General features: G+C 36.5%; 1 protein-coding gene across 1 annotated transcript; it reads right to left on the bottom strand.

The window, feature by feature from the left end:
• Positions 1 to 1,541: 1,541 nt before the first annotated feature.
• Positions 1,542 to 32,780, bottom strand: LOC132552566 (NLR family CARD domain-containing protein 4-like). Its single transcript, XM_060216746.1, has 6 exons — positions 32,674 to 32,780; positions 6,327 to 6,760; positions 5,604 to 5,864; positions 4,943 to 5,254; positions 4,428 to 4,569; positions 1,542 to 3,738 (listed from the first exon to the last, which is right to left on the bottom strand). Exons 1-6 carry the CDS (start codon positions 32,778 to 32,780, stop codon positions 1,542 to 1,544), a joined length of 3,453 nt encoding a protein of 1,150 aa, XP_060072729.1.
• Positions 32,781 to 60,948: the final 28,168 nt, after the last annotated feature.

Here is a 60,948-nt window from a genome sequence, read left to right as displayed (position 1 = left end):
GGAAAGTGTCTCTCTAGCCAGGAAACAATGAAGATATATAATCTAGAAACAATGTTTTTTGTAATATCTGCTTAATCGTTAATTTCCGTGGGTTTTTTCCCCGTTAATTTCGAGGGCACTCTTAATCCACAAATTTGTATGTTTAAGAACTGTTAAATAAGTATGAAAATTTTCAGAACTACATGCATGTTCATCGACGAAATCAGTTGTCCAGAAAATAGTTTCTTTTTGAAATACCACGAAAATTGAGTTCAACAAAAATATATGATTTTGCGATATACGTGTTACACGTATTACTGTTGTCCTAGCCATTTTTAAAAATCTAACAACACATTTGTTCCATTTGTCGAATCGACTACCAGCTGATTCCTTATTGGAACATGCTAACATGGGTTCAAGTTTCTGTTGAACTGCAGTGAGAATTTCAGTTAGGATAGAAACAATGGCAACTACTGATATGCCCACTTAAAATTTATCAAATAATTGTGTTTAATTCGAAGAATAATAGTTTTTCTGAACAACTGCCAACCCCCCACCCCCAGCCCCCTACCTCCAGCCCCCCTACCCCGCCGCCAAATATAAATGATACTAAATCAATAAATATCAGTAGATACACATATTACATATTGAGATAACATCTTTATATATTCACATCCTCAAAGTGATGTTGAATTATACATATATATCTTAATACAGCAATAAGATAGTGCTCGTCGGACTAGGATACCTCGCTAATCCGGAGTTATCCGATTTGTTATCTTGTTCTTTGTTCTTTACCAGAATTATAACAAATACTTTTCTATAACTAAATTGTGACGTCATCATTCAGTTAATCAAGAATATGCCACAAAGAAAAAAATCAGAATTTTTGAAATTTAAGAAAAAAAACCCCAGAATTTTCACGAATTTCGAGGTGTACAAGCAGAAAAAAATACAAAGTATATATATATAGAGTCAATCTTAATTATCACAGATTTATTTTATCACAGCATTTCGGGTTTTGCGTAACATTTTTCTTAACAGAACAATTATGAACACCCTATTGGCATATAAACGGAAGTGTAAATTTCAACAGAAATATTTACATCAAATGTTTGTAAGTCATGGATTGAAAATTAAAAAAAAAATTAATTTACACTAATTAAGGAGTAAAATAAATAAATATTGATAAAATTCATAAATACTATGTAACATTTAATTTCAAATCTTAGTACAACATATAACATGAACGCAGACAAAAATCTGCCTGATTTGATATCTGAATAATCATATTTAACGAACCCTTTTCTGCGGAACTTTTTAATCTGATCGAAGGGAAGTAACTCTGCAAGCCAGGACTATCAAGTACCTGAAGGTTCTAGAATTTTTCTTACTGAGGCATTTTTATTTCATTCATTATTTTTTCTAAAGTCACAAAGAGTAAGAGTTGTTTAATACTAACAGTCAAACATATTCTGCACATGTTCAAAAGTGTCCTTTCGGAAAAGTTTAAGAAGTTACATACTCATTGTTTAAAGCTCACGTGCTAGATCCAATTTGAACTAGATTGCTTGCACCACGTGCAAATTATCATCAAGTCCAACGACTTTGATCTGGTCAAATTTAGAATGCGAGATAGCATCTCGACCCTCTGACGTCACTTTGGTCTTCTTCAGCACAAGCCTCTTTAGTGTGCGGTTCTGTACGATGGCTCCGGCCAGTTTCTGACACATGTCTGTGGTAAGTTGACATTCACTGAGATCCAGTATCTGTAGTGACCTGGTCAGTTTGAGACACTCGGAGAGTGCATCTACAGCCGGTCGGTCCAGTTTAGCTCCACATAATTTAAGATGTTTGATAGAACTGCACAGTTTTAGACCTTGCAGTATGGGAACGAACTCAGACCCAGTCAAGTGAGCGCCTGTTAGATCAAGTCTCTCTAAAACTGAAGTCTTTTCAAGTTTTGCGCTGATTTCGCCGGCACACATCATGTTCATCGCGCAGCCGCGGAAATCAAGCTCCTTGACCGAGTGCGGAAGATGTTGTAGGAAGAAATAGGTCACTGCTGCCACCTTTGAGTGGATAAACGAGACACGTGTTGCTTTTGACATGTTTTCACATGCTGTTTGTAGTGCAGCCCACGTAGAAGCGGGAACGCTCGTTAAAGATTTCTTGCATACATCTTCCAAAGTGACGTGCTCGATGCGTTCAGTTTCCGTCATGAAACTACACATGAACTTTGACATGAGGTCAAGCGATGACCACTGAACTTTAAGACTGCTAAGATTAGTGTTCCTGGCTGCTGCGATGGCTAGGTCCTTGAATTGACTTTGTTGATAAGTATACATTGGTTGTAGATGGAATTCCAAATGCGTCAAACGATTATCCTCGAACCGAAGGACGTTCTGTAGAGCGTATAGACATTTAGAGGGTATAAGTCCCTCCCTCCGAACCAAGATCTTTGGCGGCAGTGATTGCGCAACGATTTTGCACACGTCTTCACGTGACTGACATTCAATAAGAGATTGAAGACTCGTATTAAAATCCATTATTTGTCCGCTAGGTGGCCTCAGTTTTCTGTCAGTCGATGATGTATTCGTGTCCTGTCCGGTTGGCACGCGCGTTTGCCGGATATTACGTATGGACAGTTCTGTAAAAATGGCACGAAGAACAGATGTGTCATAGTCAAATCTGTACAGGCCTGATAGGAGGCTCACTACTTGTGTAAACTTTGGCTTCTTGGTCATTTCATAGTCTTTCATAGTTTTGACAATGTCGTCCATAACGAAATCCGCAAGGTGTTTTGCCGCAAGGAAGTCTTGCATGAGTCCACACAGAAATTTAACTTTAGATCCAAGCATAAATTTTGAAAAAGCACAAAGTTTCAACGCAATTGGGTTATCCATTTCAAGTGCAAGTTCGTCCTCTCCAAAAGCCTTTCGGTTGTTTAGCAGTGTGTTGTAAGCGAAACTTCCCAACCGTTCCACACCGGAAATGACGTCATCGGGAAACTCGTACCCGATGACATCAATCTTTTGCTTTTTGCAAAGGTGCATTGCCATCGAGATGCCGTAGGACTCAAAGAGAGCAGTCACTGTTTCGATTTCAAGGAGTTTTGCATTTTTCGTTGTCTGGTAGTATCCAAAGACGAGCAACACAACAACCGGGAGATTGAGATAAGGTCTCAGTGACCATGATTCATTCTCTAATATATCTAAGAAGTGTTGATGGTGTTCGATATTGACATGAAATCGCTCGAGGAAATTTGTGACGCACTTGATGACGTTGGTTTGACTGAAACCCATACAGAACATTTTGCTGTCAGGTGTAAAATGACTTGAGGAAATGAGTTCAGGGTTAGCGGCAACTACAACCGTTGCGAGTCGAAGACTTTCACCTGACAATATGGATTGCAGTTCTGGTATGTCACTTCCGTCGTCATATCCATCCACAAGCAACATTATGTCGTACGAATGCTCCTCGAGCATTCTCTGGAATCCTGGCAAATCGAGGCTGAATCCCGACGGAAAGAACTTTTCGTACAAACTTTCGTAGAAGCCACCGTCCATTGTCTGCAGGTCCACGTGAAGAAATATTGGATAACGGTGCCGGAAGAAAGACTTTTGTGAACCCCAGAGATAAGACACCATCTGACATAGAACGGACTTGCCACTTCCACTAGCGCCTTCCAGCATAACTCTAGAGCCACGCCCGTTGGTAGTCGGCGGAGGACAGAAATCATGAAGATGTAATCTTTTTCTACAAATATAAATATCAAAAGTTGAAATTATCTAGATGGACGTTTAGTATATACGTATGTTTAATGGAAGATTGGAATTATCAACCGAAGACAATAAAACGATTATGGAATATATCAACCTTCACTTGAATTGGGTTTCAGAGAAATCGTTCAATATGCTTTCTGGCTGCATAATCAGTAGGTTTGCGGCAAATGTGCGATACTTTTCGCTTCAGAAGTATATACAGCAAACAAGCGAACAGGACACTTTATAGATAATGAAAAGAGTGAGTGAGATAGCGCTGCCCATGGGGTAATATTGCAAGCGCACCTGCTCATTTGCATTTTGTCTTTTCTTTTATTAATTTTGGTTTCCCTCAGTCGCCCCCTTCATTTAAGAATATAGACTCTAGAGTCCTAGAAGGACGAAACAATAAGTTCTACTGAAAGCTTTTATTCACTTTTGTGTCTTTTGTACAATCCTTAAAAACATGATAAGATATGGAAGTAACTTTGAGAAATGCCATTTTGGTCAAAGTTCAACTGCTCAGCTAATCAAAAGATATTAACCCAACCCGTCAACATATTGCAAAATGGTCCTAGAATTGAATATCACAATGTATGGTGGTAAAAATACAAGGATATGGTAGATGGTTGCATTTAGTCATATCTTAAACACTTTGCCTGATGTGAACTTTGTAGAACCTACCCGTCTGAGTTGAGGATATCCAAGGGTGTGTAGATGTCTCGGATGTTGACGGTAATTGATTCGTTCCAAGCAAAAGGCTGACACCTGTTGTAGTTATGCTTGTAGTGAGTACACATAACTTCACTGACCACACCCACCACATCTGTAAGCCAATGAATATCATTTTTGTAAATATATATACAGACGTCGAGAATTCAGAAAGAATACTTATATAAATCTGTTTTCTCCAGCAATATATTTGCACACAAAACAGCTTTCTTGGTGAGCCGCAGACAAACCTTACATTGTATGCAAACGGCCCACCGCAATAACCGTTCTGTAGGCAATATGTCTGCAATAATTTGTATCATTATAAAATATGATGATATTGATATGTTGTTAATGCGAGACTTAACGTTATTTTTTTAAAAAACGAATCGTAGAAATCTCAGTCCCATGAAGCGCTCTTGACATGTCCATTTCGGAAAAAAAATATACAGAATTCAATGATATGCTGCGTCAATCTTTCGACTTACCAACATTGTCTCGCACGCCATTTTTGTGAGTTTCTTTCCTAATTTGTACAACTTGATCGTATATTTTCTTGTATTTGAACTTCATGGCCTCAATCAGAAATTTCAGAGCGGTCGAATTTTTAGAGTTCAATATCTTATCCAGAAGGTTGGCCATTCGTTCGGAATTTTTGGAGATGAGAAGAATTTCCTGACGGTCACTAAATTTGATGACCTGGTTCTGTTGAAGTCTGTCCAGAAGATCATCCGCGAGAACGTTGTCCACAAGCATTTTGTGAACTTTTCTCCAAACGGCTTTGTCTTCTGGAGATAAGCCTGTAGGACGAATGGACAGACATGTTGTTATTACAAGAGTATAGTGTTGTTTCAACCAATAAAAGTGTTCTTCCGTACGAACATTGTGAGCAGACAGACATAGCAGGCGTTACCTATAGTATGGACGAACGGACAGAGGTTGTGGTGACATGTACAATGTACATATATAATCAGGAGCTAGATGGACAAAGCAGCTAAATAAGATAATTACTGGCAAAAATGAACTTTTGAAGAAATTGTACAATGATCGGGCAGATTTTTCAACTATTCAGATTTTGGGAACGGTTACTATCATTTAAAGTCTAGCATATTCAAATGTGAAAATACGTTAAAATTTCAGCATTTTTACCGTTTTGCTCGTTGCTATTTTTCGTCTGACGATTCCTCCGCGCCTTCCGGAGTGAGTCTGCTGACTTTGGTGTAGAAATAAGCTTCCGCCCGTCTCCCCATCCCGCCATGAACGTATTAATGTAGTGCGTCTGCATTTCCGGTGTCATGACCTCGTGTTCTATTCTGTGCAGTTTAACCCGAATGGGAGGACCGCCCAACCGGAACAACACTTCTCGCGCTTGCCGCCAAATTCTTGTATACTCGTCTATCGCCATGGCTTCTGCAAAATTTGAGAGAAAAAAATAAAAAACAATAAAAGTTTTCGATATGTCACGCCATGAGTTTGGGGCTTTGCTGTACCTGTGACCAGAACTCGGCATGTGAAGAAGGAAGATGTTACACAATTAAAGGGGCACATATCTACGCTATGAATGTGGATGGCGCACATGTGTTTTTGGTGTTTAAAGTTCAAATGAAACAATGTCCCTAACAGTTAACTCCCAAGTTGCTACGCCATCACTTTCTGATCGGTACAAATTAAAAAGAGTAACACAAAAGTTTTAGACTTCACCGGCTAACTTCGGTTGTTTGGTTAGAAACATGTTCGAACACAAACTTTGAAAATATGGTCTAGATATACAAAAATGCTTACAGAGATGATTTCTATTATAGATTGAACGTGAAAACTGTCGACTATAAATCAATGTTATCCTTTTTTTTCAAAGGTTGGCCTTTGACATACCTGTAGATGCCACCTGTTGGTGAAGAAGTTGCATGCGGACAATATCCGCTGCGAGGCTGCTGTCGGTCGGCATGGGTTGGGCGTGCCAGCCATTAGGGTAGGGTGGGCACAAATGACACACTGACTGCAGCAAGGTAAGGAGCAAGTGGCTGTCATATTTCTGTGATAGCACGTGCTTTTTCTTCAGTGGGTACAGTAGTTTCCATTGATTTTCTGTCAATATGTTTTGTTCCTCGTGCAGACGGCATAGAACCGCTCGCACGTGCGCCTGCGCGAGATGGTCACGTAGGTTGAGTGGGGGATGCACACTGTCAAACACGGTGCGGAGAGCGGAAGTGCCGGCATCCAGGAGCATCCAGGCTGTTCGGGCTAAATACTCCCGCTCCTTGCTGGCGTTGTTGAATTTGTTGGCCCATGCCGGATCCATACTGGCCCTGAAATTATAAAACATGATGGTCATAGAATAATCATTCATTTACAAAATTACATCAGAACATTTTCATTCCAGGTTACTTTATTCTGATCTTAGCTACCATGTTGTACTTCCGGTTTATGCCCGATGTCCTCTCGGAATTTGTGAAGTAATTATAAAGCCATAAGATACATAATCCAGCCAAAACATTCAGATCTCTTCAAACTATCCGCCCAAGGAAATCAGATAAAACTATCCGGTCTAAAGAAACTTACTCAAACTGTACGGTCTAAAGAACCTTACTCAAACTGTACGGTCTAAAGAAACTTACTCAAACTGTACGGTCTAAAGAAACTTACTCAAACTGTACCGTCTAAAGAAACTTACTCAAACTGTACCGTCTAAAGAAACTTACTCAAACTGTACGGTCTAAAGAAACTTACTCAAACTGTACGGTCTAAAGAAACTTACTCAAACTGTACGGTCTAAAGAAACTTACTCAAACTGTACGGTCTAAAGAAACTTACTCAAACTGTACGGTCTAAAGAAACTTACTCAAACTGTACGGTCTAAAGAAACTTACTCAAACTGTACGGTCTAAAGAACCTTACTCAAACTATCCGGTCTAAAGAACCTTACTCAAACTGTACGGTCTAAAGAAACTTACTCAAACTGTACGGTCTAAAGAACCTTACTCAAACTGTACGGTCTAAAGAAACTTACTCAAACTGTACGGTCTAAAGAACCTTACTCAAACTGTACGGTCTAAAGAAACTTACTCAAACTGTACCGGTCTAAAGAACCTTACTCAAACTGTACGGTCTAAAGAACCTTACTCAAACTGTACGGTCTAAAGAACCTTACTCAAACTATCCGGTCTAAAGAACCTTACTCAAACTGTACGGTCTAAAGAACCTTACTCAAACTGTACGGTCTAAAGAACCTTACTCAAACTGTACGGTCTAAAGAACCTTACTCAAACTGTACGGTCTAAAGAAACTTACTCAAACTGTACGGTCTAAAGAAACTTACTCAAACTGTACGGTCTAAAGAAACTTACTCAAACTGTACGGTCTAAAGAACCTTACTCAAACTGTACGGTCTAAAGAACCTTACTCAAACTGTACGGTCTAAAGAAACTTACTCAAACTGTACGGTCTAAAGAACCTTACTCAAACTATCCGGTCTAAAGAAACTTACTCAAACTGTACGGTCTAAAGAACCTTACTCAAACTATCCGGTCTAAAGAAACTTACTCAAACTGTACGGTCTAAAGAAACTTACTCAAACTGTACGGTCTAAAGAAACTTACTCAAACTGTACGGTCTAAAGATCACTAATCAAACTGTACGGTCTAAAGAAACTTACTCAAACTGTACGGTCTAAAGATCACTAATCAAACTGTACGGTCTAAAGAACCTTACTCAAACTGTACGGTCTAAAGAAACTTACTCAAACTGTACGGTCTAAAGAAACTTACTCAAACTGTACGGTCTAAAGAAACTTACTCAAACTGTACGGTCTAAAGATCACTAATCAAACTGTACGGTGTAAAGAAACTTACTCAAACTGTACGGTCTAAAGAAACTTACTCAAACTGTACCGTCTAAAGAAACTTACTCAAACTGTACGGTCTAAAGAAACTTACTCAAACTGTACGGTCTAAAGAAACTTACTCAAACTGTACGGTCTAAAGAAACTTACTCAAAGCGTACGGTCTAAAGATCACTAATCAAACTGTACGGTGTAAAGAAACTTACTCAAACTGTACGGTGTAAAGAAACTTACTCAAACTGTACGGTCTAAAGAAACTTACTCAAACTGTACGGTCTAAAGAACCTTACTCAAACTGTACGGTCTAAAGAAACTTACTCAAACTGTACGGTCTAAAGAAACTTACTCAAACTGTACGGTCTAAAGAAACTTACTCAAACTGGCTGGTCTAAAGAAACCTAATAAAAAATATTCCGGAATAACGATACGTCGATTTATGTACAAACTAATATTTCCCGTCGAACTTGGCGACAATGCAAATACAGTGTATATTTTTCTGGTCAAGCGAAGTCAAACAAACGTCTGCTGACAAAATTGTTAAACTATACTTTGGAAATGGGCGTACAATGTAGCTTGTAATAAGTTTTTTTTTCTCTAAAGTTTGCCAAGCGGAAGCGGGATATCTCAGGAACAAAGCCATATTTGCTTTTCTTGTTTTCACAAAAGAATATCTGGGTGAAGTTGATTTTCCAAACAATGTATAAGGAACTTGCTATTATTTCACACACTAAATTATCCCGCATATTATCAGGAGAGGCGTGTCTCGATTTGTCACGGCGTCTAATTACCTTGCTGAAAGAGTCAAGCACCAAAATATATTCCAAAGGGCTATTTGTTTTGTCTACATGAGCATGTATACATAATTGAGTCACTAAAAAGGTTTTAAATGCACATGTATTAAATTATCGTATTTCTTGATAGAATATCGAAACCCCTTGGTTCATCCTTAATCAACTTTTAAAGCTCCATGAAGTTTTCTTAACTTGGAACGGTTACATGAAGTGGACTTAAGTCCCTGGCAAATTAAATTCAGAATAAAAATATTAGTATTTCAAAGAAACAAAACATTGCTGTTCCTGTAGAAATCTATAAATAAATATTTAAAATATAAAGTTAGATTCTAGCGAAATGTTCTTTTTGAAGTCATAAAAGCCTTTTCAAGCTAAAGTATCGTCAATAAAAACTGATATTGAAACTTGTATCTTGTAATTAGCATGTCGTGTATGTTTCTCCTGGCAGTAGAAGCTTTTCCTGAAATGTACATCACGAATATGATATCGACATCTTGAAATTAGCCTTTTTTGTGACGTCATTGAGAAGGGAAGAGGACATTAGTGAAATCAACCTATTTAGAACATTTTACGATGATGACATACAAATCTGTTCTTTGACGCCCTATTTCACTAAGATAACACACGACCATATCAGAGCGATGTCACCATGTAAACTCTCTACATATTGATATATTGGAAAGGACAGTTCGTGGTTGATATGCACATTTTGATAAGCAACACAACCTGCTATGTCAGAAAAATGATCACTTGTGTTACTTGAAAGCTTATGGAGCACTATTGATCATAGCGAATGTAAAAATGGCTATTAGCACATACATACAGTGTCCTCCTATTGTAAGATTTAATTAAAAGACGATGTTGTCGGAATTATTACAAAGCCGAAAACGGGAGTTTCTACGAATCGATGACGTTGCCACTTTCACTTGTCATGTGAGAAACGTTGCACTCAACACCCTACATAAGCCTTTCCACTAGGCCCTAACTGACAATATCAGCGTCCGGATTTATCAGTTATATATTTTAATCATTAATATTATGTCATTTCAGTTTTCTTTGTAATATTCATTAAGTCTGTATCAGAAGGATTGACCATATATCACGTGAGACGGCGGACTTAACCGTATATTGAAACCTAGATTTCTATTTTATTTTATTTTGAAAATGGTTGAATATCGACACAGCGTGACCATGGTCGGGCAGATCGAATATGGGAAGAGTGAAACGGTTAAAATGATGAGAGGAGTGGTAAGGGTGGGAAATTGGGTGGGGGTGGGGGGGATGAGGATGTCTGATTTTAATATCATTCGAAAATTATGCTTGTTATCGACAGAGTGATGCACACCTGCCAAGTAGATATAGGAACAGACAGACAGACGAACAGACTGACAGCCTGACATACATGTAGTACAAATGAGGATAATTATGTATCGCTATGTACCATCAAGTACTGGGTAGGGCGACTGTTTTCCGCAAATAGTTTTTTGTTTGTTTTGAGAAGAAAAGTGAGAAAACGTCTAATTACGAGAACTTTTCTAGGACAATGATACATTTACATCTTTATTTTATAATTAGTATTTGTATACACCTCAGACAATACCAAGCATTCTCTGTCTTCTACTGAAAGGAATATTTTACGATCATTTGCTGCAGTTTCAAACACTATAATATTTTGCGGCTGGTTGAAATATACTTTTCATTATCTAGACAACTTTGAAATACCCGATTTGATCGATTTGAACGAACTCTGAAAACGATGAATCGATTCGATCCTGTAAGCTGTTCTAGATAAATCAATGAACAGGTTCGATAATGTGGTTAATACATTAACGATGAACACAATGTAAAAGTGATGCACTATACAACGGGTGGATTAACATTAGGTACATGTCCGAGCGATCCAGATTATTCGAAGTTTTGATAAAATGAAACTTTAACTGATCCTGTGATAGGACGAGTCAATCCAAGATTTAATTAATTGTTCAAGTTATTTTACCAATAAGCAATAACACACACACACACATATATATTACAGTTTAACGTCAAAAGACGATACATTATTCAGCGAAATAATTACATGAATTTTACTCGACAGATCAATTCATAAAAGATTTATAAGAAAAGTTTTCATTTCAGACTTGGTAAGAGATGCAACTATTTAACAAATTATGAAAAAATTAATCTTAGTACGGATATCTTAACTCATCTTTTAGAATCAATGGTTATTTACTGACACACGTAAAAACAACAGAGAGGAATCTTATATAAGGTACATGTACTATGCTATTTGACAATGATCACAGACCAAGAGATTTTCTGATCAAGATCTGTGATTGCATGTGTTTAAATATTCAATGTAGGGTAATACTAATAGGAAGAATAGTTAGATCCATATTAAGCTCACACAATCCTAATAAAGGTCACTTATAATCGCTCGACCTATGTTGACATGTTGTGAGTATGGCTGTAATCCTCTTAGTAGGTACATTTGTATTGAATCTGTCAGTGTCAACCGCCTCTTACGATTAAAGTAATTAGGTCAAATTTTTATCCTAATCCAGTCTAGATTTTAAAATTGTACCAGTGTTTTCTCACCAGTTTCATGTGATAATATCTTACCTATCCCTTCCCTCACAAACTATATACAAGCCCTTTTCTAAAACTCCTCCCTTCTAGCCCTAGTGTAGCCTACCTTCTCGCACTACCACTACACCCCCAACATCCCACATCCGTACCTCTACCCCCTAGCCCTACCTATATACCCCCTACCTCTTAGCCCTAGCCCCTAACACTATCCCTGCCAAGTCCAATCTCCACGATATTTGTTATTCTAAAGGTATGTTCTTTTCTCTCTTGTCAACTGTCTAGAGACCATAACACGTTCTGGACTCTCATTTCCTCATCTTCTCTATACGCTTATCATAGAATCCTTCCTCCAGCCCCTCACTTAGCCGTCCTTCCAACCTGCCTTCTCCTATCCCTCCACAACTCCCATCCAACGTACATCCAAGTCTCACTAGCTCTCTCCTTCTACCCCTTCCCAACTCCCATCCTCGCTCTCCTTCGTTCCTCGAACTCCCACGCATCCTCTCTTACACCTCCCCAACTCCCATCCTCCCTCTCCTTCCTTCCCCGAACTCCTACTCATCCTTATTACAGCTCCCCAACTGCCATCCTCCCTCTCCTTCGTTCCCCGAACTCCCACACATCCTCTCTTACACCTCCCCAACTCCCATCCTCCCTCTCCTTCCTTCCCTGCCCCAGCTCCCCCTCCCCTACCAACCCTCTGTCCCTGGCCCTTTACCCACCATTTTCCTTCCCCTGCCCCCTCCACTTTGGAACAAACCACTTTTCTACTGGTATCCAAGGCTACCTATGCAGGACACGTATGTAATATTAATACTTACACATATAGCCGACACATACATAATAGATGCACGTGTCATAAGTAAAATATGTTTCTACTCTCACCTGCACACGTATTAATACATCATTTTAAAATGACATACAGGTGTCTTAGACAAAATTAATCTTATTTGTAAACACCTCTATACAATTTACAACAGATAAAAGTTGATTTCACTTACCTTATCTATGTTTACAGGTAAAAACACTCCATTTTACTCCCACATAAATACAGTTGGTATATGTTTACATCGCTTGTACACATAGATACCGTTATCAAGCTGGGGTAGATCAACCCAGTGTTGTACCACAACTAAACCGTATAGGGCTTGTCAGTGAGAAAACCCACCCGGTACACACCTAAATAGCGTACCGCTCCAGTAATTTTCAAAAGCTACACTGCAAACAGAGTCTATATACCTACACTCTCGCTATACAATATCCGTCTCCTGTCTGCTTATCACGAGTTACAACATACAAATGTATACATATGTACACGACACACACAATACATCTTTTGTTTAATATGTTATTGTCTTAAATCGATAAACAAAATATTACGGCGTACCTTTTTTTCAATATTTTTGTCTAACATAGAAACAGATCGATCACTTAATTAGTGTATAAACATGTGGTGTATATTTCACTACTTAATCACATCAATTAGTTATAATACATCCATGCTAATAGGCTATTGTGTTCATAGGACCTAGCTAAATTAGCTTATTTGTGAGCTTAACGCATGCCAACAAAAAACAGAAAATATCTCATTCTTCAAATCCTTTGTACAAAATGTTTCTCTAATTCTTTTTAAATTTACCAAAGATTTATTTTAATTCAACTTAAACTGAAATAAAAGTTTGCGATATACTATTTGACATTTAATATTTTTTATGTCAATTGTCTTGTAAGCTAACCAGGCTTTGAAACGCGAATTTCGTGTTCTCGTATCTTCAACCCCGATAAGCTAAGTAGAAAGATGAGTGAATTTTTAAGATAGCTAATTTCTATTTTTTGAAATCTGTCAAGGTTTCACTTCAGTGGCATTTGTTAATTAACCTAGATATTAAAAGGCAATATCTCTGTCTCTAATTAACCTGTATGTAGAAAGCCTGAAATGACACTTAGATTTTTAAACTAGATGTTCAAACATTGTTAATGATCTGTGGTGTGAAATCTGGAGAAAACTGACTTTTATCTTTGAAAAATCAGTCAAGGTAACACTTTTGTTTTCAAATAATAATATTTAAAGAGAGGTTAAGATAAAAGAATGTTGTATGACTCTGATAAACGACCCTGTGTCAGTCTTAAAATGCCCTTTGTCACCGGAAGCAATTATCATTCTTATCTTCAAAAAAACAAACTTATTAACATATTTGTTAATGGTGTGCTTTTTAAAGGTACACATGTGCAGATTTGTATAACAATATCAAACTCGGGTACAATCACGTCAGATATTTCAAATCTGGTGACTTCAGATCAACAGCATTACTGTATAGGATACAAGGTTTATTTTGGACACTGTAACACCATTGTAGAAGGAACACATATTTTTACTCATTCCCTTTTCGGATTTCGAATCACTCACATATACATATCGTTATTGTACTTCATTTTCAAAAAGTAACACAGCGTCAGTTCAATTTGAATATGTGTCTATAAATACATTTTGAGATAGAATACTAGTATAAGTCCGCTACTTAACCCCTCGCCATTGCATTCGACATGGCGGAAGGTGAAATAAGGGCATTTTCCGGTGTTTGAAGCCACAAAAGACTTTTAAACAGTATTGTCCATCGCTTAATGCAAGAGAGTTTCAAGTGCAATTTATATAAAAAGAATTCGATGTTGATGAAATTTGTGAAAATCAAATACGGCGTATTAAAAAGCAGGAGACCCACGGGCCTTAACGGTCATCTGACTACAAAAACTTGTTTCTACTTTGAATGAAATCTTACTAACAAGCTGTTTTTCATGATAAAGATGTTTATTTTGGTGAAAAGTAGGTGATTATAACAAATGTTACCTATTTTTCTGTCAGTAAATTTTCCACACAGCATTCAACTCTAAATATGAGTCAGTTTCCTCTCTGAAAGCAGAGTCCCTGTGTCAAAAGGGGTTATTTCGGCCTCATAGATATATATGAAATGTGTCCTGCCCAATGATATTTCAGGAGGAGTAACATTTGGAGCCCGCTCTTGTTCACCTCAATTAATTCAGAGATAATTGTGTTCTCCCACACAAGTCTGTGGCATGAACCTTTCTCAATTTATTATCTGTTTGATTTTTCCTTTCACGTGTGCTCATGTCACAAAATGGCCTCCCTGGCTGCCATGTTGAAGTTTTGCCAAGGTCGAAAAATAACAACACTTTGTTGGCTACCTTTCCTTAACATTCCCACCATTTTTAGCTCAATGACACCAGTGGAACTGGAAAAGAAGCTTAAAATTTGTTTATTAAGATGGCGGCCATCTTGGATTTCAGACTAGCACGAAAAATAGAAATTTTAGAAGAAAGGAGTTTGAAATGTCATAAGGTTACGCACAACGCACGGCGGACGAGACGGTTGAAGCACAATGACAATAAGCAAATAAATTCAATGACTGTTAAACATATATATCATATAAATAAAAATAATTATGTTTACCAAGAATGAACGGAAACGACAGATGTACCCACGGACGTTTTATGTCCCTGACATACCTGACCGACTGGCAAACAGATTTGCGAACATCCAGGTGTGCATAGGAGCTTTAAATAAGTTACAACACGATTTTTTAAAAACATATCGACTGTACGGCTGGAAGTATAATATGTATTTTTAATTGCAAGTCTTTTCAAATGTGGAAGCTAGTCACGAAACCCAAGCGGCGGAACGAAGGAATCAATTAAATCAATAAGTAGCTGATTGATATTTGGTGATCGATACCTTTTATGTACAAGGTAAGCAAGCATCACAACCGATTGCAAGTGTACTCGTTAGACCTGTCACAGTATGGTATACTATACTTATGAAATTTAGTTAAAAGAGCTTCTTAATTCACGCTATTAAAGGTTACATATGCACACTGCAGAATCCCCCCCCCCACACACACACCTCCAATCCTAACTTAAATTTTTCTTTTAACTGCATTGTACACATTTAACATTGAGAACTTTATATTTTCTCTCTGTTTTCCCTAAATGTTTTTCTTCTTCCTAATGTCGACATTGACACTTTTGGATTTTGGTTGCTCTTTCAGCCCTGTGAGGACGTCTCTGTGTACTGTCCCCTGATGGAGACACACCAGTGTCTATAAAAATGGTAGTCACTACCTCCTGCTTAAGATCCAGAAATGTGGTAATGTACAATGTGGCCGGATGGGGTGTTCTGCTTTGGGTCTTCAATTGTATAATTCAGTGTGATAGCACTATAAAGTTGGCTTCAGTTTCGCACGATCACAAAGAGTCTCATACGAATATATCGCAGCCTCTCACTTCACACGCACGCAACGCCAACACTCATCTCACATACACCGGAAAGCCTGGCTGTTGAAAGGATGTTAAACACCTGTCTGACCACTTGGGTTTTCCTCGGATACTCCGGTTTCCTCCCACAATTAGACCCATCACCCGCTTACATCCGGAATAACAAGAACCATTAGTATAAGTAGAATTAATTTGTTTCACAATTGTTGTAAGATAAACAAAGACGACATCTTCATATGACCCTGGCTATCGCGGGGACGAAAAACCCCGAGAAACCCTTAACAACCAAACAAACAATTTTAGAGTGAGTATCCCCAACATTGATTGCTATTGATTAGTAGGTAATACCAGTTATGTCCGTACCGAATATGTCACCTTCCAGCCACCATTCAGCAGGACTGCGATACCATCTGTACTGGCCCAGTTTACATGTATTGAGATTCAAAGACAACACGATGCCATTTAAATACTAAGGTGCAAAACACTAGGAAAAATCAACCCTTTTACGTTTATGTCCCACGCTTTATGTGATGAGACCACGTGACCATGATAAACACGTGATAATGAAGTCATAATGAGACATGTGACAATGATTTTTGTTTATTTAGGGATTTTGTGTCCTCGCTAAAGATAAGAACATTTAGGGTGCCCGCATTTTGTGGTGATATCGACCCATAGCCGAAGGGGTATAGAAAGCCGTTATAGACAATAACGTAGACACGTGACTTAATGATGTACATACGGATGTAGGTATGTAAGAAAGGTAGTTAAAGAGACAAAGTGGTTAGATTTCGTCATTTGCCCCCATGCATGTGATTTCTGGAAAATAATATAATACTTAGAATTAAACTTTTCACAAAATTATCGCACTTTTTGAGAAAATATTGATAAAGATAATCGGCTTCAAACTAACTGGTCGACACTCGTTGTTGCTTCTACCGCCATTCGCTGTTTTGATCGGAGATAGCCGAGTTCATCACGTGACATTTGTAATGATTTCTATTTTTTCTGGCGTCGCGCAAGCGCAAACACATTGTTTACACTCTCCGAACCAAAATGATAGGAATTAATGTTGGGTCACTCCTACTTTATTTACTTTTGACGTGTTTACTAAAATGGTTTTGCAAACCTTTAGATACTATAATGTTATTATAATTAATGATATAGTGTTTTTTATCAGTTATAAAATGAAAATACTTTAGTCCCAATAAAGCGGTGTCGTTAAGGGTTTATTAAATGCATTAAAACGACACTGTAAAGATACATATACTTCATTACTTTGGCGATAAGGTCAAGACATGTGAAATGATGATTAAGACAAATGATAATGCCGATTGATATACACGACATCGACGACATAGACACGTGACATTGACGATGCAGACACGCGACATTGAAGGTACAGGCACGTGACACTAGCGATATAGACACATGAAACCGACGACAGACAGGTTTCTGCTCTTTTGAACACCAGTGTTGATTTAGACGGAGAAACACTAGCGGGAGAGACATTTTCCTGTGCAGATTTTTTACTACCTGACGCTTTTCTCAGAAATTCCAAACGAAATCCCTTGTTTGTACTTTTGTACTTCAATAATGCAGTTACTTGTGGCAGATCTATACATACATAATACATGGTATTATGAAATAAGAAACAAATCTATTGTTTACTTGGCCTTAAATCATACACGCTATGTGGGTGTCCCGTTTCCTGACATGGCACCAATTAATGTTAAACATGTTAAACTGATTATTTCATTCACTGACGTCACAGCTGGCTGTATATGTAGCAGATCTACACGGATAACACAATGGTTAGGTTATTATACACTGACACACAGACAAACTATGACAGGACATAACACATTGTCTTGGCAAGGCTAACGATACATGTTGTATTCTGGTATAACAGTTCTCTTCACAAAGACCAGATAGTTATTAACTATTGATAAATGAGTTGGCATATACCACACACACACACACACACACACACACACACACACACACACACACACACACACACACACACACACACACACATATATATATATATGTATATATGTATGTATGTGTGTGTGGTGTGTGTGTGTGTGTGTGGTGGGTGTGTGTGTGTGTGTGTGTGTGTGTGTGTGTGTGTGTGTGTGTGTGTGTGTGTGTGAATGTATGTGAGGTGTGTGTGTGTGTGTGTGTGATGGTGGTGGTGGTGGTGTGTGTGTGTGTGTGTGGTGTGTGTGTGTGTGATGGTGGTGGTGGTGGTGGTGGTGTGTGTGTGTGTGTGTGTGTGTGTGTGTGTGTGTGTGTGTGTGTGTGTGTGATGGTGTGTGTGTGTGTGTGTGTGTGTGTGTGTGTGTGTGTGTGTGTGTGTGTGTGTGTGTGTGTGTGTGTGTGTGTGTGTGTGTGTGTGTGTGTGTGTGTGTGTGTGTGTGTGTGTGTGTGTGTGTGTGTGTTAGTGTGTGTGTGTGGTTTTTTTTTGTGTGTAGATGTCCATCTACCGTCCTCAATACCAAACGATAACACATCACTCACGGCGTTCGTTATATTTGTAAAGATTTTCACTTGAGATCAATCGAAAAAGTAAGGAAACCGGGTCGATGTGTCTCGTGATATTAACACGCGATAAACAGAACACAATACAAAAAATCTTCTTATTTTAGAATCTTTGTGGCTTTTTGTTGTCAACTTTGAGAAGGTTAATCAAAGTCAACCTAAATGCTGATATATGTCTACTTTCGTTGATTTTAATTACCGAGGTTGAAGGTACCTATACGAAATATTGAGACAACTATAAACATCGTTACCAAAAATCATGACTTTCTTCCCTTTTTGACTTTCTGATGCCTAGTCAATTTTTATTTTCCATCTTTTCGCAAAAAAGTTAAGCGTAATGGTGTAATAAGGACTGTGATAAACCAATTGCAATTTCTTTTATTTTCGGCTTTGATAGATCTTCGAAATCCAGTGAATTTCCTTCAGACTTAACACTACAGATTTAATGTACCTCTTGTACAGGAGTCTAAGGACGCAATCACGGACACTTAACCCTTATGGTTCTGGGTGGCATGAGGCGAGCATTCTGCATGTTGTTCATTGAGGTAACCACCAGATACAATGCACTACAAAAGACTCGCCTAAAATGACAGCGGGTGTTGACAGGGCGTAAACGAAGCAAAACACGCGCGAAACTAAAAATAAAATTGCTCCATGGTTACCAACACTAATATTTCTCAAAAAGATAGAGGGGTTTTTTACCCAATATATTTAATATGTTTTTAGATACGATATATACATTATACATGACCGTAAGAGACAATACATAAAATATTGATATAGCCTTTTTGTCTAGCCACCTTGCTCTTGATACGACAAGCCAAATATTCAGTGTTTTTTTGGCTTCTTACCCAACTTCTGCAGACAGACATGCTAACTTGGACCTAAAGAAAATTTCTTATTGAACGATGACGTCATATAAAACAACTGCTTGACACAAGTATTATTTATCGATGCTTGCTGTTGTTGTTTTGAAAGATCTATAATCATGGATGTTTGTTTGTTTGTTTGAAGAGACTTGTATAACAGTTTACGGTATATTTATGTAATACATACAGGTACATATCACACATTCCATGTTTATACAATGAATCATCTGTTAAGAAATAATCTTGAATCAACTTCAGGTGGGGTTGGAAATTTTTGACCTTTTGACCTCATGTAAAGGAAAACTAATGTTTCAGATGAAACTGATTGGTGTACCGAAGAGCGGGAAAAAAGTATACACGTCTCTGTTAAGGCGACACAATCAAGAATCTAGAGAGATTTTAAAGAAACGTGTCCTGCACATATATTACAAACTGTTGTTTCAACGGGAGAATGACATTGACTTCAATAATAAAATATTCCTGTTTATTAAACATGTATATAAAGTATATATACACTGATATTGATATAAATACACAATTTTATGTGTCCGGACTAACAAGTTATTCATAATTTTATGTGTCCGGACTAACAAGTTATTCATAATTTTATGTGTCCGGACTAACAAGTTATTCATAATTTTATGTGTCCGGACTAACAAGTTATTCATAATTTTATGTGTCCGGACTAACAAGTTATTCATTATTTTATGCGTCCGGACTAACAAGGTTTAAACAATTAATTTTTTCCGGGCTTAAAAGGTATACAACATTATATGTGCCCGGACCAGCAAGGTTTAAACAATCCATTTTGTTCGGACTAACAAGTTATTCACACTTCAATATGTCCGAACTAACAAGTTGTTCACAATTCAATGTGTCCGGAGTAGCAAGGTTTATACAATTATATACACGACGCAGTATATGTCTACCCGACTGTGAGAGTATACTTATGTCTAATTAAGTCATTGTTAAACTTCTAGCTGTAATTGAATTAATTGTGGGAATGTCGATTCTGCAGCTGCCAAAACTACAGTGTACAAAAATTTACAAGCACGATAATATCTCAAGTCATTAACTTAATTACTAAAGCAAATTATCTCAAATTTTTATTTAAGTTAAGTTTTAATTTAAGTGAACAAAAAAGGTGATCGGTCTTTTCTTGTCAGATAATTTTACGATTAACTAGAATCGACTTTTATTTACGTTGATAAGTACTAACTTTCAACAATTTCACCGAATAAGAAATGCCAATGAAATAAAAGTAATTACTGATTTGGATATTGTCGTTATATTCAAAGTTAACCTATACAGATTTGAAAAAAAGTATACATTCAGTTGGCACAAGCAATGAATTTACCGATCGTTTGGCTTAAGAATTACATCATAACTTTTAATAATTGTTTAAACAAAGTTTTGGATTTGAAAAGGACACCACCACATACCATAATTACTATCTTAAGTTTAACAGTCATGATACAGTTCGCCAAGAAACTAAAATGAAGTTTTGATGGAAAGTATGAATATAACAAGTGTTGGTTTTGTTATTTTAAGGCCAAAAATCAGCTACGCCACCATATTAAATATGTCTACATATTCTTCATCTATTCTCCTCTCGTCTTCTCACCCCTTCATCCCATCACATTTTTCTGTTCTCCGCTCTTACAAGGTTACAATCAGTATTTCTGATATACATGTATACAATACCTTCATTCGTCATTGTTATCACGTAATATATTTGTTTTCTTGTTTATTTTCACTATAGAGATGACTAAATGAGCAATGTTTATGATCAACAGCAATAAGATATCTTCAGACCAATTTAAGTTATGAAAATGACATCACTTGCTCCAGCAGCAAACGCTTCGACGGAAAACGACGAAGTCCACACGTATCAAACGATGATCTACTTATGTTTGAGTGTGTACAAATAAAACAGGTTTATGCATTAATTGATATAAACTTCGCGAGTCTGAATTAAAATATTTGATTCATCGACGTCATCAAGCGGAAGTGACGTCAAAACATTTTTTTGTACTTTGATCTACTTATACTGAAGTCGTTCAACGTATATGGAAAATAGACAATAAATAAAAGATAAAATTCGACAAATGGTAGGGTGATTTTTTTCTTAAAGAACTACTCGATGTGGATGGTAAGCCGATAACCGGAAATGGTATACTTACGTTGATAGTTTGGCCATTCGTAACTTTCCAGAACGTCTTCCTTCATTAGGTACTCGGTTATGTCGAGGTGGTTTTTTCTCTCTGGCTTCGAGAAACAACGAAGGTATACTTGGTACCACATTGTTAACAGAGAATGTCGACTTTTTCGACCTCATCGTCACAGCTTGAGTGACAGTAACTGATGACGACATCAGTTCGTGTGTAGTTGAGAACACACTTTATGTTAATGTTCAACTCTGGGGATACAGTTATTTACATATTGAGGTGACATCACTTACTGTGCACATTGTTTGTGTATATCCGGTTTACTTAATGCTGAATCCTAGATGTTCTTTATATGTATCCATAAAGCCTATTTCCACGTCGTCATACTAAACACATTTTGGTCCAGGTCGTTCTCAAGTCAACAAATGTTAGATTCAAAATCTAGCAAAATTATTTCCCAGGCTATCAAAATTGGCATCCAACCATGACACAGTCTCATATATTAGTATAATAGAGACGATTTCAACTTTGTTAGATAATATCCTTTTAAAATCCTGACATGAATGCCATTGGAATATAAAGTAATTTCATACACAAAAAATAAGTAATTTTCCTTATTTGAAATAATTAAACCTTTAAGCGGCTAATAATTCATCATCGGTAACAATGAGAAGTAATTACAGAAATACAGGTTTTTCAACACGTGGTGTTTAAATCCATGCTTTGTTACTGAATATCTTTGTTGTCGTGTCACGAAGCAGATTATCAGCTAATTAATAATACTTCACACAGAAATATCTGACGAAGTTTTAACGATAAATCCGTAAATTAAGGAATATGTATGGATTGTCCGTATCGGGTGAGTGTGGCGACACGATATAAGTACATTGTATATATAGTATGCTAGTGTTAATGAATGGATTTATAGACACGGTATCGTTATTGCTAACGGTATCCACAGTACAATATGTGGTACACAGCGGTATTGGATATCAATATCACCCGTCCTAACAGATCTCCCTGACGTACTCTGGACTCCCCCAACAATACGTTTCCTCCCGACCGTGACACTCACGAGGGACAACGCGGGTAAAGAATATGTAACCATTTAAATCGTTGTGGCACATATTTGTGTAAAGTACACCGGAGATTATAGTACATACGCCAGTTATGAGGATGTACCGCACTTTTACCGAAGCATCGATTCATTTCTTATGTAGCTTTAAGATATTATCAATAAATGATAATTTTTTATAGAAAAAAAAAGATCAATAGACAGATAAATAAATAAATAAATCTGGAAAAATTACAATACCATTGGGTAACGAAAATTATACAGCAAATATCCCAAAAAACAATGTTGAAATCTGGATCAGATTGTTTTAGAATGAAAATTCGTTCTTGTATTTAAAACAAAGATGTACCCCTGTTGATACCCCTTGATGTGTGCCAAATATACCTACATTGTACCCTCCTATTTAAAAGAATTTCCACAAACGATAATAGTACACATACTTCTCAATGACAGCTGATACGAAATGAAGATATGCGCTTTAAACAGATTTATGCTAATTGATTTGTCTATGTTGTCTGTTTAATCAAGACTTAAAATGACACAGGTAATTTACACCGCCCGAACGATGGGGCATAAAATCTTCCTGTGTCAAGTACAGTGAGCCTCGTCATCGCACGATCAGATTAACACCGGATATCGCTACGAAACATTACTACTGCTGACTGACACTAGATGGTGCTTTTTCAGATATAAAATGGTTTCATAATATAAGGCTCGATTTATGTTTCAGCTGCTAATCTGTGGACATCATGATTAGAGTATAAATGATAACAAATTGATAGTAATTTATTTAAACTACATCGTGGGATAGTCTTTGATCTAGATAAATGTAATGTTTAATTTTGTATTTCAATTGAAATCATTTTGCGTGTGTTTCTGTAACAGACAATAAGTTGTTCAAACAGAATTTACCATCGTAGGTTTTTAGTTAGCTCAATTCAATATAATCAACTACAAGGTATGTATATATATATAGATCAATGTGTGATTGTCATTTCAATATATGCCAACATTTAAATATATATATATATATATAAACCTTCCCTTTGTACACTTGAGCAAGACTGTAACTGTAATGCAGAATCGGAGTCATTGCATGTAATCCATTTTCGATACTCTATCGGTTACGCCCACTCTCGCTCACTGCGGCGACCCTGTGACCCCTGGAGTATCGAGAACATTACTTATGAAGGAAAACGAGTGTACCACAGTAAATAAATATCAATACAACTGGTAAACAAATAAATAGCGATTTCTGTGTTGGATTGTGCAAGTCTTCTAGTTAAACAATAAACTTGTGTTATGATCCTCTCTCTCTATCGATCGGATCTGATTCGTAGTAAGGATAAACTTTTGTCATTCATATTTTAGCTGCAAATAACTCACATACATACAATATACCAAAAATCGATTCTTCGTAAACATTTTTGTCATGGGCGTTGTAAAACTTGTATTTCCGATGGCTTGAATTAGCCACTTCACAAGCGTGGATTACCGAGAATGTGTTGAGATTGGACACACTCGCAAGCAAACAATTAATCTTAAAACTGTCCGTCTTTTACATAAAAATTTTATTTTATTAAAATGTATTTCTTTTGTTTACCCTATCAGTAGATAATAAGCTTGAAACTGCGTGCGTGCTGAATAAACTAAGGGGACGTAAATTGGATTACGTTGTAGGATAAGTTAAAGACATAAGAAACTTCTCATACGAACATTACGGTAAAACAAACAAGTGGTGGTATGAAATACGACAAAACCCTGTCAAGTGATGACTACAAGGCACAATTTACCATACCAGTACAACCTACAAAGCTTAAAAACTGGCTGCTTTTAATTCGTCGATTCATTGTGTGTGGATAAAATTCGCGCAACAGATAAGGTTCACAGATGATGGCCAATGTAAAGTACATTTATAGCGTTATCACGCCGAAATACCATTCCTGGCCTTGAATTACGTTCAATAAATTTGTGAAAAATAAAACATACATAATTGACGCCACAAGATGGCGTACTTGTACATGTTAAGATATAAATATTAATCAAATGTACACGAACAATCTAAAACTACAAATGTTACCACCAGGTGGCGCATAGATGCAATTGTATATAATATATTTGTTGCAATCAGATGGCGCACGTGAACCTGTCAATACGAAAAATGAAAATGTTGATAGAGATTGAGTCGCCATATTGTGTCGTATTGTCATGTTGTAAACATATAATACGGACGGTCCCCACCAGATGGCATATGAGAACAGAAAATACACCAGTGATATATAGTATGTTAAGTATCCTCTTGGAACTCCTCTAATCAGATAAGGTAAACACAATGACATTTGATGAGCATTCGAGTGTTCTCTAGTGTTTACTTACGAGTAGAATAACAATAAAAATAACTTTCCCCGTGTAAGGTAAATAGACATTAAATGATAGTAAATATTGTACTTCAAGCATTAATATTAAACTTTACTGAATTAAACAAATATCATTCAGAAAATTTTGAATATGGCAACAAACTTTGAAAACGTTTCATTCCTCGCATATATGATAAATATTTATATTTTTTTCTCACCAATCGACGGGCTCATTTTGGCTTTGTCGAGTGTGTCGCTTGGCTTTCCTCATTTTCCTGTGCCTGCTAACACCAAATGGTCAAGACAGTAGCCATTTTGTTTCTTGGCAGTATTCGATATACCTCGGGTAAATAGCTATATAATAATGGGACACAAAATTACGACATACATGTAACTGAAGAATTCTTTCCGTAACAATAGTCTTTATATATTTTTTATCGTTATTTTACGTTAAAACAGTTGCGCAAGGTTCTTCTGAAGCCCGAGTACATTGTGCCAAGTATCGTTAGCCGTGACAGTTTCTTGATATAAAGGAATCAAAACAATGGTTACACTCATGACATTGCAAAATATACATTTTAACTGAGTATTACGTTCGAATAAGGTCTTGCAATGTTTTAAAAGTCTTAGATACATATTCACTTTTAAAATCAACATAACAAATTTTATTTATTTTCCGTCAAGCTGTTGTTGAGGTCATTTTTTAGCACTGCAATGGTTGTATATGTGAATAAAAGAATTCATTCATATTTTGTTGCGCTCGACAAGGAAAAAAAAAGATAATTCTGTATCTCCAATCACAGAAGAGTTCCATAAATTTACGTCAGGTGTAATGGAGACTTTTGTTTCCTGTGTTATCATCAATCTTCTTTAAACTAGCGCGCGACATATCGCACGGTCAATGAACAGATCAATAGAGTTATCGATAATTGAGTATCGATCTGTTTGAATACACACCTGTCAAGCACGTGGAGACAAATATAAAAGACTTTAAGATACCCGCCGTTCTTTACAACAAAAACGTTACAAAGTTATACGGGAATGTATCTTGAAAATATTTACTTTTAATTCAAAATATTGACTTAGAGATAACGAAAAGTTTTCCACTAATCTCACTTTTTGAAATGCACGAAAACAACCTCCTCGATTCGTACAGGGGCATTTCATATCGAAAACCGCCAGTAAATGTTATCTATTTTGCGGTCTCCTTGGAGGTTATGCTGAGGTCAAGTTCGGATACCAGAAGGTCATCGCTGATTGGTTTGTCTGTGGTCAGGTTCATTTCAAAATGTTCTAACTGGTTGTATACATTACTTGTACATTAACTTAATTAATCTCCTTTTTCTTTCGCATATCAAGAATCTTCATGACGAATTTAATTTGGAAAAAAACTTGAATCAAAATGAAATTAGCTCTGATATTTACCATATATCATATAAATCTAGTTTCGACTTCTAAATATTTAGACTAACACGTTTCTACTGTGCATGCAAATGGACTATACGAACTAACAAGGTTCTACTGATCACCTAAACGATATATACGCACTTATAAAGTTCTGCTGTACATACAAAAGCTGTAGCATATAGCTCTGTATTATGACTAAAATTTCCAATTAAGGGAGATAACGCTCTTAAATATGATAGTACCTAAGGCAAGCTTATGTGGCATATATATATACATTCAAATGTACGACCAAGTATTGAATTTAAGTCAATAAATGTCAAACTATTTTTGAAAAGTCCTTTTCAATCCTAGCGACTTTGATGTCATTGTCAGATTTCTACTCGGTGAGCTGTATAGGGCTGTTGTACACATGTAACTAGAGAAATTGAACACAGTTTGATATTTACCCAAGATAACCCACACGTAAGGTAAGCTATAAATAAAGACAGGTCACTGACAAGTATCACATCAACTGACTTTAACTGACGTGAAAAAGATTAGGGCAAATTAAACCTGACAAGAAAAATCCTTCACTTAAGAGCCCGTGATGACAGTGCGATATTTTGGCTTTTTATCATTTTTAAAATTTCAAGGACATATTTCAGGAGATAAATAAGTATACCGAAAAACTTCCGCTACACTGTTTCTAAATATAGTAAATAGGAGTGTTCACATACCGATGAAGACTATAACGGTTTCTTATTAACGGAAATTACCTCTCGGACTATAGTTTATTGAAATGGAAGATAGAGATGACGTCATAGCAAATAGAAATAAACTTTGGTTATTGAAATTTATTGGAACAGCTGAAAGTTATTGACCATGAGGAAGAAATAAGCATTAATAATTGGAAATATTATTTATGTTTGTAGTTTTGAGAACAGAGGGTGGTTACAAAAATACTTTCAAGAGAAAATGTTTGGGTATAGTAACAATTTGAAACATTGAAACAAACTGCATCATACAGCTGTTCCGCCCTTATAGGACTCGTCAGTGATGCTACATCATACAGCTGTTTCCTCCTTCTAGGACTCGTCAGTGATATTACATCTTACAGCTGTTCCCCCCTTATAGGCCTCGTCAGTGAAACTACATCATACAGCGGTTCCGCCCTTCTAGGACTCGTCAGAGATGCTACATCATACATCTGTTTCCTCCTTCTAGGACTCGTCAGTGATGATACACCATACAGCTGTTCCGCCCTTGTAGGACTCGTCAGTGATGCTACATCATAAAGCTGTTCCGTCCTTCTAGGACTCGTCAGTGATGCTACATCATAAAGCTGTTCCGTCCTTCTAGGACTCGTCAGAGATGCTACATTATACAGCTGTTTCCTCCTTCCAGGACTCGTCAGTGATGCTTCATCATACAGCTGTTTCGTCCTTCTAGGACTCGTCAGTGATGCTTCATCATACAGCTGTTCGTCCTTCTAGGACTCGTCAGTGATGCTACATCATACAGCTGTTTCGTCCTTCTAGAACTTGTCAGTGATGCTACATCATACAGCTGGTTCGTCCTTCTAGAACTCGTTTTTGATGCTACATCATACAGCTGTTTCGTCCTTATAGGACTCGTCAGTGATGCTACATTATGCAGCTGTTTCGTCCTTCTAGAACTTGTCAGTGATGCTACATCTTACAGCTGGTTCGTCCTTCTAGAACTCGTTTTTGATGCTACATCATACAGCTGTTTCGTCCTTATAGGACTCGTCAGTGATGCTACATTATGCAGCTGTTTCGTCCTTCTAGAACTTGTCAGTGATGCTACATCATACAGCTGTTTCGTCCTTATAGGACTCGTCAGTGATGCTACATTATGCAGCTGTTTCGTCCTTCTAGAACTTGTCAGTGATGCTACATCATACAGCTGTTTCGTCCTGATAGGACTCGTCAGTGATGCTATGGCCCTAAGGTTTGAAGCCTCGGAGGCAACTGAGGAAAATCTGTATTGATTAAAGAAAAGTCAAAATCTAGATCATTTTTTTCTCACAGCAGTTTATTGGAGTAGAGGATAAACTTGACGATGCTACTGTATGTATGTCACCAAATATAGAATATTTTTGAATAACGGAAACCATGTATCTTATGAATTTTATTTAATTCACTGCATTTGTTTTAAGTCACATGGTCTTGTAATCAAAATGCTAAAAGTGATGTGAGTAATTTATGTAGAAAAAGAGTTCCTACTAGCCGAAATACTGAGATATTAAACGAACGCTAACTTGATAAATAGAATAAGCTGTTTAATGGTGTAGCCTCCTTCAATACTCGGTCGGTTCATTATTTCATTAACTTCCTTCTGATTGGCTATGAACTGTTTGGGAGGACATCAAGATTGTGTGTCCCGATCTAATATAACTCTAATGCCGAATCAGTGCCTTGAACAAACACAGAAGAAATTATATTTGAACGAGAATAATTTGATCGTTGCAGAAACGCCAAGGCTTGTTACAGTGGTAAGATAAGTGTAATTAAATAGCTATCTTTATAAAATAAGGCGGACTGGTGATAACAATAGATCTCGGTGACATGTTTTATAACCTGCGTCGAAAGTTTGTTGGATTCTATGGCTAACCTGAAGTGGTTTAACGGTTTAGAACCCAGGCTATACAATAAAAGTAATCATATTTAGTTTAAACAAACACTTGTACATGCAACGGGAGGTGAATAAATCTGGGTGCGTTCGATTATATTTTGAAGTGCGGGCAGAAAAGACTTCTAATGTGTGTGGTGGTGGTTGTGTGTGTGTGTGTGGGGGGGGGGTGCGTCTGGATTGGTGTTTGTACGTGTGGGTGGGTGGGTGTGCGTGTGGGTTGGTGTGTGGGTGGAGGGTGTGGGTGGGGGGGGGGTGTAAGTGTGGGTGTGTGTTGGTGTGGTAGGGTTTCCCTATGCGTACAACTGTTCCATGGAAATGCTGTTGACATATAAACATGAATTCTCAGTAAATCTGTCTATACAAATCTGAAGCCGAAACTAAACATATCGGCCTCTGACAAACACGAGTAAACACTCTATCAGACATCGTGTGAACTTGTTTATTGAGTCTTATTCCCTAGGACGAGAGCGGAGGTTCTACAAAAACAGTAAGAACAGGAAAAAAAAACAGAGGGAGAAAGAGAAACTGAGTAATGAATGAAAGAGAAAGAAAGAGAGATAAACATGCTGAAAGAAAAAAAGGGATTTATAGAGGAATGAAAGACAAGGAAAGAAACATATGTTATCCACACTCTAACACTCAGGAGGAAGAGGAATTTAGAGGTAAATGTGGCAGGATAGACAGAACGACAGAGAAATAAATAGAAGAACATATGATGGGATTGATTCCATTTCTCGAATCTCCGCTGGATTTTTTTTATATATACATTTTCAATGCAATCATTAGTAGCTAGTTGAGCTAGGTGGAACAAAGGATTTTCCATTTAATCACTTGGTGCATGCTGGTCGTTCAATATTACAAAATTGGTAGTGATGTTTCAAACGGAAAGAAACTGTAATTTCATTTCATTAAATTTATTGACATGAATGAAAAATACCTATGATACTGATACAAAACTCATTTGAATCAACAGATACTTCACATATTTGTACATTTTATCTAGTGGGTCACATCTATGAATATATTCATAATGAAGATACACTTACATTATAACCATTAATCGTTTGTAATAATCTTCGAATTTTGACAGACCCCGAATCGATTTTCGCATTTGCTTGCCTGTTGACAGGGGCGTGTCTGTGTGAAATTTGTTCGTGTAGAAATTTACAAAGAAGGGTTAGTGTTATTGATTCCTTGACCTTATATATTAAACTCACGGAATTACCAAGGATTTACTGTTATTCTCGGTCGATAATCAGTATCGATTTTTGTCTATTTCAATAACACGTATGAAGAGATTTGTTAGCTTGTTGTCATGCTAAATTAAAGTTTTACATTTTACCTCTGTCATCCCATTACAACGCTACTCGATGGCCAATGTAATTATGAGACTATAATTGCAACTGGTCCTGCAGTGTTGTGACGTCATAACGCTCTTTTTGGCAGTTCATTGTTTCGGCTGTTCCCATTACTAATTTTACTCCGTTGTATAAGATTGATTTTCTTTCTTTCTATTTTTGTTTACATTTTATAACGGTATAACTAAGCCATACATGTTGCTGGTACTTGTAAAATGAATTATAAATTATGTTCTGAATGTAATTATAGTCGATATAATTGCGAGATGTCCTTCTGGCAAATTTCTCATGACAGCCTAACCCAAGCAAGACTCCTAGGGTCTATAAAAATGCCAATTGCAGTTATATTGGCAACAATTCTATTACCAAAACACTGAATTGTTACACATCTGGGGCATCAACTCACAGCCTATATTCATTTGTTTGTTAAAAAAAGAGAGAGTGGAGAAAAAAGGAATATGGAATATCCATCCCTCCCCCTCTGTATCTCTCGGTGATTACTGAAATGATTTAGAAAAATTGAAATTGAAAAGAGATGACTTTTGTTGAAAAAGAATGAAGTTTGTTCCATTCAGTATTTGCTGATGTCAGATTAGGACCGATTAACACGTGCTATGATGACTTATCTGAGATCTGTGTTCTGTTCAAAGTAGTTGTGTGTTCTTAGAATAATGACTATTCTACGGTAAAATTTATTTATATTGACTAGGCAAGTTTCACGAGAAGAATTTTGGCCGGGTTCGTAATTGATATTTTCGAGTTATTTAACAAAGGTTTGACCAAAGGTCAATTTTTGGCTAAGACTCCGGGTAAAAAAAACGGCCAGTACTTCGGACACGTCAACATGTCCCCTAGAGAGTTATGGGTTGTTTTATCCGAGTCGTATTAAACTAAAACTTTATCAATCTTCCGCGGATTTTGTTTATCTTGTCCAGGATTGATTTGATCGATTTATTGATTTTTGGGAATTTGACATTCTACTTACACAATATATGCTCTTAACTACAACATATGTTGATACCCATTACTCACAGATTCACTAGACATAAATTTCTCTTTTACTCAAAATGTTATCATTGGACTTAATTTAATGAGCCTGAATTCTGTCGTTTACATCAGCAGCACAGTACATACTCGGACTTCTGTGTACAGTTGCTTCTTTAATTAAAGATGTTGTACATGAGATAGATGAAATGAAGAACATTTTATTTTACAGAGGGGAGGGATAAGTCGAGGGGTTGAGGAAACTAAACCCACCCCTAAAGTGTGAAGTGTGATATCGACATCTGTCTATAACGGCCACCGTCAGCATCAACTGATGTCTATAGTGACCAGCGTGTTAAATATGAACACTTTCTAAAGCGGTCACCGATATCTCTTTATAGCTGTTATACATACTGACATTTGTCTGTAGCTGTCATTATAGCTTTCTATAGTACTAACTGTTAATATCAATTCCATCTCCAGCGTCTATATATAGAACTCAAAATACGACGAGTATCAAACTTTGGAACAAAGTGGTCAAACCGGCCGTTATAGACAGTGGCCGCTGTAAACGGCAAACATATCGTTATAGACAGTAGCCGCTGTAAAACGGCAAACATATCGTTATAGACAGTGGCCGCTGTAAAACGGCAGACATATCGTTATAGACAGTGGCCGCTGTAAAACGACAAACACATCGTTATAGATAGTGGTCGCTGTAAAACGGCATACATATCGTTATAGACAGTGGTCGCTGTAAAACGGCAAACACATCGTTATAGACAGTGGTCGCTGTAAAACGGCAAACATATCGTTATAGACAGTGGCCGCTGTAAAACGGCAAACACATCGTTATAGAGAGTGGCCGCTGTAAAACGGCAAACACATCGTTATAGACAGTGGCCGCTGTAAAACGGCAAACATATCGTTATAGACAGTGGTCGCTGTAAAACGGCAAACACATCGTTATAGACAGTGGTCGCTGTAAAACGGCAAACATATCGTTATAGACAGTGGCCGCTGTAAAACGGCAAAAGATATCGTTATAGACAGTGGTCGCTTTAAAACGACAAACACATCGTTATAGACAGTGGTCGCTGTAAAACGACAAACATATCGTTATAGACAGTGGTCGCTTTAAAACGACAAACACATCGTTATAGACAGTGGTCGCTGTAAAACGACAAACATATCGTTATAGACAGTGGTCGCTTTAAAACGACAAACACATCGTTATAGACAGTGGTCGCTGTAAAACGACAAACATATCGTTATGGACATTACAAGTTACGACGCATTTTCTTCGTTTCTTACTTACGTTTCTGAAGTTTTCTCCTGGGAGCCATCTAACGGCGGTAGTACTTCCGGTTCAAGGAATGGTTCCGGTGCAGTAATCTCAATATCCGGTGGCTTAACTGCGTCCATATTACCGTTCGGACAAAGGCGAGGGGGACAATTTTTTTCAAGAAAGCTGAACGTGCAAAGATGTGTAAGTCTTCTTCAAAGTCCCTAGTCTACTGGTCAGTCTAAAGACTTTCGATCTTAACACACTGAACAATCAATACATGTATTGACACAAACATTTGTTAAAATACCAATTTCGATCGCTGTGACGTAATATCCATGCCCACAGATTGACCTTAGTGATGTCCAGAGAAAACGTGTAACTTCAAACTGACCACACATAATATTTAAAACATTTGAAAAAAAAAATGTAAATACCCCAACTGTTTACTTATCACACAAACCAAACTGTACAAATATAATTATTTCTAAGCCAATTTGCCAGCTACTTATTCAATCCAAACTGACTTAAAGGTTTGGAGTCTAATGTCCACCTTTCGATCCATCTGCACGGTATTAAGAAACTTGAGTACAAGATTGACCGGGTATATCTTAAGTCTACCGCAGAAGGAACACTGCTACTTCAATCTTAAACAAGATAACGCTGGCCTCTTGTGTGATAACAGTCCACTTCAATTTCGTGGATCATGTCGTGTCCTGATAGGACAGGTGCTCGATCAAATCCGGTCAATTGGTGCCTTGCTGCATTTTTCCTGTGTTTACTTACTGCCATCTGAAACGGATGGAATTTATCTGCATGCACAATATGAATTCTCCTTACTTGAAAATACCTTATAAATCCCATGAAAACGACGCGAAAGTTATAAATTCGTTAAAAATTACCCTTAGAAGGCGTATCAACGAATTAAGTAGTCATCAAAGTGGTAAAATAGACATATGATGACGTCATTGTTTCGATCTGATTTGAATACTTCACTTTCAAAGATCAAATCCACTTGTAGCTTGCCGAAAGTGAGTTTAAAACAATAACCGTCACGTACGCCCGTCGTTGGAAGGTCAATACATTCTATATACACATGCTTTTCTGCACACCTCAGAAATACATGTAGGTTCACAAGAGGAGAATAAATAAAATATATCTATAGAGATAAAATGCATGCATTATTTATAACTTCGCAAACGCAATAAATTCCAGGGTATTTCGAACAACGTACAGACAGTTTTTTAAATTGTGTTCTGTGTATATACGTTTTCCCTTCCTTCTTTTTTCGTTCGCCTGTTCCTTCTTTTGTTCCCTATTTCACACGTTCTTTCATTTCTTCATTCGTCCCTGTTCTACATCTCTTACTTTCTCTCTTTCTTTGTGCGGTCATTCCTCGTGTTTACTCCATCCTTTCACTATTTCCCCCCCAAACTGTGTGAAAACAGGCGTTGCATTATTGATTTCTTTGCAGAAACACATGATTCGAACCCCCTGGACAAAAAGATAAAAAGGAAGTGATTCAGATAATTAATAATTCATCGACCAATCAAATTTTCTCAAGATCAAACGTCACAAGGTTCAAAGATGGGAACAGGTAAAATCAGCATCACAGACATCTACAACCAATCTCAATCAGCAACATGTCTATATCTACCACCTGTCTATATCTACCACCTGTCTGTAACTACCACCTGTCTGTAACTACCACCTGTCTATATCTACCACCTGTCTATATCTACCACCTGTCTGTAACTACCACCTGTCTGTAACTACCACCTGTCTATATCTACCACCTGTCTATGTCTACCACCTGTCTGTAACTACCACCTGTCTATATCTACCACCTGTCTATATCTACCACCTGTCTATATCTACCACCTGTCTATATCTACCACCTGTCTATATCTACCACCTGTCTGTATCTACCACCTGTCTGTATCTACCACCTGTCTATATCTACCACCTGTCTACCACCTGTCTGTCTATATCTACCACCTGTCTGTAACTACCACCTGTCTGTAACTACCACCTGTCTATATCTACCACCTGTCTATATCTACCACCTGTCTGTATCTACCACCTGTCTGTATCTACCACCTGTCTATATCTACCACCTGTCTATATCTACCACCTGTCTATATCTACCACCTGTCTATATCTACCACCTGTCTATATCTACCACCTGTCTATATCTACAACCTGTCTATATCTACCACCTGTCTATATCTACCACCTGTCTATATCTACCACCTGTCTATATCTACCACCTGTCTATATCTACCACCTGTCTATATCTACCAGCTGTCTATATCTACCACCTGTCTATATCTACCAACTGTCTATATCTACCACCTGTCTATATCTACCACCTGTCTATATCTACCACCTGTCTCCCACCTGTCTATATCTACCACCTGTCTATATCTACCACCTGTCTATATCTACCACCTGTCTATATCTACCACCTGTCTATATCTACCACCTGTCTGTAACTACCAGCTGTCTATAACTACCATCTGTCTATATCGACCACCTGTCTATATCTAGCACCTGTCTATATCTACCACCTGTCTATATCTACCAGCTGTCTATATCTACCACCTGTCTATATCTACCACCTGTCTATATCTACCAGCTGTCTATATCTACCACCTGTCTATATCTACCACCTGTCTATATCTACCACCTGTCTATATCTACCACCTGTCTATATCTACCAGCTGTCTATATCTGCCACCTGTCTATAACTACCACCTGTCTTTAACTACCACCAGTCTGTAACTACCACCTGTCTATATCTACCGCCTGTCTATAACTACCACCCGTCTATAACTACCACCCGTCTTTAACTACCACCTGTCAATAACTACCACCTGTCTTTAACTACCACCCGTCTATAACTACCACCTGTCTATATCTACCACCTGTCTGTAACTACCACCTGTCTGTAACTACCACCTGTCTATATCTACCACCTGTCTATATCTACCACCTGTCTATATCTACCACCTGTCTATATCTACCACCTGTCTGTAACTACCACCTGTCTGTATCTACCACCTGTCTATATCTACCACCTGTCTATATCTACCACCTGTCTATATCTACCACCTGTCTGTAACTACCACCTGTCTGTAACTACCACCTGTCTATATCTACCACCTGTCTATATCTACCACCTGTCTACTACCACCTGTCTGTAACTACCACCTGTCTATATCTACCACCTGTCTATATCTACCACCTGTCTATATCTACCACCTGTCTATATCTACCACCTGTCTATATCTACCACCTGTCTATATCTACCACCTGTCTATATCTACCACCTGTCTATATCTACCACCTGTCTATATCTACCACCTGTCTATATCTACCACCTATCTATATCTACCACCTGTCTATATCTACCACCTGTCTATATCTACCACCTGTCTATATCTACCACCTGTCTATATCTACCACCTGTCTATATCTACCACCTGTCTATATCTACCACCTGTCTATATCTACCACCTGTCTATATCTACCACCTGTCTATATCTACCACCTGTCTATATCTACCACCTGTCTATATCTACCAGCTGTCTATATCTACCACCTGTCTATATCTACCACCTGTCTATATCTACCACCTGTCTATATCTACCAGCTGTCTATATCTACCACCTGTCTATATCTACCAGCTGTCTATATCTACCACCTGTCTGTCTATATCTACCACCTGTCTATATCTACCACCTGTCTATATCTACCACCTGTCTATATCTACCACCTGTCTATATCTACCACCTGTCTATATCGACCACCTGTCTATATCTAGCACCTGTCTATATCTACCACCTGTCTATATCTACCACCTGTCTATATCTACCACCTGTCTATATCTACCACCTGTCTATATCTACCAGCTGTCTATATCTACCACCTGTCTATATCTACCACCTGTCTACATCTACCACCTGTCTATATCTACCACCTGTCTATATCTACCACCTGTCTATATCTACCACCTGTTTATAACTACCCCCTGTCTATAACTACCATCTGTCTATATCTGCCACCTGTCTATATCTACCACCTGTCTATATCTACCACCTGTCTATATCTACCACCTGTCTATATCTACCACCTGTCTATAACTACCACCTGTCTATAACTACCACCTGTCTATAACTACCACCTGTCTATAACTACCACCTGTCTATATCTACCATGTCTATAACTACCACCTGTCTATATCTATCACCTGTCTATATCGACCACCTGTCTATATCTACCACCTGTCTATATCTACCACCTGTCTATATCTACCACCTGTCTATATCTACCACCTGTCTATACCTACCAGCTGTCTATATCTACCACCTGTCTGTAACTACCACCTGTCTATATCTACCACCTGTCTATATCTACCACCTGTCTATATCTACCACCTGTCTATATCTACCACCTGTCTATGTCTACCACCTGTCTGTAACTACCACCTGTCTATATCTACCACCTGTCTATATCTACCACCTGTCTATATCTACCAGCTGTCTATATCTACCACCTGTCTATATCTACCACCTGTCTATATCTACCACCTGTCTATATCTACCACCTGTCTATACCTACCAGCTGTCTATATCTACCACCTGTCTATATCTACCACCTGTCTATATCTACCACCTGTCTATATCTACCACCTGTCTATATCTACCACCTGTCTATATCTACCACCTGTCTATATCTACCACCTGTCTGTATCTACCACCTGTCTGTATCTACCACCTGTCTATATCTACCACCTGTCTATATCAACCACCTGTCTTTAACTACCACCTGTCTATATCTACCACCTGTCTGTAACTACCAGCTGTCTATAACTACCATCTGTCTATATCGACCACCTGTCTATATCTACCACCTGTCTATATCTACCACCTGTCTATATCTACCACCTGTCTATATCTACCACCTGTCTATATCTACCACCTGTCTATATCTACCACCTGTCTATATCTACCACCTGTCTATATCTACCACCTGTTTATAACTACCCCCTGTCTATAACTACCATCTGTCTATATCTGCCACCTGTCTATAACTACCACCTGTCTTTAACTACCACCAGTCTGTAACTACCACCTGTCTATATCTACCGCCTGTCTATAACTACCACCCGTCTATAACTACCACCCGTCTTTAACTACCACCTGTCAATAACTACCACCTGTCTTTAACTACCACCCGTCTATAACTACCACCGGTCTATAACTACCACTTGTCTTTAACTACCACCTGTCTATAACTACCACCTGTCTTTAACTACCACCCGTCTATAACTACCATCTGTCTATATCAACCACCTGTCTATAATTACCACCTGTCTATATCTACCACCGGTCTATAACTACCATCTGTCTATATCTACCACCTGTCTATATCTACCACCTGTCTATAACTACCACATGTCTATATCTACCACCTGTCTATAACTACCACATGTCTATATGTATCAACTGTCTGTATTTACCGCCTAGATTATTTAACTCGGTTTTTTTTCTTCCTCCTTTTTTCGTTTGCCTGTCTATAACTACCACCTGTCTATATCTACCACCTGTCTATAACTACCACCTGTCTATAACTACCACCTGTCTATAACTGCCACCTGTCTATAACTACCACCCGTCTATAACTGCCACCTGTCTATAACTACCACCTATCTATAACTACCACCTGTCTATAACTACCACCTGTCTATAACTACCACCTGTCTATATCTACCACCTGTCTATAACTACCACCTGTCTATAACTACCACCTGTCTATAACTACCACCTGTCTATAACTACCACCTGTCTATAACTACCACCTGTCTATAACTACCACCCGTCTATAACTGCCACATGTCTATATCTACCACCTGTCTATAACTACCACATGTCTTTAACTATCACCTATCTATACCTACCACCGGTCTATAACTACCACCTGTCTATAACTACCACCTGTCTATAACTACCACCTGTCTATAACTACCACCTGTCTATAACTACCACCCGTCTATAACTACCACCTGTCTATAACTACCACCTGTCTGTAACTACCACCTGTCTGTAATTACCACCTGTCTATAACTACCACCTGTCTATAACTACCACCTGTCTTTAACTATCACCTATCTATACCTACCACCGGTCTATAACTACCACCTGTCTGTAACTACCACCTGTCTGTAATTACCACCTGTCTATAACTACCACCTGTCTATAACTACCACCTGTCTTTAACTATCACCTGTCTATACCTACCACCTGTCTATAACTACCATCTGTCTATAACTACCACCTGTCTATAACTACCACCTGTCTATAACTTCCACCTGTCTATATCTACCACCTGTCTATAACTACCATCTGTTTTTAACTACCACCCGTTTATAACTACCACATGCCTATAAATATCAACTGTCTATATTTACCGCTATGGTAATGGTACATCGACAAAAAGGTAGAATTATATATTGATGAAAGTTTGTGTGTAATTAGGAATATAACAATCTTTAAACTTAATAATCATTATATCTTATTACCTTTTTGATGTCGTTTTTTCATTTAATATTGTTAAATATTTCCTGGTATCTACAATTCGGACCTGAATTAATACACTATAAATCGATCACAAAAGTCATATCAATTTTTTCTGATTTTTCTGTTTTTTTTTTTTATAAAGATTGTTTATTGATTTTATTATCTGTTTATTTACCATTTTATTATCTAAGCCTTGCTTCGTCTTCAATTACAAATATCTATAAAATCACTGAAAAGCACTTTAATCCTTAAATATGTTATACTTAGTGTTATACCAAGTTTCCAAATACTTTTTTGTTGATTTTTTTAATTATGAACCCTCGTTCGTGTTCGACAGACAAATATATGCTTGGAGTCTAAGGGAACTAACTATTATTCAGAAATGGATATAATAATAAACTTTATTTATTTTACAATTTCGAAACAAGTTTTTTCAACTTATATAAATCACTCTTGTTGGCTCGCGAGGGGTCTTATAGTGGGAGGAAACCGGACTACCTGGGGAAAACCCACGTGGTCGGGTGGGTGATCTCATACCTTTTCACATCCACTCTGGGAATAGAACCAAAATTGATGAAGACCATTCGTTGTATTAAAAAAGTAAAAAAAAGCTGGATGTAATGAATATTTAAGGTCAGTTATTGCATGTCAAAAAAGTAATAAATAAGTAAAAAGTGTGAGCTAAGATAAAACTCATAAATACGTGTACAAATTCAATAGTTTATTTCGATGATAAACTTATATAACGTTAGAAACATTACATATCAACAACAACAAAGAAAGCTATATGAAACAAACAGATATTTCGGTCTCATTCTTTCTAGTCTCCTGTCCTGTTACAGAGTTTTCAAGCATCACTTATTATCTGACAACTGAATATTCCAGTCCTGTATATAATCTGACCACTAGACATTCCATTATCCTGTCTAATCCGGTGGCCGAGTTTTTGGACACCTGTCCTATCCGACCTCTCAGTTCTTGTGTATATACACGCGAGTGTTGTATTAATCGACGTATTCCGATTAGCTAAAATATAACACAGGCGATGAAATGTTTATTTTGCATGACATTTCGATAAGTAATAACATTGTCCTTTTTTATGAAGTAAAAACATTGATATTATACTAACACAGGAAAACTGTACACCCGAGCCTCTGTCAAAGCTAATCGATATTAAACGAAGGGAAGTAACTCTTGGAGATAAAAATGATTCAATATAAGTTTACCGATACAGCGTTGAAAAATAAATGGTACCATTATGCATGAATTCGTCTCATGTTCATTTCACCTTTGATGGTTATATAAAAGGGGCGTAAAAATCTTACAATTTTTCGATTCACCTGAAATTCGCCCGGTGTAACACAAAATGATATTACATTCTGAACTTCATCTTCAACACTATAAAGATTACGATCGTCTCGTATGACGTAACAGTCGATGCAGTCTGAAAAAATATACATTGTACGTACGTACTTCAATGTACTAATATTAAAAAATTTAAAACGTTCCTATGATAAAGAAAAAAAAACGAAATTTGAAAAATGTGACGAAATAGACCCGACGTGCTTGTATATTGTAGATGATGTGTCTTTTTAAAGCATTCCAGCATCGTGGCATAGAACATCAGTTTGACTTTCAGCATTTCGGGTCACGTTTGTTTTATCATAGAAAATAACTAGTTAACTGTTCATAACATTTTTCCTTATTTGAGTCGTCAGTTACATGTGTCGAAGACAGTGCATATTAATTCTAGAAAAAGAAAGGTATGTAAACATCTATTTTTTCCTCGATCTTTTGCTTCAATTTATCAATTACTTTCATAGTTTTACAAGAAGTTTTGAATTGGGGTTACTGTACTTAGAAATCGCAACATTCCAGAATTAAATGATGTCAGATCGATAGTGTTAATGTTTTGTTCTGTGTATGTTCAAGATGGAAAATTAAAAATAAAAACTGTACTTATTTGAAAAATTTCTTTTCACAATATGAGAAAAAGTCCAAACATGCTATGATTTTTTTTTTTTTTTTGGATTTTTTTTAGATACACTTACACATATAGAAAAATCAAAGTACTTTAGTAAAACAATATATCATTACAGTATGAACATCTATCTGTGGTGGAAAGATGATGTGACCGAAATTCAGGGCGTGCAGTAATCCACAATCCACTCTCACAGTTAATATTAAAAAAAAGAGTCCATTGTTGTATATAGTGATGATGTAATCATGACATACACTATTATAAAATAATACATATTATTAATGATCTCAAGCTTCACTGAGAACCACCCTCATCACGGTCCAAACGGGTTTACCAGTTGGCCAAAAGTTGTTTGTTGACTGGTGAAGAATGGATACCCTTCAAAGGGACTAAATGGTTAGATATTCATTTCATAACTGATTACAATAATATAACATTTAAATATCTGTTAAAAACTGTGTACTTTCTATTAAATATAATATTTTGAAGTTTGCATAACCATTTTATTAACAATGTCAAAAAATTAAAGTAAAATAGGAGCGACCCAACACTAATTCATATCATTATCGCTCGAAGTGTAAACGATGTCTTTGCGCATGTAATTTTATATTCAGAATAATTCAAATTCATTTATTTCGCTCTGTCACGCGTATAGCATGAAACAAGAGGTCATTTCACAAACTAAGAATTGAAATACGACTGGCAAATAAATATTAACTAATTACATAATTATACATAGCAAGAAAGCATATCAAAACGGCGGGTTAAGACGATACTCCAAAAAGGTCACGTGATGAACTAGACTATCTCCGATCAAAACAGCGAAGGGTGGTAGACACAAAAGCGAGTGTTGACTAGGGTTGGTTCGAAGCGGGTGATCTTCATCTATTTCTCTCAAAGAGAGTTATAATTTTGTGAAAAATCTAATTCTAAGTATTACAAAGCTTGCCCGAAATCAAACGCATGGGGGGGGGGGGGGGGGGGGGGGGGGATCTGACGCATTCGTACCAAGAGTTTGATCTGCAATGCTACCCGAGAAAAAACAATACTTAAGGAATATTCCAAATAAATTACTTAAATAAGAACATCGGTCCATATCTTAAATATGGGTAAAGACTGTTTCCAAGATATAGAGAATTTTAAAAGTGTGTACCGTTTGCAGTTCAAACTATGATGAAGATGAGTTCCATTTTATTTTGAAATTTCCTCGTTGATCTGACTTGGGAAATAGATGTTTGAAAATGTTTTATCTTAAAAAATCCGAGTATGATTAAAATGATGGAATTATCTAAAACTAAAAACACAAAAAAATCGAGAAAATTGGCCAAATAAATAAAATATTTTGAGAAACCAATAAGACTGATTGGTTTCTCTGCGGGAGTATGTGGTGTTTGTGACATAGATATACAAGTAAAGTGTTTTGTAGAAAAACTGTTATACTGATGCTGGTTTAAAACAATGAGTCGACAGTCAGTAAGAAACTTGACAAGCCTTGACACAGACTTTCAAGGAAGGAATTGACTTATGCAGGTGTTTCGACATACACTTAAAATATGAAACATTATATATATAAAAAAAACCCAGATGAACAGGTTTGCAGATGAACAAGTACCTTGTGTGCAGGGTCTGGCGTGCACGTCGACAAGATATGATATACCTTTCGATGCATGTGTATGCATTGGACAATATCTGGTGCATGATATGACAAAGCAATATACCCGGTGGCATACGATGAACATTATTCGGTTTGCATTTGAATCATAATCTAAGTTTAATCTGATGGACTCTAAACTACTAGGAGGTGACTGCCATCTTTTACAGAAGTTTGATGACAATGTCGGTTTCAGATCACCATCTGACACACTACCAGCTGGGGTTCATTGTTTTTATCCCGGATGTACATTTGGTTGTCATTGGCAACGCTGCTGAGAGCAATTCCACATTTGGTATCATCTACTCCACATACGTGGGTGTAGGCTACAGCGGTGTCGGCTATTGTCACGTTTGTGAATGATGTGTTGGTTGTAGTGTTGTCGGTGAATGGTGTCTGGGTTGTGGTAGTGTCGGCTACAGCCATGTTGGTTAAGTTGTAATTCTTGTATGTTATCAAAGTGCCATCATCGTACCTCATACTTTCTATGTCTGTCTCGGTGCCACCTTCAATCCAGTAGAGGCCATCTAAGGCAAAGAACAAAATGATAATACTAAATAAATAAATGAAATCCCAATTGATCTAATAAAAGAAAATAAATTATGAAAAAATTCAAATAAACACACCAATGAATAAATAGTTTTATCCAAGAAAATGCATTGAATTAGAAAACCATACATACAAGAATTTTGGGTTATGGAACCTAGAATGTTAGCTGTAAATCATGACATATATTGATTGTTTCAAAATATTTAAATATTTATATACTTCTGAAGTTACATATTCTTGCAAATGGAATCTAGGTGACCTATTTGAAAAAAATCGATCTCTGCTCCCCTGGAACCGTCCTCTATACTCCAGGGGTTACGATCACTTTCGTTCTTTGCACCCCTGGAACCATCCTCTATACTCCAGGGGTTGCAGTCACTCGATCTCTCCATTCCTGGAACATGGTTAAATTGAAGGTTCCATGTGAGACACCATGTGGAAGAGACGAGGAGACTAGTTTTATCCTTTGATGTACATCAAACGAAAACCGGTGTCGCATAAAAGTATGCACCAGCCTTTGATTGGTCAGTTTTTTTCTCCGACAACCAATTGCTTTGCCTGCAGTTTTTCCCATGACATGTTCCTGGGGTGAAGAGAGCGACCGTGATCGTAACCCCTCGAGTATCGAGGAAAGTGATGGTAACCCATGGAGTATCGAGGACGGTTCGAGGAGTGCAGAGAGTGATTGTGATGGTGACCCCTGGAGTATCGAGGATGGTTCCAGGGGTACAGAGAGCGAAAGTGATTGTAACCACTGGAGTATCGAGGATGGTTCGAGGGGTACAGAGAGCGAAAGTGATGGTAACCCCTGGAGTATCGAGGATGGTTCCAGGGGTACAGAGAGCGAAAGTGATGGTAACCCCTGGAGTATCGAGGATGGTTCCAGGGGTACAGCATTACACATGTCAACTTCACGTGAAGATCCAAAGCGTGCGGTTCGGGATCAACAACATACGTTGTGTTTCTCAGAAAGCTGAGTTCTCGGACCGACCCGTTCTGTCGTAGTTGTCATGTCACGTGCCGCATGACGTTCAATGTTCATCAATACAATACAAGTAGACCCGTCTCACAAAGATCCTGGTTTTTCACGAAGCGTTGGTGTTCAAACGTGAATTTATTTATTTTTCAAAATTACCTGTAACTGTCCGAAAATATGAATCCCTCTGAACACTGTCAATCCGTGGCACTTTTCCTCCCACAACCTCACACACATTTTTAGCGGCAGCGTAAGTTTGCTTCTCAAGACTGGGGTAGTTGTAACAGGACACGATAACATGATTTTCATAGACAGGTGTGCTGCAGTCTGTAGAGAGAACAATATCTAAATCAAAATTGGAAAGAGTTTTAAATATGCGTTCGAGCGCTGTGTAGTTTGAAAGGGCAATGGGGAAAAAACAGCAAAGGATTTGAACGCCGTTAATGAAATAACTGTAAGAATGCTAAAGAATATTTTGAAATAATTTGGAGTAAATCAATTATTATTGTTATTCCATTTCTCGGTACGGTGGCTACTTGGCGGAGGTTATTCGGGATGTTTGCTCGAACTAGCACTCTTCAGACTAACTCATCCCAAAAATGTTCGAATGGGGACAAATCGGGGCAATATGGAGGCCAATCATTAGGGACGATGTTCCAGGGTACAAGAAAATCCTTGCGAACTCTGACAACGTGTGGCCTAGCGTTATCATACTGAAAGGTCAAACGGTGCCTCATAATGCCAGGCACAACATGAGGCCTTATGAACTCATCTCGAGTGATACAGTCATTCAATTCCCGTAAATAATCACTAAAGGTGTCTTTAAATCATGTAAAATTCCACCCCGAACCCAAACCACGCTAAATCTGTCGTGATCAAACACTCTACCCGGGGCGTTGAGACGTAAAACTGACCGATCGATAATCGATTTGTGAACTCCGAAGTTCACCGGATGTGGATAGTTTTGTCATGGGTGACCGTTTTCTAACATTTATTTGGGGGGAGGGGTGGGGTGTGTGTGTGGGGGGGGGGGGGGTAGTTAAGGTGCCCTAATATTCCTCTAACTTTTTATACGGCTATGTATATTCATTACAAAATATTTGACAATTAAAGAAGTTTCGTTTCTCTATCCTATCGGTATATTTACATTCTGACTGTTGTCTCCCTTAATGAATTCACAACTGAAAATGACAAACATTACACCATAGAACCACAATGAACACTACAGCCATTCATGTGAAACGATCAGCTGATCTCACGTACATTATACGCCAAAAACATTTTATAGTAAGAGTAAGCTCCCCTTGTCCAACATGTGATTAATATTACTACATGTTTTAACAGCCATCTATCAAGAACTTGGAAGTTGTCATTCTTTTAGATATTTCACATCGGAAAATGAAAGGTCGACATATAAAAAAATGGCAGATCGACATATAGAAAAATGGTAGCTATGGTAACTGGTTTTGTTACTTTTATTTCATCATTTGATCAATCCACATATCATAAATACAATTTGTCACGGTATAGTGTATACAATGTCCTATACAAACCGATACGTGTTAGATTTCTGTTTTGAAAAAAAAAAGTAGGATGTTACGGATGGATGATTTCAAAACACGCGACGTGCATTGGATTGATCATACAGCTGTTCCATTATTCTGGTTTCTGGAATTGTGATATCAGCTGAAATGTCTTTTGTTTCTTTTTTTCTTGAATTCGGAACTTTTTTTTATGATATAAATACAATATGTATGAATTGAATGGATATTTTTTCAAAGTGATAAAATGGATATGTTGATATAAAAACGGGGAAAAAAAGAAAAGACATTCCATCCAATCACTACGTGATACCTTAAATCTTTTTCGCTACACTCTAGTTACTTTGTGGAACAAACATAACTATTTTGAAATGCAACGAAATTTTTTCTTAAAATGGGATTGACCAGAGTTGACAATGTAATTAAAGTCGAAAAATGGGAGTTTGAAAAAGAGGCTCATGAGAAGAGACTTTTAAAGTGTTATTACCAATTATAGTGACATATATTTTTTTCTTTTTTACTACATCACCCAAAATATGACATTGAATTAATCTATTGCTTATTCCGATGTCTCATACCCACATAACTATAAAAAGGTAGATAGAAGCTCTCTATATCTACGTAACATCATGGTCTAAAGTTAGAAAGGCACTTACTCAGGCAAATGACGTTGGAAAACGCTGTCCACTGTCCGTTTCTACCGCACGTGGTCTTGTTTATTGTAGGTAGATAGCCCTGAGGACAGACAATTGGAAACTCCATCCCGATAGAACGGGCTCCAACAGTAGTCGTAATAGAATGCTGCATTCCAACATACGGGAGACATTCTAAAATTAATCAGTCCGTTTGATTAAATTTGATTTAAACATTTTTGTTTTGTTTTGTTTTTTGCACATATGTAGCAATAGGATTGGGCACAAGTTTTACAACTTATATAAAGCCCTTTCCAAACCTATTAATACACACACATTATATTTACAAGGTGGCAGTATGATAACAAACAATAATAAACAAGATGAGAGAGGGAGAGAGAGAGGGGGAGGGAGGGAAAGAGAGAGAGAGAGAGAGAGGGGGAGAAGGGATAGAGAGAGAGGGGGAGGGGGAGGGAGACAGACAGAGACAGAGAGGGTGGAGGAGGTATAACAGGAGCTTTGTATGTTTAGAATACTTTGTATATGTGTAGATCATGCATCTGCTCCTCTCCATGCAAGCGAAACAGACTTGATCACGCCGCGTGATTTGGACTAAAGAAGTTCACAAACGACATTGACCACGCTTTGCTGATTTTAGGGTAGATTATCGAAAAGGGAGATCATTCTTGATGTCATACCTGACCAAATATTCCATTATTTTCTTACAGCTAAGGTGTACTGCAGGGAGAGGAGGTTTGCTTATTTGTGTTTCTTTTTTTGTTGTTGAGTATATATCAGGATTGGAGTGAAACATGATCTGTCATTTGATAGGGTTTGCTAATAACATGATAAGAGCTATTAGTACAATTTCATATACAGCACGCGCTTAGAATTCGACACATTAAATACATCATATATATATATACAATATAAGACAGTCTTACATACAAGACTTTGTGTTTCTTAATTAACAAGGATTTAATAATTTGACACAGACGGTATTTTTTAATCTGAACCAAGTGAACATATAAAATTTATAATTACTATTACGAGATTTCACCTGTCTTACACAAACAATTTAGGTACATTGTACTATTAAGAGAGATGGAGTGGAGAGGTGTTAGTTGATACGATGAAGTCAAGGATCCAGGTGATTATGTATGGTCTTGTATTTGGGGGAGCTGGAAAGGGACGGGATGGGGGTTGGTTGGTTGACTAGAATCAATTTGTAAGTTCATTTTATAGTTGTATGTGAGGGAGAGGGAAGAGGGGGAAGGTGTCGACTCATACAATGAGCACTGGTGTCAATTTGTATGCTCTTGTAACTGGTACAATCAGTCTGTAACATGTACGTTAAAAATCAAACCTTAGTTGAAACTTGTAGTGAAACCACGAAAATTTAATTGCAGTATCAAAATGAGGCAAATTACTTATAAATACCTCTCAATGAAATTTCACACAAATGTAGAAAAATCTCATTTCTTGCCCAGTAGTTTCGGTAACATATAAGAAATCTGTTTCAAAACGAACCGGTAAGCCTCTATTTGCAAATAGGTTGTGCTGAATCAAACAACTTTAGGATGCCTTTGATTAACATGTAACATATGGAGCTTTTCCTTTTGCTTCGACCTTTTATCAGTTACAGGAGTCGTCTTGATTTAGTGTTACGGTTAAGGTTTTTAGCGTCCTACAGAAATGTATAATTTTCTGATTGTTTAAGGATGTAATTAGGAAAATATTATGTAGAGAATATAATTTATATACTTACCCACAGTCTTACACTGAATTGGCATGTTAGTGAAATCTATACACATTTCCGTGTCTGTACAGTTGTGGTCACCGCATCTACCGACGATCTCCTGTTAACAACATAAACAAATTATTGACAAACAGAGGTAAAATAAAACAAGGGTCAAAATAAATGCATACTGTTTATCTAACTCAGTTTTGCGAATTTTCGTCATTGTTTGAGAGACATGAAATAGCCCTACTCTCCAGAATGTGGTTGTTCCGTTTGCATAGTAACAGAGATTTAGTAACCGAGTTGCCGACAAATTAACATATTTATCTCATCACAGTGACTTTACAGACATTGCTAAATATCTCAAGAAGAGATCAAACCTTTTCTATTATGATGTTTTTAATACATGTGGTTTGTCATTGTAACGACTGAGTGCAGAAGATCTGTTTGATTAGATTTTACTCGGATTTACATGGAGGGTCGTTACATCGACTGTGTAATATTTAGATTTGTTTATACTTCATGAAACTCTGTATAACAAACTGCAAAATCATTTAATTTCGTGGTAGATTTGTTTTCCTTGACTATGGAGCTACTCTTGGTCTGGGAATTCATTTAAGCAGTGATCTTTGACAAAATTTCCGTAAATAATTCTTTGTTATCCATATTCAACTGTTTTATTCCGAGAATATCAAAATTTTGTAGCATTCCAATGTTTATATCTAAAATCATGTATGTAATTTTCGTTATCTTAAAACACAAATTTCGTTTGAATTACCCACTTTTTTGCACTCCTGGAACATCGATATCCGTCAAAAAGTTAGTTTTTTTTCTGTAGAACAGTCAATGGAGATAAAGAGGAAGTTAGAGACCTGTTTGATAAACCGTGGTGATGTCGATATCATGCCGGATATGTCTTTTGCGTTTTTAGTATATCTTTTGAATATCATATTTATTGTTTTAGAGAGTTAGGAGGAAACTGCAAAAATATCTATATTTAGCGCTCCTAAGATTCGTTAGGAATATAGCAGAAATGTGTTGAAATACTGATTGGAACTTTGACAAATGAAAACAAAATTGAAAACCAACAAAAATAAATAGATAAATGGATATGATCAAATAAATACAAGATATAGACACAATCAAACAATATGTTTTTTTAAATAAATGTACTCGGTGCCTTTTACGGCGAACCAATATCAAAGGTCTTGCATCAGTGAATGTCGCGGTTTATTCACAACAATCATTAATTAGTAATATGTTACCTAGAGTTATCGAGTCAAATTAAAAAAAAAATTAATTGTAATGGATTAGAATAAGACATGCTAAAACCTGTATTGTGTGAATCATGTGTGAACAGCGCCACTCAAAGAATCAATCGTTTGGCGTGCGTTTCATACGAAGGTAAATTTATCAAAACACATCACACGTTCATCATTTGGCGTCAGCGGTATGCATTAAAGTGTCTCTAGTTAATTACTTTCCCCTCCACAAATCTACATGTCTTTGTTTGTAGAGTAAGGTTTGAAGCGTGAATATTTAAGGATGGAAGGGAACATGCATGATTTGTTAAAACGTAATAACCCTAAAGAGTTTTATCGCAATTTTTGAGTCGAATGTCAGGTAAAACTGGTGATATACCTTTATCTGATTTCTTCAAGTATTTTAAAATTTTGGCAGGTAAAGCTGATGACAATAATTCCATGAATGACAAAAATACTGATTGTGTGTATCCTGAACTGGATGTAGATTTTGATGTCAATGAATTATTGACTGTAATTATGAGTTAATCTCGGAGTAAATCTGCTGGCATTGATATGATTCTTAATTGATATTTTATTGAAAATAAAGAGATATTTTCACCTATTCTTTTAAGGTTATTTAATACAATGTTACAAATAGGATATTTTCCGGAGTCTTGGGCTCAGGGCGTTATTATTCCTATACATAAAAAGGGTGATAAAACAATGTTAATATTTACAGGGGAATCACATTAATAAGCCATTAAGCCAAACTATTCACGTCATTGTTAAATAATCGTCTATTAAAATGGAGTACACGAGAAAATATTGTTTCTGATGCTCAGTTTGGTTTTAAACCTGGGTACAAGAGACGCATTTTTTTCACTGCATACTTTAATTATTAATTCAATCGAACAAAATAGAAGGCTTTATTGTGCTTTTATTGATTATAGCAAGACTTTTGATAGTGTATCACACCAGATTGTGTGATATATAACTACGGAAAAGCAGTATAAATCAATTCATAACAATGTACGTTCATGTGTGAAATTAAATGGTAAATTGTCCGCCATGTTTGATATACATATTATCTACAAGGTTAATCTTTGTCGCCGATACTGTTTTCATTATTTGTAAATGAAATGAAAATTTATTTATAAATTCTAACTGTCAAAGTTATGTATTACAACTGATTAATCTTTTTATGCTAATGTACGCGGATGATACAGTTTTATTCTCTGAGGACGATACCGATCTTCAGCATATGTTAGATAAATTACAAACGTACACTGAAAAATGGAATTTAAATGTCAATACAGACAAAACAAAGATTGTTGTCTTTAGACTTATCTTTTGAAAATTGGACTTTTAATGGTAAATCTATCGAAATAGTTGATAAATTTTGTTATCTTGGTTTAGTTTTTAATCATAATGGAAGATTTACTGTTGCACAAGGTATATTAGCATCTCAAGGTAGAAAAGCATATTACCATTTAAAAAGGAAAATGAAAGATTTAACCCTTAATACGGTAACAAAAATTCAATATTCGATACATATACATATGTTGCATGTATATTGAATTATGGATGTGAAGTATGGGGTTATATTACATCGCCACAAATTGAAAAGATCCATCTTCTTTTTTCTTAAAGACTTATTAAATGTTAAGAAAACTGTTGATACTTCAGTGGTTTACTTTGAAACTGGGAGATATTCTTTATATGTGCAACGAAAGATAGCTATAATGAAAAATTTAGATACTGGCAACTGTGTTTTGAAATCTTGTTACGATGCTTTAGTCGAATTGAATGTCAGAAAACCTAATTGTAAATTTAATTAGGTTAAACATGAACTATGTAATTTGAGATTTAATCATATCTGGTTAAACCAAAATGTATTTAATGAGAATACTTTTTTTGCAAATGTACCCACAACGTGTGTATGACGTATTTATTCAAGAGTTACGCTGTGCTTTTGATGTATCTTTCAAATGTTATCTGTACAAACATCTTGTGGATATATCTAGTATTCAGTTTTACCTTTAAAAGCCCATCAATGTTAGATTAAAACAATTAATGAGTCAATTTCGCATGCAAGGACACAATCTTAACATTGAATCATGTCGTTATAATAACATTCCCAGAAGTCAGAGAATTTGTACAGTTTGTGATCAAAATGATAACGCGGATGAAATACATTTTGTACTACTTTGTCCTACATATTCTGATTTAAGAAGTAGATACATTAAAAGTACTATTATCGCCATCCAAGTGTCTATAAACTAATAGAATTATTTTCCTGTAAAAGTGTTAAGTTTTTTTAACAGACTTGGTAACTATCTTTTGCACGCTAAAATTAAAAGAAAAACTCTTCTTGGTCAATAATTGTTATATTGGAATAATTTCTGAAAAATTACTGTTGTTGGATTAAATGTAATAGACTTTTGATGTTCGTTAATTGCATATTGAAAATTACTTTAGATAAACCCTTCATGTATTTTTTGGATAATTTAGTTTCTGTAGTGGTGTTGCATTTGTGTTACCAAATTTCATAACGTCATGTTTATTGCTATGTTGTTTGTTTTCGAATTGCTACAATATTTCTGTCATGCTGCAATGAATGAAACGTCTGTACATAATTATGTCTTCGAATAGAATTGTCCTCCGCCATCTTGTACATTACTTAAGAATTTGACACGATTAATTATGTATATTTGTATCCTATATGCTGTATTGCATTTGGAACAAATAAACTTGTAACTTGTTTGTTAACGACGTAGGTGTTCACCGTAACTTGTTTGTTAACGACGTAGGTGTTAACCGTAACTTGTTTGTTAACGGCGTACGTGTTAACCGTAACTTGTTTGTTAACGACGTAGGTGTTAACCGTAACTTGTTTGTTAACGACGTAGGTGTTAACCGTAACTTGTTTGTTAACGGCGTAGGTGTTAACCGTAACTTGTTTGTTAACGACGTAGGTGTTAACCGTAACTTGTTTGTTAACGACGTAGGTGTTAACCGTAACTTGTTTGTTAACGGCGTAGGTGTTAACCGTAACTTGTTTGTTAACGACGTAGGTGTTAACCGTAACTTGTTTGTTAACGACGTAGGTGTTAACCGTAACTTGTTTGTTAACGACGTAGGTGTTAACCGTAACTTGTTTGTTAACGGCGTAGGTGTTAACCGTAACTTGTTTGTTAACGACGTAGGTGTTAACTGTAACTTGTTTGTTAACGACGTAGGTGTTAACTGTAACTTGTTTGTTAACGACGTAGGTGTTAACTGTAACTTGTTTGTTAACGACGTAGGTGTTAACTGTATCACGTCTTGTTGGATGGCACACAGTGGTGTGTGTGAAAATTTAACATAGAGGTAAGGGTTTTAGAAAAAAGTAGAAAAAAGTACTCCCACACCTATTGTACACTTTTTTTATCGCATTTGGTGGGGGTAATTCTGAAAGAAAAGTTAGTTTGATTTAAACCTAGCGTGATGATGCGAGTGGTTCATGGCAAATCAAAAACGGTAGATCGACTTGGGCTGTACATACAAAACTTAAATATCTTATCGATTAGTTTAATATAAAATTTAAAACTGAAGTTGTCTTATCCAATCTCTGTGTAATCTGACTATGAAACAACATGTGATATACAATATAACACAACAGCAATAGATTTAGATAATGTTAGGACACCAAAACAGCCATGTGTCGTAACACATGGGGATTTTGGACTGTTGCTTGTAACTATAAATCAACTGCTGATCTCAATGAACTTTCAAAAACGTTAAAAATGATTCATAATGTTTTGGACAAAAGCAGAAACAGTTCCTTTGTACTGAACTGGTAGTTCTGGACAGCTGTGTAGTATGGTTTGGAAATCGAGTTACGAGTTTACATCGTCTGAAATGCTTTTTGTTGATGGTATTTTATTAACAGGTTCTATCGAATTGGACAAAACAACTTTTATTTTTATTTTATTTTATGTTTTACAATTTACCAGACAACGGTAATTGTGTTCGGTAGATGGACAAAATATCATGATATAGAGATCGGAAACCATTTCAAGTATCTTGGGGTTTGTTTCACCCGAAATGATGTTACACATTCAAATATCAAAGAATTAGATGAAAAATGGACTTAGGGTCATGTATGGTGATACGAAGTATTGTAACGTCTTTAATGAAGCTTCCAAACTTATTATATTTTGGAACATCTGCATTTTAAGCTCTGCAAATATATCATCATGTTGAAATTTAGAATTGGTGAGACTTCTATTGAGTTGGCCAAAAGGACGGAGAATCGAAACATTCTCTGGGTCACACACGATATAAGATATCTTAACATTTATTACACAAGGTAGTCGTACTGTGTTGAAATATCTCGGAAGAATTCGACTTATTTCATTCTTTTGAAAATGAAGAATTTATCAAATACAATGGTTGAAGGGAACTGTTTTCCATACACTCATATATATTTGGAGAGGCGAAATATTCAGTTTTTCATAAGGGGCCAACTGCAAAAAATAGAAGCAAAACGCATTTTAGAAAAAATAACTGATAATGATAAAACCAGTACCCTTGGCTAAATGCAACCAAGCGTAAAAAAACTTTTTTCCTTCATTTTTTGAAGTTTCGAAACCTGAATTGAATAAAGATATTTAAATCTATAGAAAGGACATGGATTTTTTACTACTTCAAATGCGACTTTGAAACGCATTGCGTAAAGTGAAACAATTATTTTTAACTCCTGGACTGTCTGTACCCGCCAAACTTCTGTTATATGTGTACGGATAAGCATGTTGGTTCTTTAAAACTGATTCAATGGTAGTTTTTTTTGTTATGAAAAGAATAGAAAGGGAAGTAACTGCAAACTTATTTTTTCATGGGAAATAAATAACATTTCAACAAAACAATATAGTCCTTTTTTAATTCTGAAGTTTGTATTGTGTGATAACAATTAAATGGTCATCCTATCTCGAATACATGTTTTTATACATCCCACTTTAAGATGAATTATCACAGATTGATGAAATCAAGCAATTTAGTTAGTATCTTTATCGTTTCCTGTGTTAGGAATTTCCATTTCTTTATCATACTGATGTTTTTGATATTGCTGTGTATGGATGTTGAATCGAATCCTGGCCCTGGTTCTGACGAGCTTTCAATATTTCATCTAAATTTAAAAAGTATCAGAAATAAGCTAGATTTTATTGAAGATTTTGCTGGTGAATTTGATGTTTCATGTTTTACTAAAAGTCACTTAGACGATAATATTTCCAAAGATGACCTACTTATACCGGGATTTCATTCTCCTTTTAGACGCGATAGAAATTTTGCTGATGGGGGCGTTATTGTTTACGTAAATAATTTACTAAAAGTAACTAGATTAACAGACCTTGAATATAATAGCGATGAAACCATCTGGCTACAAATCATTTTTCGTCACTTATATAGTTGGCACCATTTATAGACCTGTAAATTCTGTTTTACCATTTTGAGACAATTTTAGATCAGGTATTCATAAATGCGTTTGACATGTCACCAAATGTTATTATTAAAGGGGATTCCATGCATATTTTTTTTTAGATATATTGAATTCACTCAGATTGTCAAATGTTATATGAGAACCCACTCGTGTAAGTCATACGAGATCAAGTTTATTGGATCCGATTCTTTTAAGTGAATCTCTTTCCTGTACAGACTCATATGTTATAGATATTGATAGGTCAATCAGTGATCATGATGGCTGTACGGTTAGTGTAAACTACCAGTTTCTTTTAAATCAGTTGGCAAACGTATCGTTTTGTTGTATAATCGAGCAGATTTTGGTAACTTCAATGATCTTATAAATCAATTTGACTGGAGTGAAGCATTTACAAATTCTCAATCAGTCGATATTGCTTGTGAAACTTTTACTTATGTTTTTATGAAATTTGCAGAATTATCAATACCTTCGAAAGTTGTAACAATCAGACCAAATGATAAGCCATGGATGACAACAAAATTAAGAAAAAATATACGAATAAAAGATAATTTAATTAAAACAGCTAGAAAGACAAAAACACAACATGATATCAATCTGTTTAAAACTCAGAGAAATAAGGTCAGCAATATGAAAAAGTATTACAAACAAATATTTTATGAAAATGTTTATGGGCTAATAGATAACTATTCTTCGTCCGACCCAAAAGCATATTGTAGATTGATTAAACATCTAATGAAATCTAGTGGTTCATCTGATACAATTCCAGCTCTTATAGATCCAATGACGAATGAAATAATTATGAGTGATAAGGATACAGTTGATGTACTTAATGATTATTTTTGTAGTATAAGTCGTATTGATGAGGATAATGTCCCAGATCCCATCATAGCCCCAAAAATTAATAAAAAGTTTAATTCTATCAGAGTGAATTATACCGAAATTAGAGATGTCTTAGAAATATTGAAACTTGGCAAAGCCTCGGGCCATGAGGAATTAGTCATCATGAGTGAAAGAATGTCTAATGAAGTTTGTAAACCTCTTGAGTTATTATTTAATATTCATTGTCTACTTGTATTTATCCTAAATTATGGACATTAGCAAAAGTTATCCCACTATTCAAAAAGGGTGATAGACATTCTCCATCAAATTATTGTCCAATATATCTCCTTTCTACCGTTGGCAAGGTTTTTTTAACGTGTCATATTCAAACACATCCACAATCATTTTATTGAAAATTCATTGTTCTATAAATATCAATAAGGTTTTTTACCTGGCCATTCCACATTGTTTCAGCTTATTGAAATGTATCATAATATTTGTTTATATCTTGAGGAAAAAACACACATGTATAGTCTTTCGTGACATATCAAAAGCTTTTGATCGTGTTTGGCATAATGGTTTGTGTATTAAGTTAAAATCCTATGGTATAGAATGAGAGTTGTTGGCCTGGTTGAAAAATTATTTACATCATAGGTAACAACAGGTATGTGTTGATGAATCTCTATCTAAATTGGGTTGTATTGATGCTGGGGCTCCCCAACGTTCTATCCTAGGTCCGTTATTATTTCTTAGTTATATTAATGATATGGCAGATGTATTTAATTCAGCCTTTCGTCTTTTCGCGGATGACGCATCTCTTCGATTCTCTTCGTCTTCCTGTCACGAAATTCAAACTATTCTTAACAATGATCTGAAATCTTTAAATGCATGGGTTAAAGCATGGCTTGTATCTTTTAATCCAGATAAAACTGATGTTCTTTTTATTTCTCATAGAAACGAAATTGATGAATTATTAGAATTAAAATTTGATGATAAGATTTTAGATTTTACAGATAATCATAGGCACCTTGGCATAGCATTCAGCTCTAGTGCCAAATGGGGTGATCATATACAAATGATCTATTCTTCTGTTATAAAAAAAATTAATGTTCTGAGAAAATTGAAATTTGTGTTAAAGCGAGATGCTCTTTTAAGAATTTATCGAACTTTTATTTTACCTGTATTAGAATACATATTGTGATGTTTTTCTTTTGTAATGTATTGAGGAAAGGGCAACTATAAGTTGAAATAACTTGTGCCCGATCATTTTGTAAATAATTTACAATGAAATATGTTTAATTTAATAACAATTTAATTGGCATGGCATTTTTGTGCTTTGACACTATGTAGGCAGGTGTTTCAATCATCTTGCCGCCCTGGACACGACAGTGAATCGTTCCATTTAATAAATTTACATTAAATAAAGGAGAGGCAAACACGGTATTAGGTTAAAATGCATTATGCAGTTATTCTGTACTTCTGGGACTCGTCAGTGGTGTTAGCCAGAGTAAAGTGAGCGTTTCAGCGGTGATTACTTCGTTGCATTTAAAAATGTACACATTTGAACATTGTTTTTTAAAATCTCTGGCCCAGTTTGTGCGTCATGAATAATTCAGAAAAACGCGGAAGTTGCTATGATACAGTGAAAACAAGCGCGGGAACATTTTTTTTTCGAATTGATGGAACAACGAATAGATTGAAACCATGTTGTAATAAAAAAAAATTGAATAAAATTGCCGAGTCAATCGGAGAAAACTTGTACTAAAATAGATTATCCAGTTCCCGTGAACATAGCCTGACATAAAGCCAGACACTGTTTTCCTTCTATAGAAAGTGTAAGTAAAACAGACAAACAAGCAAAAAAAAAAAAAAAAAACTGTTAAAGAAAATGAAATGAAATGAAATAAAACCGCACACACAGTTATTAATATAAAAAATACATCTAAGTGTATTGCAGAGTGAAATGACATATTATCACATCATATTCATGTTTCATATCATCAAATCGTTAGGATATGGATAGAAATTGACTTGATAAAACAAAATACAAAAAAAGAGAAGGCATTTGTAGAAAAGAAAATTTACCACTGCGCCACCCGACCACCAAACAAGCACGCAATCATATTAACAATAAATGTACTCTGACGTCCGACCAATTGTAAAGGTGAAATAAAAAAATTAACAGTCAATGATAGCATCGGATTATTCTTTCTTAAGATAGAACAGAGTTTGAGTTCGAAATATGATAAGGGGTTTACTCTGGGCACTTTGATAAACAGAGAGTGTCATAACTTCTGAATTATATCTGTTGTAGAGTTTTCCAGATTTTGTAGTATAAATACAAAAAGGAAAAAAAGCAGAAAAGCGGTCAGAACAACTGGAAACTATGAATGATTACTGTATCTTATGTAGAAGATGGAACATGTATGTGCTATATCCAAGAAAAAAGCCGTGCCTTATTTTCGGGTTTTTGGGATAAAAATACACATGGATACCGATTACACAAGATTAACACTTATTTGATCTTGAAATATGAAATAAAATTTTAAAAACTTAAAAAAAGAACATGGTGATCAATTATTATCGGAGTAAATAAAACACTACAACCACATCAAAACACATCATCAGATCTATATTGGGAAAAAAATAAAAGCACCTCACATTTCAGAATATTTATTTAAAAGGAAAAAGCCAGCCACTTCAGAATGTTTATTCAAACTGAGATTCAATGCGACTGGGGAAATATTAACAACAGATTTACACGGAGACTCCTGAAAAAGTACAAAGATAATAATGACAAATATTTCGCAAAATAAGCCTATTCTGCTTCATTGGCGACCTTGGAAATCTTGGTCAATCCAAGTAAGTAATATCAAACGACGATAAAAGATAACAAACAATAACTTACCATCGGAGGTGTCCAAGAATTTGCACTGGTCATTATGTTGACGTCAGAAACTGTGTAGACAGATGGCGTAGAAACTCCAAGCTCGCACTTCATTTTGGGAAAATTAAACGTTATAGCTCCACATCGTCTGTACTGAGCGCATTTCTTCATACACCTTACAAGAGAGGTCTGATACACTGTAACAATCACGCTGGATACTCGCATCTGTTTTCTACGTCGAAAACTTTTATAATTCAGAACAAAAGTGTTGTGACTGAACGCAAGCTGATAAACTGTGAATAACGCCATCACTACTGGCCACAGATACTCTTCAAACTTCATTATTTTGTCTTTGAGTTTCAAAACATGTAAATGTGAAATGTGAATTACACACAAAAAACTTCTTCTGTGAAACTTACACACAAAATGTAAGGTAAAGAGATAAACAGTATGGCTATGACGTTAGTTACTGAAGATTTCTAATTCAGCACATTGATTATATTTTCCGTCAGGTATATTTTTTTCAAAATATTATCGTGGGTTAAAATTCGTGTCACTCAATATTTCCACATGAGTAAACTATTAATAAGTTTCCAAAAGTCAGTTTTAAAACAATTAAGAGCTGCTTTGTCGAATACGCAGAGCAATGGAAGTGTAAAACTGTCCAGTTCTGTTGTCAACGAGCTAATGGGAGTATATGGATTATCTACATCCCATGGTGGAAAGAAGATACTTTAATGCTTAGGACTATATTGTACCTATAGATGCGCATTGGGCGTGACAGTTCCGCTTCAGTGGTGTTATGGCAATGGGATATCCAATAGCGTTGTTTGAAACGCAGTAACGGTACAGAACAGATCCACGCGCTATCATTCCATGGTACAGGTATTTATAACTGTATGCATTAGCTAGAGAGTTAAGAGAATAGTTTGCATGACTAAGAAAATAACTCTATAACATAACATTGTATAATAATTCTAATTTAAATAACAAGAGAGTTAAGCTATTACAGATTAGAAATTCCTTAAATTCCGTCAGCAATAATACTTCATGCATTGCTTCGAGAAGCGGATTTTCTCAACTTATACTTTAACGTTCTGGTTGTTAGACGTGTCGGTGATCAAATTTTAGAGTTGCAAAACTGATGAATAAAATCAGCTATCATTTATCAAGTAATTTTTCAAGTAATCATTGGTATGCCCTGGTCTTTCTTTCACCAGTAAATAGTACTTGTAAAATAAACTTCGGTGTTGTATTCGTCAACATAACCATAATTAGAACGTGGATACGTTTTAAATTGACAAACATCCATTAAGTGGTAATCGATAGAAAAAAAAACTGATGAAAAAGTAAGTTTTCAAGTAACGAAGAGAATGTACTTTTCCAGTACGCCTAATGATTTGTTATTGATATCTTCTCGTTATTGCCTCAGTAATTGATGTTTTGTTGGTGATCCACGGTCTACTTCGATCTGAGCGTTCTTCCTTTAAATATTAACATGTATAAGAAAATTTTTAAAATATTGAATTATTGTTGCTACTGCGCCGTCTTATCTGTTTCTGTGGGCCTGTCACACGCCCTAGCATGGCGTTCGTAACATGACAGAAAAATTTAATGAAATATGATGAGAACGCCGAGAGCAGTGTGAGGACTCATTGGTACTTGATAGGGACTTGATAGGGACGCAGACGAACTTCCTTGAATGCCAAGTCGTGGCGACTGCTTTGAACTGTTCAAAACAGTCGTCGTGCGAACGCGCCCTCGCCAGAACGGGGTAAGGGCTACTTGTGGTCTTGGTCGGAACGTAGCTCGCACGTCCATGACGTATTTAAACGCGAAAGCAGACTGGAGCGACGTAGTAAGGACAGCGCACATGTATCGGAACTGCGCGTCTCCGCTACATTGCTTGCGCCTAGTAAGTTCTGATCCAGTCCTATTGTTACGTGTATGCGTTGCTACAGCGACCAACTGGAGTCCTTCACAGGTATAGTGCCGTCACTTCAGCAATACGATCCTTGTACTTCTATGAAGTCCATACCACGTGTGAGAAGTTCATGCTATATTTCCACTACGTCATTGTAACGACAAAAAGAATATCAATGCAATCTGGGGTTTTAAATGGCGTTTTCAGCTACACAGTCATTCAGCGGATCCTTCATTATAGTGGCTGTTAATGAGATTTTAGAAGTACAGTGTCTTGCACAACTACAAGTAGACGAAGCGGAGA

Source organism: Ylistrum balloti, unplaced genomic scaffold (genome assembly GCF_031769215.1).
Source record: "Ylistrum balloti isolate Yb309-2 unplaced genomic scaffold, AGI_CSIRO_Ybal_v1 Utg370258, whole genome shotgun sequence".
NCBI lineage: Eukaryota > Metazoa > Mollusca > Bivalvia > Pectinida > Pectinidae > Ylistrum > Ylistrum balloti.
This window is presented reverse-complemented; position numbering and strand designations above follow the sequence as displayed.

Bases quoted from the DNA above. Each gene is read 5' to 3' on its own strand.
- LOC132552566 (XM_060216746.1), bottom strand. From the start codon at position 32,780: ATGGACGCAGTTAAGCCACCGGATATTGAGATTACTGCACCGGAACCA. The intron at 6,761-32,673 runs GTAAGTAAGAAA...TTATAATTTCAG, and splicing joins CAGGAGAAAACTTCAGAAAC to GGCCAGTATGGATCCGGCAT. The intron at 5,865-6,326 runs GTATGTCAAAGG...CAAATTTTGCAG, and splicing joins CCAACAGGTGGCATCTACAG to AAGCCATGGCGATAGACGAG.